The sequence below is a fragment of the Castor canadensis genome, chromosome 2, assembly GCF_047511655.1.
Source record: "Castor canadensis chromosome 2, mCasCan1.hap1v2, whole genome shotgun sequence".
Taxonomy (NCBI): domain Eukaryota; kingdom Metazoa; phylum Chordata; class Mammalia; order Rodentia; family Castoridae; genus Castor; species Castor canadensis.
In genome coordinates, this window is record NC_133387.1 from 1,690,835 (window position 1) to 1,751,782 (window position 60,948).

The 60,948-nt window shown below is 50.5% G+C and overlaps 2 protein-coding genes across 4 annotated transcripts; one reads left to right on the top strand and one right to left on the bottom strand.

The window, feature by feature from the left end:
- The first annotated feature begins 10,090 nt into the window (after window positions 1-10,090).
- Window positions 10,091-14,569, top strand: Mnx1 (motor neuron and pancreas homeobox 1). Its single transcript, XM_020183250.2, has 3 exons — window positions 10,091-10,784; window positions 13,507-13,667; window positions 14,207-14,569. The coding sequence occupies exons 1-3, from the start codon at window positions 10,091-10,093 to the stop codon at window positions 14,567-14,569; spliced, it is 1,218 nt and encodes a 405-aa protein (XP_020038839.2).
- Window positions 14,570-38,196: 23,627 nt separating this feature from the next.
- Nom1 (nucleolar protein with MIF4G domain 1) lies at window positions 38,197-55,460 on the bottom strand. 3 transcript variants are annotated; one of them, XM_074059972.1, is made up of 11 exons: window positions 54,421-55,460; window positions 53,984-54,111; window positions 52,288-52,483; window positions 49,198-49,320; window positions 47,728-47,838; window positions 46,775-46,942; window positions 45,865-45,986; window positions 43,640-43,772; window positions 43,125-43,256; window positions 41,522-41,631; window positions 38,197-40,708 (listed from the first exon to the last, which is right to left on the bottom strand). In XM_074059972.1, exons 1-11 carry the CDS (start codon window positions 55,447-55,449, stop codon window positions 40,534-40,536), a joined length of 2,427 nt encoding a protein of 808 aa, XP_073916073.1. In that variant the 5' UTR covers window positions 55,450-55,460; the 3' UTR covers window positions 38,197-40,533. The 3 variants fall into 3 exon arrangements, with proteins under 3 accessions (XP_073916073.1, XP_020038838.2, XP_073916078.1); XM_020183249.2 differs by having other exon boundaries at window positions 48,997-49,320; XM_074059977.1 differs by lacking the exons at window positions 38,197-40,708; window positions 41,522-41,631 and having other exon boundaries at window positions 43,640-43,848; window positions 48,997-49,320.
- Between the last annotated feature and the right edge of the window lie 5,488 nt (window positions 55,461-60,948).

Here is a 60,948-nt window from a genome sequence, read left to right on the forward strand (position 1 = left end):
CTGTGACCTCCTCCACCTGGCCTAGGGAAGCAGGGCGGAGCCGGGCGTGGCTCCTGCGGGTCGCCTGCAGCGGGCGGTGCTGCCCGCGGGGACCGTGGAGCGCGCAGGGGACCCGGGTCCTCGCGCGGAGGTGCCGAGAGGGGCAGCAGCCTGGGGAATGTGCTGGAAGGACTTCGGTGGGGTGTGCACCCCTGTCCTAGGAGGCACTAGCCTCAGACGGCGGATGAAGGCGGGCTTTCTCCCGCGTTCAGGCCCGTGGGGAAAGTCGGGCGCGGTCCCCAACGAGCCAAGATGCCGCCAAGAAGAGGTCGAAGGGACAGGGAGAGAAGTCAGGGCCCAAGGCCGTCTGTTTAAAGCCCTTGGTCTGCGCCCCAGGCCCCCCGGGCTGCCCGCTTCCCCTCCGCCACCGCCCGGGCACGAAGGACACGAAGGACCCGGTGCGAAGCGAGGGGACGATGGAGGGAGCGCGCCCTTCCGCAGGGGACACAGCGCCAGGCAGAAGCAGCGGGTCTTGTGCGGGTCAACTTATCCCTGAGCCACCCCTGGGACCAACCAGGTTCAAAACACAAAGAACACCGGTAAAGGCCCTGGCCGCACGCCCTGCGCGGCTGAGCCTGGGTCCCGGCTGCCCACCTAGCCCAGGAGCGAGACAGGCGGCCAGGCAGCGCATTCTGGCCAGATGTTGAAGACAGATGAGGACGAGCAGTTAAAACCCACATTACACAGTTCTGTCGGGTACAAAACTGCATGCGCTGACCCATATATCCTAACTGGAAACGGACTCGAGTCGCTTAAAATATTGCAACGTCGATAGGACTAATTAATTGGAAATAAGAAACGAAAGAATACAATTAAACGAGAAGAGAATCATTTTCTAATTTAATAGAGGAACATTTATAAAGATCACAAGCTAAAAGGCATCGAATGATTCTATCGACATTCTATTAAATCAGCCAGGCCTGCGTGGGGAGGAGGACCCGGGCAGGCGCCTCGGTTCCGTGCGACGTGGACTCGCTGCTGCCACAGACCCAGGGTCCCCTCTGATCGCAGCCCAGAGAATCCTGTCTCCCGGGCCAGGACTCCCCGGATCGCAGATATATTACAACCAAATTACTAATTGGAAAATGAAATTGTCAATAAAGCATCCCCCGTGTACACAATACCCTTAAATATTAAGATATTTTATTAGGCCCATTTCCTAACAATAATTTATTGCAATAAAACAGACACTACGGGTCCCCTTAAATTGTCTTTTCATAATGAATAAATTTAAGCGGGCTAATTAATATATAAACTAGCCCAATTTGTCAAGTTGATTTGTATTTTAGTTAATTGTGAAAGTAATTACCACATGGTCAAATTAACAGCTTTCTGGAAATGACCAAGCCTGAGGTTTTATTTCCTTCCTGGGTGAAGAAAATTCATTTTTCCAAGCTCTTGATGTGATGAATAAAAGTCATAAATCTGGGTGATTGGTGCAGGCAGAGTCTAAATGGCTTCATATTTCATTTTAGGTTTAATAGAAATATTCATGCTCTGTTTTAATGAAATTAAATTGAAGGGGGATGGGGCCCGAGCGGCGGCGGTGGCGGAGGAGGGAGGAGGCTTAAAGGGACAGTGCACATTTCCTCCCCCGCCCAAGGGCCAGGGCGCCGAGGTCCGACCTTGCACGCTGGCGCCTGCCGGGTTCTTCCTCCAGGAACTCCAAACCCAACCAGGAGCTCTCTGCGCTACCCAGAGCCCCTTCCCACGCACTTGCAGAGTCAGGAAGCAAAGTCAGAGTGGGCCTGGGCTCCAAAGTGACACTGCCCCGACACCTGCTACCAGTCTCGGTGACCAGCTGGCTGGCCTGTACTCAGCCCTTCCAATGCCTCCTGGGGACTCCTAGGAGGACTGTGCCATCACAGGTGGACACTGTGCTGACCTCTAGGACCCCCTTCTGCTTCTCACTGCCCTGAAACATCCCTCCAGGTTCCCGGTCCACCTTGCCTGGACAGTGACCCGGCATGGCCAGAACACAGAGCCCAGGCAGTTCAGCGAAAGCAAGCGCTGGCGCAGAGGCCTCTCCTCCGCGGTCACAGAAGGGAAGGGAGCTTCCAGACTTTGCAGTACTCAGTGCTGTCCTGGGGCTCCGAGTTTAGGGGTCCCCAGCTCTGGGCAGTCCTGTGGTCCTTCGGGTGTTCCTTGGCTCCAGGGCGGTTCTGACCAGCCATGCCCCATAATGGCGCTGATCTGTGACTTGTTGATTTCCCCAGAGCAAATAAGACTTTGATGCAGTTCCAGCAAGAGCGGTTAGCTGATGAATTGACAAAAACTAATCAGCTTTATTGGGAAACAGGTTAAGGGCACAGGAGTGTCAATAACTCTCAGCCTGACCCCCTCGTCCATTAGCCGAGCCAGGCTGATTAGAGTAAGAAGACCCTTTCGCAGTTTGCACTGAAATTGCTTTCATAAACTCACCATTATTAGCAGTCGATGTGAACAGCTAATTTAGAGAAGACATCCAGGCACGTCACATCTATCATCCGGGTTTATGTATCATTATCTCATTTACAGAATGTCGCAGTGTAATATGTGTTTTTGGCAATAGGCTTGGCACCGCGCCTGGGCTGCACCGCTCTTTTAAGCCACACAGCAGGGACCTCCTCCATTCCCCACCGGGCCTCTCCACTTGCACGGGAGAGCCGGGAGCCACTTTGCACACACGTGCACACGCGCCAAGGCACTCAATGAGCGCACGCACTCCTCTGCGGAGCTCGTCTCCAAGTGGGGAGTGCTCGGGTGATGGGCGCCCTGTCCGTCCATTGAGCCCCTGGCGCGAAGCCCGAAATACCGACGCGCTCCAACCTCGGAACCAGGTGCGAGTTCGAGGTTTATCTTTGTATCCTCACCCCAAAGCTTGAATGGTGCCTCAGGTGGAAAGGTGCTGTCCCAGCGGTGCGCATTGCACTCCTCTAAGCCTGGAAGGCGGCGACCTTCCGCCTCAGACCCGGGCCGGCTGGACCGCAGAGGCTCTTGTGCCCCAGGACCATCCACCAGCCCAGGAAGGCCTCTCCCCAGCCTCCCTGGCTCCCGCCACGGGCCTGACCTTTCCTCCCCTGGGCGGGCCGCTCCCCTCCCTCGGCGGCGGTGGCGCGGCTCCGAGGCCCAGATGCGCCCGGGCGCCCGGAGTGGGCCACCTGTTCCTCTGGGTAATTATTTTAATGTAAGGGGACCCAGAGTCACTGGGTTTGCGCCTCCAGCGGCGACAGACGGCTGCGGGGCTGCTGAGCGCTCTCAGCCTTTCAATGGAATTTCCCAGATGGGCTGAGAGGAGGCCAGGGCGGGTCACCAGGGGCCCTTTAACGAGTTCATTAGCCAAATTATCTTGCCCAAAGCACAGGAGACTGCAGGGAGGGCGGAGGAGGGGTTGGCAGGTTCTTCTCCCTCCCATCCTTCCTCCTTGCCCTCTGTTTGAGGATAGGGGAGAAAAGACACTCCCGTACAGTAATAGGGACACCAGGGCGCAATCAGGCTGCAAACCAAACAGGCCCCTGCTATGCTTATGTTCCACAGGCACGAGCCAGGGCGTCTAAGGCCACGTGGGAAATACTAGTAGATTCAGGCAACAAGGAGATTATAACATAATAACGAATGCAACTGACCCAGGCCATGGACTACAGGCCTTGAAGCCAGAGCCCATGAGCAAAGTGCCTCTAGTGCTTGGAGCCTTAGTCTGTCCACCTGCAAAACGGGGAGCAGGCAGTGAGAATTGATGAGACAATAGAAGGTCCATGGAAACATGAGCGCAACATGGGTATCAAGGCTGGTGTGGGGCGCTAAGGGCTTCAGTGTTCACTTTAAATCTGCTTCTCACCCCTATCCAACACATAGTGTATGAGCCAGAACTGTCAGGACCTCACACCCTCTCCGCAGCAAGCAGCGGGCCTTCCTTCCTTCCTCGCTCTCTCCTTCCTTTCTTGGAGGGGTGGTACTAGGGTTTGAACTCTGGGCTTTGCCACTTACTCTACCACTTGAGCCATGCCCCCAGCCTCAGGACTCAGCTCAATGAGAAAACACTATTGTGGGGCCAGGTGTGGTACACACCTGGAATCCCAGAGCTTGGAGCTTGAGGCTAGCCTGGCTGGCTTCATAGCAAGACCCTGTCTCAGAACAAAAAGAATCCAAAAAACAAAAAACAAAAGGAAGGAAGGAAAGAATGAAGGCAGGAAGGAAGGAAGGAAAAAAACCAGGGTGGGGGGAGTGAGAAAGAAAAGTTCCCTGTAGAAATGTGGATTCGTGGGAAGAATGTCCGGGGTAACATCTGGCAAGGAGCACCTCCTGCATGGGAAGAGGCACTGGCAGGGTTGAAGAGTGAACTTGACACAGACACCATTTGCTATCTTTGGGAGCCCCCATCGCAGTTTAGGATGGCAGAGGAAGAGGTTTAGAGCCTCCCTCCTCCTCCGCACCCCCGCACCCACTGCCACCACCGCTAGCAGCCTCCAGTTCTGCCACCTCAGCAAGTACTGAATACACCAATTAGCCAGGACTTCCTGCCATTATCTGCTGGGGATTTGGACATTAGCGAGCCACAATTCCCCATTATTTTGAGTCAGAAAGCACTAAAAATTCCACTCATTGGAGCATTACAGTGTTCTCGGGCAACATCTGTCTGCGTACTTGGGCTTCCCCTGTGTGTTTCTTCCCAGCCCAGCAGCCCGTGGATCCCTGGTTATAATCCAGGCCAGGGAGGTGCCACCTTTTGTGACATGCCGTTGTATTGTGTGCCTGGGTTTGCATGCACTGTTTCCAGGTTGCAGCATTGCAGTGTGGGGCAGTGTAACCTTCTCCGCCTCCTGCTGAAGTAAGTGGGCAGACTGGTGGGTTAGAAAGGTTTGCCAGAGGCCTGGGGCAAAGCTATGGATCAACAACACGGAGTCTACGAGTGAGTGAGGGGATTGTGAAGTATATTTTAGATGAGGGACAGGAAGCTGGATTCTTGAGAAGGTGCGTGCATTGTTCTCCATCTTCAAGTACAGACTCCCTCTGCGCGAGACTCACTAGCCCTGCAGCTCAGGCGACCGTGGTCAGTGGAGGGTGGGGCACAGGGTTCAGCATTCTGCTGGAGCCTAGGTTGTGCATCTGCCGTCTACATTGTTCTTGACAATGACATGGAGCAGAGCGCTGCTCGTGAACCTGCAGCAAAATGAAATTAAATCCTGTAGCAAAATACAGGTTTCTTTCATTTCTTCAGAGGGTGTGTCCCCAGCATGGTTAACGGAGCTCAGCTGAGCCTCCTGCCCTGCCCCTCCTCCCCTTCTTTATGACTTCAAAGCTTCCAGGCTGCACAGTGGAAGTTAGAACCACTTTTGACTCCCAGGGTCAGAAGAACTCCTTTGGGGCCAGGCTCCCTTCCAGTTGGTGGAACAGAACTGGGGAAGCTGCCCTGTGCTCTGGGCATAAAGCAGAGATCTGGAATCTGGGAAACTTCCAACAACAAAAGGTCCACGAGTTGCAGGTTTTACATATTTAGATGCTGCAACCCTTCCAGGCTCCTAACCAGCCCAGCTTTGGGCGCTGTTTGCAGTGAGGGCTGGCCTGGTAGAAAAGGATAGCCAGTGACCCTGGACAACTGGCCAAGGATGGGCTCGGTTCCAGCTGAGCCCAGGTGGTGCAGGCTTAATGGGTAGGGACTGGGATAAGTGTAACCTCTAAATGGGTAACAGGCAATCAGGTGTGCTTGGAGATGCTGGCAAGGGGGTGCCAGCAGAGAGAAGGAACAACGGAGAGCTATGGCGGATGGCCCACCTAGGGTGGAGCAGTGGGTTTTCAGGTTGCTAGACCCTTTTAAAAGCTGAGCTCCCAGGGGTCAGAGAGGAGGTCAGAGATCAAAGGACAGCTAATGACTTGATACCTTTGGCCCTTGGGGCTCTGCAGGACCTGGGGTGAGTGGGAGAACTGATAGGTCCTCCCCTCCCCCAGATCACCTTCCAGTGACCCCAGACCCTTCCCTGGGTGAAGTTTTGAACACTAAGGATGGTGGATCTCTCACTGGTCCAGTGCTCACTCTCCTGCCTCCCGTTCCACACCCTCCCAAGCTGGTTCCTGAGCCCAAGATAAGTCTCACCACCACTGTGAACTTCTGTCCTGGCCTCTGGCTGTTCATACAGCAGCCTCCAGCCTCATCTTCCTGAAGGGAAACCTGGAAAAGTTAAACTGAACTTGAACTGAGCTGATTCCCAGGGAGTTTCAACAGGAAAGACCAGGCCATTCTGAAGGGGGGTCCTAGGAAGGTCCAAGGTCCGTTCTAGAAGCCTCAGCTGAGGGAAAGTGGCAGGTACACCAAGGACTGTACCAGGGAAAGCCTGTCTTCTACTCAGTCCTCAGCTACAGCAAGCACCTCCATGCTCACCCTTACTTAATGACTATTGTACCTGCCACATTCCACATGGAGGGAAGCAATACATAAATGACAAGTGAAGGAATGACGCCTGCCTTCCCTCTGTGAATATGTGAATGTACATTTGCTCTAAACCTCACAGGTTCCCAGCATCATGTGTAATGCTAGCTGTAAGTAGACAGATCACAACAGTTTTTTTCTTCTGAAGTTGTTGGCATGAATCACCAGCCACCTTGCTAAGTAGTGACAGGAATCCTGATTGCAAGCAGTATTCAGTAGCAATGCTAACCCTCAAAAAGGGACCCCGTGCTGGGCAGGGAGGAGCCTTGGTGGGACCAGCTGATGAAAGGCTCACCAGATCGTCCCAGCCTCCCTCTGGAATGGAGAGTTCATTCTCCCTGCTCTCTCAGGGTGAATTCTGCCCCTGGGGCTGCCAGAGTGAAGCTACCTGGAGACAGAGGGTTGGGAATACTGCTCACAAGACCTTTGATCTCTCATTGCAGCCCTTCCCAAGCCCCTAGCCCAACTCCAGTCAGGCCCCCAAGCCAGCTGGGCTGGGTCAATATAGACACTAGGAACCGGAAGGGACCCAGCATGCTCACTTCACACGTTGTAAACCACACAAAGATAGCCCCTTCTTTCCCCACACCTGCTTTCCTCCATACACTTTGTAGGGCACCCATCATGAGTTAAAGTATTCTCAAGCAGAAACAGAATACCCAATCATGTTCAAGTCCCTTGGCTACAGAGTCCATTTGGCCCACTCCTCACTTTTCCAGACAAAGGAGTAAGTCCAAGTCCAAGAGCTCTGACTGCAAAGTTGCTCTGCGGTCCCTCTGGGATAGCCTCACACAGCCCACAGGTGAGGGACTAGGCGTGGGACAGTGAATGTGGCAGGTGTTCTCAGCTGATCCAGCTGGGAGAATGGCTCAAGTGGTAGAGCACCTGCCTAGCAAGTGTATAGGCCCTGAGTTCAAACCCCAGTACCACACACACACACACGCACACACACAAAAGTTCAACTGATCCAGGCAGAGCAGGGTGGCTATCCAAGGGGTTCAGCGCATGCTCACGGAAGAATAAAAAGGGTGTGTCAAATACCTCTGGGAGTGTTGAAAACACAGAATGATTTTGTGAAGCAAATGGGTGACTTTACTGAGTCTAGACAATGCACCCTCCCATCAACCAAGACAACCTTGGTTGTTTTGGGTCAGAGACAGTGGCAGGCTCTTTGAGATCCATCTTGGGAAATTCATTTGCAACTACTCCCTTCCTCCTGCCTCTTAAATCATACCCTTTGGGACCAACAGACCTGCCCCCAGCAGATGGGGCAATCAGATCGAGGGAAAGTCAGGTCAGCCTTACAGCCAGACTTCTGTGGGAGGAGAGGCGAAGACTCTACTAGGCCCTGGGGAGGGGGAGGCAGCCCAGCATCCTTACTCTCCCACTCAGGCCTTCTAGCCCAGAACAGGGGGCATAGAATCTCAGTATCCCATCTGCCCATGGGGACAGATGGGATGGGGAAGTAGGGCAGTCACCCAAAGCCTCAGAGACAGCGTAGCTTCTGCAGTCAGATCTGGTCCCAGTCTCAAGTCTGAGGCTTAACTGTGCTGAGCTGGGATGATAAAAATCCCAGCTGGGGGCCTGACTCAGGGGGTAGGGCACCTGCTTAGCAAGTGCGAAGCCCTAGGTTCAAACCCTAGTACCGCCAAAACAAACAAAAAATACCATAATAGTGAAGGTTAAGGAAAATAATTACAGATTACAGAAAGCATGTAGCACATTGTAGGTGTTCAGGAAATGAACACCCACTTAGAGACAGGACTGCATTTTATCACCCTGAAGAAATATCTTCTACAGACCAGACAAATACAATGTAAACACTGAATTTCTATTTACTAGTGATTAGCTTTTGCAAAGCTGGGTAACATTTATTCAAAGTTGATGTTGCTATTCTCCTGGACTTCCAACCAGTACTGTGTATCTCAAAACTGGCCTCAGTCATAAGTCATAGTGAAAAAAAAAATACTGCCAACCCAAGTCACTGTTCCAAGTCTCACCTAGGCAAAAAACCTTTTGAAAAGAAATTGCATGGTCCTTATGTTTACCTTTTAAATATCCCTGGCTTGCTACTTTTAAAGTTTACCTGGCACGGGTTTTCTATGGGGTCCCTTGTTCTCCAGGCTCCCTTCCGGGGTCTGTCATTCACCTCTCAACTGCATAGAACACCTGGCTTCACTCCCTCTTTGCCACCCTGTTTGGGGAAGAGGTCTAATGGAGCTATTGACAGACCCTCGTGCTAGAGGGCGCTTGACTTCATGACCTGCCTGTTGATTCAGCTTCAAAAAAAGGAAAAACTTCCCTGGAAGTGGTTTTACTGTAAATATTTGAAATGTGTATGGTGGAGGATGAAGTCTGGAGTCTCATTCCTCTGCCTTGCTCAGCGTTGGGAAACCCTTTCCTGCTGATTTTCCAAGATGTGGCCGGCAGGAGGAGGAAAGAGCTTACATTTCCTGGGGACTGGTGGCATCCGAGGAGCCAGCCTCAGGGAAAACTCTCGGCTTTCCAGGGCCTAGATGAGTGGGCCTGTCTCCTGCATGCCCACGGAAAGAGCTTTGTCACTGAGGTCCAGCTCAATGGCACGTGGGTGACCCACAGCCAAGCCGTTGTGGGCACCGCAGACTCTGCCCTTTCCGGCTTGACCTGGGCGGGGGCTCCCAGCAAGGATTTGAGGAAGGCAGAGTCACGCTCATATGTACATTGACCCCCCCCCACGCCCGCTTATGAACACAGGGTCTTCGCAGAGCGAAATAAAAGGTGCGACCTGCAGAGGGCTGGAGACAGGGGCGCAAACCACCCCTGCTGCGCCCTAAGACTCAGGGCTGGAGGACTTGGGAAACCGAATGGCCGTCAGTGTGCGGTCATCGCTCAGCAGAGCAGCCAATCTGGGCGCAGCCTTGGGCACTCAGAGCCACCCGGCTCCCCAAGGCAGAAGTAGACAAACTCCATTGCCCGAGAGGAGGCGGCAGAAGACGCCTTGCTTTGGCCGACGTGGCGAGAGCCAGAGCCGCACAAGGAGCCTCGGGAGCGAGACTCAGGCTGCCTTGGGGGGCTCCCGGGGACTCAGGGTTGCCAGCGCTCGCGCCTCTCTCTGCACCCACGGGAATGCTGAACCTCTGAGTCTGCCAACCGCCGTCGCTGTTCCCGCCCGGCCACCCCGGGCTGCTTAGGACCTGGCGGCGCAGGGGCGGGGCGGCAGGAGCCGGGACGGTGACAGGTGCGCCCCTCGGCCAATCGCCGGGCCCGGGCCCCTCCTCGGGCCCCCGCCGCGAGCGCCAATCCCAGGCCGCGCTGAGCTTCAAGTGTGCGGAGGGGCGCGGGTCCCCAGCTCGGCGCCAGCGGCCTCGGCGCGGTCGCCTAAGCGCTGGAGCGCAGAGAGCGAGGCTCCCGGGCCAAAGTCGCCGAGGCGCTCGCGTGGGAGTTTGCACGAGCGCGTGGGAGCGCGGCCCGGGCGGGGCCCGCTCGGAGGAGGCGCCCGGACCATGGTCGCCCGGAGCTGAGTTTCCGGCGGGGACTTTGATTATTGGCAAATAATCACACTAACAATACCAAGCCCGGGGACTTGCCACCGCCACGCATAGACTCCACGAGTTCGCACACGGCCGCTTCGTCTACCACCCGGCCCTGATCGCCAGCCCCACGGAGCCGATGGAAAAATCCAAAAATTTCCGCATCGACGCCCTGCTGGCGGTGGACCCCCCGCGAGCCGCCTCGGCTCAGAGCGCGCCGCTGGCCTTGGTCACCTCGCTCGCGGCCGCCGCGGCTGGCCCCGGCGGCGGCGGCGGCACTGGCGGTGGCGCGAGCAGTGTGGCGAGCGGGAGCTGCAGCCCCGCGTCCTCGGAGCCGCCGGCGTCCGCTGACCGCCTGCGGGCCGAGAGCCCGTCGCCCCCGCGCCTGCTGGCCGCGCACTGCGCGCTGCTGCCCAAGCCCGGCTTCCTGGGCGCGGGCGGCGGCGGCGGGGGCGCGGGCGGTGGCCCGGGGGGTCCCCACCACCACGCGCACCCCGGTGCCGCCGCCGCCGCTGCTGCAGCCGCCGCCGCCGCCGCCGCCGCGGGGGGCCTGGCGCTGGGGCTGCATCCGGGGGGCGCGCAGGGCGGCGCGGGCCTCCCAGCTCAAGCCGCGCTCTACGGTCACCCGGTCTACGGCTACTCGGCGGCGGCGGCGGCGGCCGCGCTGGCAGGCCAGCACCCCGCGCTCTCCTACTCGTACCCGCAGGTGCAGGGCGCGCACCCCGCGCACCCCGCCGACCCCATCAAGCTGGGCGCCGGCACCTTCCAGTTGGACCAGTGGCTGCGCGCGTCCACCGCGGGCATGATACTGCCCAAGATGCCGGACTTCAACTGTGAGTACCCGCGCATCCTCCTCCACCTCCGCACCTCCTTCCTCTCTGCCCTCGGCTCCCAGCGAGCTGCGGAAGAGCCGCGAAGCCGCCTCGGCTCAGCCCCGGGCCTGCGAGCCTCCGCGGTGTAAGTGGTGGCCAATTATTAAAATGGCCACGCGCAGGCCTTAGCTTCCCTTTCTCTCGTAACGAGAAGGGACAGCTGGAGGTGTGAGACTGAAATCTAATGATTAACCTGCAGGCTAGAGAAGGAAGTGGCGGGGAAGGCGAGCCAAAGTGCGCCCTGAATTGGGCAGGCTTGAGAATGGGGGTTCACCAAAACTAGGGGCTCATCACTGGGAAAACGAACTTGGCCAGCGTCCCCATAATGGGCTCTAGAGATACCGCTCTTCTCCAGGGAGATCCAGGAGCAGCCAGGGAGAGAAAGGGGCTCCAGGACGCCAGGACTGCAAGGCCAGGCCCTAGGCAATCCCCTGGCCCCTGTTGGGCGCTGGCCTTTTCTGGATGGGTGCAGAGTCTGTCTACGATGTCCAAGAGAACTGGTTTGAGCCAAGCGGCAGGTGTCTGCTAGGGCATTCGGAGAGCCCAATGTGGTAGTGAGCTCCTCCCCCAGGGGGGACAGGGAAGGCCCAGCCACCCCCAAACCAGAGCCTCTGGACTGCGGCAGCTTCCTCGCCTACCCGGCAGGACACTCCGCAGAACCCTGGACTGGCTCAGGCTTTCCTGGCACACACGACGCTGGAGCAGGACGGCCTGTGGGGCGCTCAGACTCGGGTCTCCCACCGGGAGCCTCACCAGGGTCAGTTGCCTTCCAGTCAGGCAAGAGCAGAAGATGTGTAAGGCTTTACGCTTTCAGCTGCCGGAACACCCAAACAAAGAGACCCCATTGTTTCCGTCTGAGTGAATTTGTTTAGACTCCAGAGATGCAGGCACGAGAGCGAAAAAAGCAAAAAAGAAAACAGAAGTAAACACTTGCTAGAATTCAGATTCCTCTGCTAGAAGCTGTGGTTGTGACTAAACAGAGAAAAGGTAGGACCCCAGAAGGCTGGAGATGTCACACAGGAGTGAGAGAATCCCAGCTTGCACACTGTTTGCCCACAGCCACCTGGGTTTTCCCAGCTTGGCTCCAAAAAAGGCCTTAAAGGCCACCCATCCCTTCCCTTGGAATCAGCACTATTGATCCCAGAAAAGATGTTTTCTTCCTAACTTCAGTTGAGGGGCTGCAGCACTAAGTCACCTGATCCTGTCCCATAAGCCCAAGGCACCCTCTGAGCCTGGCTGAGGAGCCCAGCAACCTTTTCTGATGGAAGTCACCCGTGGATTTCCATTATTTTACCCTGCACTGGAAGGACTCCAGGTCCATGTGCTATGCAGTTCCCATGGCCTGGGACGCTTAGTTGTCTGTAGTCGGGAGTTGACCAGCCCTAAGACCACTGGTCATCACACTGGCCTCCTACAGTGCCAGGTTCCCTGGCCACCCAAGGTATCCCCCTTCCGAGGGTCTTCATGGAGCCTACAATCACTCCAAATTGTTTAAAGTGGGATCCTTTTGCCAACACACCTTATCCATCTCTGATTCCTAATCTTTGCTGAAATAAAAACATAGCGAGTTCTGAGTTTGGAAAAGGAATCTGAGCACTAGACCCTAAAGGGCAGTAAGAAATGAAGTAGGGGGGGGATGACAGCGGAATGTGTTGCAGGGACCCTTTTCTATTGCTCCAGGAAAACCTGCCTACTTTGCTTTAATTGGTTGTCTCTTCCCGTTGGATGGCATTTCCCAAATGGTCCCTTCGGAGCCAGTGTTTTAATTAGAGTTCTAATGTATTGTCAAGTTGGGAATTCGGAGCCTTGTTTAACTAAAGCAGGGGGCGTGGGCTTCCTATAAAGCAAATTGCCCATCCCAGGGGGGCCTGAGCTCATCCAGGCCTGGGGCTGGCCTCTTTCTTTCCTTTGCTTTCTTTCTTTTATTGTCTAACACTTGTCAGACTCCTGGGAAATCAAGGGAAGTCTCGTTTTGAGGTCATAAAATTCTCTGTGATGTAACCGTGCGAAATTATGTAAATAAAGCTGGACTGGCCTTCTGGAACACACAGAAAGCCGGATCCGCCCACGCCAGGGCCTTTAATTTGGGTAATGAGAGATGTCCTGAAAAGGCTTCCAGTCTCCCTAGGGTTTGCCCTCTGCACTCCGAGGAGGGGGCTCAGCAAGACAGAACATTGAAATGTGGGAGGGTCTTGGTTAATACGCATTATTTAGACTCCAGATTTGGTCCTCTTCTTTCTTCTATTTTTTTCTTCCCCTCCTCCTCTTCAGTTTGAAGAAGATGGTGGTGGGAAACAGCAGGACAAATGAACCTTTCCCCAACCTGTGTGTGTTTGAGACTGAGTTGGGGAAGGCACAGTGAGGAGAGAGGACAAGGTTGGTCCCTCTGGTCACGGCTCCTTTGCCTTTGGGTCAACCCTCTTCCTACCAGTGTTCACCAGATGGAGAGAAGCGCCCAGGCAACAGGGTCTCATGGAACCTAAACCCTCGGACTCCACGTGGGTTCTGGGTTCCTTGCTCCTTGGGGAATGAGCGCTGATGTCCAGGGGACAGCATCCCGTTTCTAGAGCGAACGCTCCGCGGTGTAGTCTTGGGGGCGGCGGTGGCGTCTTGGGAGGCGGTGGCCCTTGGGGATGGGGTACAGGCAGAGCCCGGCGCGGCCTCACGCCCTTTCCACCCGCAGCCCAGGCGCAGTCCAACCTCCTGGGGAAGTGCCGCCGGCCGCGGACGGCCTTCACCAGCCAGCAGCTGCTGGAACTGGAGCACCAGTTCAAGCTCAACAAGTACCTGTCGCGGCCCAAGCGCTTCGAGGTGGCCACCTCGCTCATGCTCACCGAGACCCAGGTGCGCTTGTGTCCCACCGCCCCAGCTAGTCCTGGTGTCCCCGGGGGATGGGGGGTGTTGTCACCGTGCTGTCGTGGGTAGCCGAGGCCGCGCCTCTGAGCCCCTAGGGTGAGGTTCCAGGCTGACGCTGGCGTTCTGTACCCGAGCCTTCCGTTCGTTTCAGTGAGTTGGGACAGGGACCGAGAATCTGCATTTACGGACCTCCCTCCTCATTCTGAAGTTTTTTTGGTTGTTGTTTTATCCCCAGAAAGAGTCAGGGGACGTCCTGAGATTTACAGAGACCTGCTCTGGTCCCTCCGCAGAGGGAGAGAGCGGGTAGAAATGTTCCCAACGGGGGGGGGGCGGCTGGGACACAGCACCCAGCTCAGGGGGTTACTGCAGAACCGGGTGGGGAGGAGAGGAAGTCAGGAAGTCCCTGTCCATCCAGGACCTAAGTCCTCCATCCCAAGCGCCTCGCAGGGCGCGCGCAGCCGGGGACTGCGGAGGCCATGGGCGTGGGGCGGTGGTGGCGGGATTCTCACGCGCGCTTGTGCCTGCAGGTGAAGATCTGGTTCCAGAACCGGAGGATGAAATGGAAACGCAGCAAAAAGGCCAAAGAGCAGGCGGCGCAGGAGGCCGAGAAGCAGAAAGGCGGCGGCGGGGGCGCGGGCAAAGGCGGCGCGGAGGAGAAGGGCGAGGAGGAGCTGCTCGGGCCGCCGGGGTCCGGGGACAAAGCCAGCGGCCGTCGCATGCGGGACTTGAGGGACAGTGACCCCGAGGAGGACGAGGACGACGACGACGAGGACCATTTCCCGTACAGTAACGGCGCCAGCGCCCACGCCGCCTCCTCCGACTGCTCCTCGGAGGACGACTCTCCGCCCCCGCGGCCCGGCGGGCCCGGCCACCTGCCCGCGCCGCAGTAGGAGTCCCCGCGCCGGCCAGGGCGCAGCGCCACCGTGCCTCGTCTGCTCCTCCATGGACAGCCAGAGGGAAACCCAGCGGGCTCCAACTTGAACTCCGGTTCTTGTCGATTTAATTTTGGGTCGTGTTGGCGGGAGGTGCTTGTGAAAAGAACTGACTCCTCCAGAAGGGGCTCCGGCCTCCTTCTTCCCGCAACCGAGAAGGAAACCGACAGTGTTAAATAATGACCTCTGAAACTTGAAACGGCCTCTGGAAAAGCCATTCTGCTGAGAACTGCAAAGAGAAGAAAGGTTTTATGCTTATGTATCCATGCTATGTCATGAGCATCCAAACTGCTGCAAATCTCAAAACTGTACTGTCTTTATTTTTGTAAATTGTATTTATATATAAAGAAAGAAACGTCTACTTATGCATGCTAAATTATTATTTAGCTTCTCCCATCGCCCAGGATGGAATGTAAAATAAATTGGTTTTTTACAGGATGAGAGTGCCAATCTTTTCGGGGCTGTAAGAAAGACGTCGTATTTTGCTCTTGGAGTGATGGGAGGGAGGCGACAGAAAAGGGTGAAAAGCAGAATCGCGAATGGATGTCAGGACCACCTTCACTCCCGGGCTCCTCAGGTGGACTGGACCCTGATTCCCGAGGCTGATGGGTCGCTGGTGTGAAGTATTGATAACACCTGAGGTCAGGTGTCAGCGTGCCCGGGTGCCTGGCTCACGCCTGACCCCAGTCACGTGACTCTCAGTGGCCTGCCCCTGGATAGCGTGTTTGTCTTCCTGTTCCCTTGCTGGATCTTCTTGCTTCGTTAGCGCTCCAGAGTGGAAGCACTATTTTTGAACTATTTGACTTAAGTGGCATTTGGGGACAGAACCACCCAAGGCTCTAATTACGCACATTCCCCAGAATGCACTGCACTGCGCGGTGCTGCTCTTTCTGCTGCACCCGGGCCCTGTCTGCAGAGCCTGCCCTGTGCTGGCCAGTAACGATTTTCTTGGATCTGTGCAAATGTCGTCCGGGAGGACAAGAATGCTCCACGCCAGGGCTGCAATAGTTTCTGGGTTAATAAACCTCAGCCGCGTGAACCATCAATCACTCGGGCGGCCAGGTCCCCTCGCCACGTGCTGCACACATGCGGGACCCAACCCGCGGCGCGCGGGGCCCACCGGCCTGGCGCAGACCCTGTGTCCTGCTCCCCGACGGCTGGCCCAGTAGCCGGTCCTGGGTTTGGAGAGACCCCAGGCACGCCTTGGTAAGGGACGCCTCTCCTGCCCCTCTTTGTGCCTTCCTCCTGCCTGTCACTTTCTCATCCGCACCTGGCTGAGGGCGAGCAGCTCCCTCCTCCTGCTGCTCGCCCTCCCTCCCTCCCTCCCAGCTGATGAATGAGTTCAAAAGGGCCTGCGTTTCATTTAGGTGATTACCGCGGGGCGAGCGGGGCACTCCTCCACCTCAGAGCCGGGCGAGATTAATATCCTCCCTGGCAGCTCGTTATCACCCCTGCTCCTCCAGCAAAATCCAAGCCCGGCCAAGGCGGGGGCGCGGAGCTGGAAGCCAGGCCAGCCAGTGCTGGGCGCTCAGGGCGCGGGCCTTCTGCCGCCTAGGGGTCCAAAGGCGCTTTGGGGGGACGGGGACTGGGTTTACCACTAGTGGAGAAGGAAGAGAGCCCGAGGAATAAGAGTGGGGAAATCAGAGGGACGGAGGTTTTTTCGGGGGTGGGGACGGTGGGGGTGTGGAATCTGCATCCGTATCTCTCTCTTAAATTTCTAACACATTGGCGAGGTTCAGCCTGAAGCAATCTCTTTCCCGGCTGGCTCCACATCTGGGGGTTGTTTCCCAGCCTCAGCGTCCCCCAACCCCAAGCACTGGGTAGCCTGGGAAGGGGAAGGCTGGGGGCCTGGGAGAGGGTGTGACATCTGGCCAGGGAATTTAGGATGTCTCAGGCCTTACGGGAGGTTTTGTCCCTCCACCCCAAGGGATCGGGATCGAAGCTCCTTCTGGGAAAAAAGGAAGATGAAACTAAAGGAAGGCACAATCTGAGGACCCCACCTCCAGTCCTCCAGCACCGCAGGTCCTAGTTTGGCTCGGGGACCTGCGGGTGGCCTCAGCATCTCCAGCCAGCCGCTTAATCGCGGCGGAATTTATCTCACTAATAAATTTAATGATCAATTCGTTCTTGTCACAGTAGCTCTTCCCCAAATCAATTATAGCAAATTTAAATATAATCACTGGCTCATCCTGGCCTACTCCGGGCACGGCGCACAATTCATTCCGCCTAACGAATGGTCGCGAGGCCCTTCAGTCCGCTTTGCGCGGCGCCGCGCTCAAGGTCGCAGACTCGGCTTGGCCTGGGACAGGGTCGACCTCAGCCGGGTCTCGAACCGCACCTGAGCCTCCGCTGCTGGGGGTTGAATGTCTTTGAAGCCCCAAGGAGGAAAGGCTTCAGGGGACCGTTGGCCTGCTGGCTCTAAGCAGTGGGTGCCCCTCGAAAACTCAGTCCTAAGTCCCCCGCCATCTGCGACTCTTTCCGTCCCAAGCTGCCCTGTCACTGCAAGAAGGGGACTGGGTCCCCATGGAGGACCCCCCCCCACCCAAAACTGACCTCTGCTTTCCACCCAAGCCCCACCCCTGCCCCCTTGACACAAATTTTCTGGGCTCTCCAAAGCCGGTGGATGAAGTTCTTTGTGACCCGAGAAAACAGTTTCCATAAGCCCTCCAGATGACAGGACAGGGTCACCTTTCCTTTCACCTTTCCCTCCAAGCTCTAGTGGCAAATGAGAGGCCAGAGAGGACAGGTTAGCGACCTGCATCAAGGACACACAGACACAACCTGAAAGAAGAGGAATGGGCCTGCTCTTCCCAGAAGCTTTGTCCTTCTCAGTCAGTTTGGAAGAGCAGCTTATGGCTCTAGGAACCCAAAAGCAGGCAACAGAAGCCAAAACGGACAAATGGGACTGCATCAAACCAAAAAACTTCAGCCCCACAAAGGGAACCATCAACAGAGAGAAAGCTAACCTATGGAAAAGGCAGAAAATATCTGCAAGCTATATTCATCTGATAATGGCTGAATATCAGTACTATATAAAGAACTCCTACAGTTCAACAACAAAAGCAAAACAACGCAACTTTAAAATGTGCAAAGGACTACAATACACATTTCTCCAAAGATGTACAAATGGCCAACAAGAACATGAGAGGACTATCAGCACCGCTAGTCGTCAGGAAATGTAAATCAAAACCGTGCAGTAGCACCGTGCACTCAGTTGACCAACCTGGCACACAAAAGGTAACAGGTGTTGATGAGGACATGGAGACTGTGTAAGATGGCACAGCTAAGTGGAAAACAGTTTTTTTCAAAAAATGAAAAATGGAACTGCCAGCCCAGTTCTGGGCTTACACTCAAAGAAGTGAAATCAACCCTTTAAAGAGAAATTTGCATGCTTGCAGGCTGCTTAAAAGAGCTGGAGGCAACCTGTCAATCTGCAGGTGAAGGGATAATGAAAAGGTGGCTAGCACACGAGTTACACGGCCTTAAAAGAAGAAAAATCTGTTACATGCTACAGCATGGATGGACACCAGGACGTTATGGTAAGTGAAACAGGCCATTGTGGGTTCAGATTTTAGGCAAGTCAAACTCTTGGGAACAGAAAGTAAGAGGGTGGTTGCCGAGGGCTGAGAGGAGGGAGTTAGCATTTAATAGGGGCAGAGTTTCAGTTTGGGAAGGCAGAAAGTTCAAGAGGTCTGTTGCCTGACAGTGTGTGCATAGTTAATACTACCGTCCTGTACACTTAAAAGTGGGGAAGATGGGCCTGTGTGTCACTTCTGTAATCCCAGCACTCTGGTAGGGTGAGATTGGAGGGCCCAGAGTTCCAAGACAGCCTGGGCTACATAGTGAGACCCGGTGTCAAACAAAATTGATGAAGATGGTTTTTATGTTTTTCTTCTTTTCTCCTTTTCCTTTTCCTCTCCAACTCCGCAGCCCCCATACTGGGGTTGAATCCTGGGCCTCAGGCATGGCTGAGCCGCACCCCCAATCTCTACTTTCCCTCCTCCCCTCCCTCCCTCCCTCCCCCCTCTTCTCTCCTTTCCCCTTTCCCTCCCATTTTTGCTGACCCCTCTCCCCGCTCCCCTGCTTCCTTACAAAGCAGAGCCCGACCTGCTCCAGCTGAAGGAGCGCCAGGCCGCAGCCGAGCGGGGTTTGGCGGCTCCAGCGCCGGGCTGCGTCCGCGCTGCAGGCTGATTCCTCTGGGGTCGGGTCTTCGCGCCCCGGGGCTGGCCAGGTGGGGGCCCGAGGCTGGGGAGCGGCCTGGAGACGCGGGGGCGGGGGGAGCCTGGAAGGGGCCCGGGCGGCGCGGGATCAAAGCCCGCGCGCTGCGCCTCTCCATGAACCGAATCCCCGCGGAGGCGACGCGCCCGGCCGCCGCACCGCGCACCGCAAGCGAATGTGTTTCAGATTTGGGTTTTATGGCCGGATTAAAGTTTAGTTTCCATAATAGGACACCTAATAAAACGCATAAAGCCGGGTCGGGCTCCAGCTGGTGGCCTCGTTTTAACACTTTCACTTCGTAAATCACGCGCCAGGTGCGCGCGGGCCACAACCGCGGCTCCCCGCACCCATCCGCGCCCCGGGCTCCCACGGCACGCGCGGGGACGCCGGGTCCCGGCCTCGGGGTCAGCGGCCGGCGGGGGCTTGCGACCCGCCCCCCGGCCCCGCGCCGACCCCGCATTCCGCCGCTCGTGCACCTGCCGCCCCGCCCCGTGTACACAGCGCGCCGGACAATGCGCGCTCCTCGGGGCCATTGTCCCCGGCGGCGCTCGGGGCGGGACAAAGGGTCCCCCACCCCCGCGGCCGCGGCCGGGCGGGGACGCGGTTTACCCAGCTGGGGAGGAACAAAGGCGCGCGCCTTATCTCGCCGGGGACCCGGCCAGCGCCGCGCGGGGTCAGGCGGGGGGCGCGGGGCCCGGAGTTACCTGCGGGTGTCCCAGCCACCGCCGGCTTCAGGACGCGGTGGCCGCGCAGGGCGTCCCGGGCTGCTCAGGCCGCGTCCCCAGGGCTTTGTCCCGCAGGCCCCCGGAGCTGGGGTCGCGGTGGAGGCGCGCTTGGCTTGTGCGCACAGGGCCCTGGTTCATCCGCAGCCCCCACCCCCCAAAAAAAACCCTCCTGTAACGCCCAGGAGTCCTGGGTGCTGGGGAAGGAAAACATGGACGATGGAAGGGGACGAGAAAGGACCATGCGTGGGCATGGAACTGGCGCCTCTGGTTAAGGCCGAAAGCTCCCCAGTGTCATCGCAACGTCTGCAGCTTTTGTATCTACAGTAGTTTAACATTCCAGCCCACCTTGCCCATTTCTCCCCAGCACGGAATGTACTCGGCAATGCTGAAATGTAATAAAGGAAAAGAAAAAGAAAGGTGCTGTGGAGTGGGGGAGCGTCAGTTCTGCAGAGAAGTTGTGCAAGGGACTGACCGACAGCCCCCAGGTCCCTCAGGGGGTCTCTGGGCTCCAGGCTTGGGTTAAGCCTCGGCCAAGCTGCCTCCTGCAAGTGGTCTCTACGCTGTTCCTTTTTGCAAGCAGAGGCCCAGCTCTCCGGACTGGGTGGCTCTGTTCTTTATGTAACAGGAAGTTTGCAGCATGCTTTTGTAAATTATGATTATTGTAAGGGAAATGCAAATTGTGCCTTTTCCTCACCTTACAGCATGTACACCTGAAAGGTCAATGTGTCCTTATGATTAATTTATTCCAGGTCTTTACACTCACGATCACCCTCAGATCAGGTACCTATGTGACCCAGAGTGACGCCCTCAAGTCTGCAGCATTTTCTCCAACAGAACAGACTCCATACTATCCAACTAAGGTCCCTACAGGCACTCAGTCACTCAGCACAGTTTTGGGGGCACCCATCAGGAACACTTTAGTAAATAAAGCAGACAACCCCTGGGCTAATCAAATAAAGACAGCAAAACAATGAGAAAGTTGTGTATGTAAAAGGTGCACAAACCAATGTGTGTGCGTAAGGTTTCAAACTACTGTAAAGCAAGGCTGAAGGAAGGAAGTTAGCACATCTGTGCAATATGGTAAACACAGAGCCAGTGTGGCCCTTATCGTGGGTTGGGGCATAGGCTGCTTTTGAATGGTTGGCTGGGAGGATTGAAGACCTTTAAGAATTGTGCAGGACGTTTATCCTGAGTCAACAAATGACTTCTGATCACATGTTCCTGACGCTTAAGGGTAGTTTAAATATCCCAGAAAACGAAACAGAGTCGCATGAGCGAATTTTTACTTATTTCTGGCAGTGCTGGGGATTCAATGCAGGGCCTTGTGCTTGCTAGGTAGGTGCTAGCAAGGCCCAGGCCGGGCTTGAGCCAGGCCCCCGCCCGAGTGGGAATTTTGAGGGTGTTAACCCACATGTAGATGGCTGCTTGTGAAAAGCAAGATTTTCACATAAATGGGGTTATTACCATTTTAGAGGCTCAGCAAGAGGAAGCACGAGCCAAAACTCCAGACCCAGAGAGGGAGGCTGCTACCTGTCCTCATCCACTGTGCACCCAGTGCCCAGCTGCCCTCTTCCTCCAGGGATGCCGACTGGCCCCTGCAGGCATTGGTCTCTAAGCCTAGAAACCTCCCACTGTCACTTCTCCCTGCCCTTCTGTGCTTTCAGACAGGATACAGGCCTGTCCCCTCAGTGCATGGACTTACTGAGCCAGAGGAGAGGACAGGGGTAAGGGGCAGGGACCCTGTGCGTGGACCTCCAGTCCCTGACCTCCCTGAGCTGGAGTGTCCCTGTCTGTAAAATGAGGACTCATTTCACAGGGTTAAATGATTTAATATTTGTGGGATGCCAAGCACGACATATATGGTCTTCAGCTAATTAAACAAATTAATAAAAAACCCAACACCTGCCCCTCCTCCTACATGCATCCCTCTAACCCACGGTCTCCAGATCCACCTGGCACCGTGTGGCGTACCTATGTCCTAGTGCTGGCTGTGGAGTTGTAAGAACTAGAACTCAAGAACCTCAGACTAGGGCTGCCGGTGAGGCTCAAGCAGTAGAGTACCTGCCTGGCAAGCACAAGGCCCTGAGTTCAAACCCTGTAGTGTTAAAAAAAAAAAAAAAGAAGAAGCAGCGGCAGCAGCAGAAGCTGGGCGCCAGTGGCTCACACCTGTAATCCTAGCTACTTAGGAGGCAGAAACCAAGAGGATCTCTGTTCAAAGCCAGCCCAGGGAAATAATTCATGAGACCCTATTTTGAAAAATACCCATCACAAAAAAGGACTGGCAGAGTGGCTTAAGTGGTACAGCATCTGTTTAGCAAGTGTGAGGCCCTGAGTTCAAGCCTCTAAAAAAACCCAGGCTAGTCTGTGAAGCAGGCATATGAGAGGGGCAGTGAGAGGTGTGGGGAGAGAGTCTTTGTAAAGATTCCTTGGGATTCTCTGGAATCCAAGAATAGGAGACAGAGTGTGGGCTGAGCTCTTACCAACTGGTGACTTGGAAGTGGCTGAACCTCTCTGTGCCTCAGTGTCCTACTCTGTAAACGGGGCGTGCTAGCACCTGGCTCCTGCAAGGGCAAGGGCCTGTCACAAAGTAAGTAACACCACAGGTTAGCTGCTGGGCCACCCCTGGGGAGTCTCACGTCCTCCTGGGTGTGCCTGCCAAGGGTACATGCACCCTGGCCAGCCTAGCCCTGACCTTTCTGCAGGCCAGCACCTGTGCCACACCTGGCAATCACTTCTCTTGGTGCCTCCTACTTCAGAACTCTGAGGGAAAGAGTGCTGACAACCAATCAAGTCAGCCTCCCCCACCCCCAGGCCCTGCTGCCCTTCCTCCCTCTGCGCCTGGGGCCACTCAGTACCCAGGAAAAGCAATTTGGTACTGGAAGGACTGAGGTGGTATGGTTCATATTTTCCAGCCAAGCCCTCAAGATAGTCAGTGAGCTCTGGCCTCCAAATGGTCATCTGGACCGCTGCCTTATCCATTCAAGTAATTTTTATTCAGTAACTCAGAGATAGCTGACACCTTGCCGGGCAGCACGGCATGCTCTCTGTGCTGAGCAGATCGTAGGCCAGGGTTTCCCCGGAGGTGGCGTGCAGGACAGCCCCCAAAGGAAATGTTTGCCGTGCTGTGGCTCATGTGGGCAGTGGCACCATATTTTTGTGTGTGTATGGTATTGGGATTTGAACTCAGGGCCTACACCTTGAGCCATTCCACCAGCTCTTTTTCTTGTGATGCGTTTTTTTTGAGATAGGGTCTCATGAACTATTTGCCCAGGCTGACTTTGAACCTCGGTCCTCCTGGTTTCTGCCCCTAAGTAGCTAGGATTATAGGCACGAGCCACGGCACCCGGCTCCATCTTGTATTCTTGCTGTGGAACCTCACTGTTCCCCGGCACAGCCTGATGGACCTCCAAGGACTGTGTCAGATACTGTGTGAAGATGAAGGTGGCTCAGATGACAGGGCCACCAAATAACTGCAGTGACAAACAGAAGTTTATTCCTCTCTCCTGTAAACACAGGCTGTCTAGGGCTGGTCTGGTGGCCCTGTGATCACTGGGGACCCATCTTGTCTCTCATCTTAAACAGGCAGGTTTCCCTCCCTGGTTCAAGATGGTGGCTCAGGCTCCACAAGCCAGCCAGTGAGGGGGACAAGGGGCAATGAGTGTGGACCTCCCTAGGGACCTCAGGAAGTGGCTTTCACTTCTGTTCACTGGGTGGAGCTCCTAACACAGCCACATGGCGCCTCCTAGGTGACTGGGAAGAGAGTCTCCATTTTCAATTGGCTGTGGACCTGGGTGAGCTTTTGGGCTTGGTGGCAGTGAGTGCAGGTGGGAAACAACTAACACAGAATTGTTTGGGCCTTTAAAATTTATTTTTGGCTGGACTGGGGTTTGAACTCAGGGCCTGGTGCTTGCCAAGCAGGTCCTTTCCCACTTTCAGCCACACTCCCAGCCAGTTTTTTGCTTTAGCTATTTTTCAAGAGAGTCTTGCATTTTTGCTCAGGGGCCTGGCCTCAGACTGTGAGCCTCCTACCTCTCTCCACCCTCTGAAGCGGGGTTCAGAGCATCAGTCCGTGTGTGTAACCATCACCACTGTCTGCACCCCAGACTTCCATCGTCCCAGCATCAGCTCTGTGCCCAGGACACGACTCTCCCCTGCACAGGCCTCTGATAACCTCTGTTCTACTTTCTGTTTCTGGACGCTACCTGTTCCAGGTGTTTTGGTTCTTTTGAAACTACATTTAAAACCAGAAATAAAGGCCAGTTTTGTCCCTCTCAGAAATTCTTCCCTCCACTTCCACAGGCATAGAGAATCACATCCTTGCACGGTGCTTCCAGAGCTGCCACGAGTGTCCCAGAAGCCCAGGGGAGCTCTCCCTGTCCTCCGGCGGCAGGTGGACTGTGGGTCATTACCAAATCCCAGCTCTGCTGCGGGCACCCCAGATGCCTCCCTCCTGTGGGGCCCCCACAACCTGCACCTCGAGTTTCGAGGCCTTCACCTTTCTATCTTCGTAAAACAAAGTAATTCGCTTTTAATGACCGTTGATGTGTTCTTTCCCAGTCCTATTGGGGCAGATAATGTCTTTGGCCTTCCCCAAGGGTTAAACCACCGTGACCTTCATAATCAGAGAACAGAAATAAATTATATTTGCTCATAAATGTCACTCTGTCTTCAGGGCCCGGCTGCGTCCTAATCGCAGATGGTGTGATAATATTTTGCTTTTATCAGGCCTCTCCCTCACAGGTAACAAAGCGCTTTATTATGGTATTAAGTGGGTGGAGTGCTCCAGGTTGGCAGTTCCCACTGAAGCTGCAGGGACACTCCGGCTTCCCACGGTGGGATGCAGAGCTTCCTGCTATCATCCTGTGGGGCCGTGCAAGCCCCTAAGGCCTTCAGAACCAGGTGACTTGGACTTGGTGCAGAGAGGAGCAGGAACAGGTGGAAGAAGATCCCAAGGCTCCCCTGGCGTCCTGGCTGGGCACATTGACCTCCTGACTCTTGGCGGTGACTGGCTTTGTCACCCCTTTGGCCCGAGTCTAGGTCTCTGCTTCCAGGTGGGGAGCTCATTGCGTGATCCCTCTCCTGCAGGACACATGGCAGTTTCCGCTTCTCCACCTGCTTCACAGTAGCTGGGCTGGGATGGACCTGGCCCTCCAGGCAGCTCTGTCTCTGGGTGAGACGCAACTCCCAGCAGGTCTGCAGGTGCCAGGAGCAGCTGCAACAGGCATGTCCTTGAGTCCAGGACCCTGAAAGGTGACAGATGATGATGATGACACTCCAGGTCCTGCGGTCTTGCCAGCCTATGCAGAGGAAGACTCCGTGTCCCTGCCAGCTATGTTAACAGTGCCTCTCGGTGGGGTGGAAGGCCCCCGGGTCACTCAGACAACTGGGGAGGGAAGCTCTCGTGTCCCATGTGCACTGTAGCTCACTCTGGCTTACAGTCACCCAGTGTTCCTGGGCAAGGTGTGGGAGGCAGGTCCCTGCCACCTTCCCCAGACCCGGCCTCCCTGCTCTGCTGTGAGGCCAGCACACCTCGGGAGCTTGATTTATCAGCTCAGTCCCACTGCGGCTAAAGTGGAAACCCAGCCCTGTCGGCCCCCTAGACCTGATTCAGAAAACAGAGAGGGGCTTTGACACTCTCACCATCCATGTAGCCAAAAGGGCCAGGGTGCTGGTGACCACTGTGGAGGTGCCGGCCAGCTGGGGCCGATTCAAATGTATTTCCTTTTCTTACCAAGTGTTGGAGAGCAAGGATAAAATAAATCTCAGATAATCACGTAGTATTTTTGACGAGTTAAGTAAGTGTGTTTTATGCCCCGAGCACGGGAGCTTGCTTTTCTGGGCTCTGGGTAAGTACTTAGCAGGAAGTCTGGTTTCTCGGGCATTGCTTTTGCATCTTGTCTGGTAATTACACCCTCGGGCGCAACTGCTTGGGGTTGACTCTTTCTAGGAAAGCAGGCTTTTGGCCAAGACTGTGCAAAATTAAGCAATAACCACAATATCATCATCTCTGCCCTGGGTTTTATGGTGCGAGGGTACCCATGTCTGGCTTGACTGAGACACAGGGATCCAGCCTCGCCCTCAGTACCTCGGGTCTTGTCTTGAAAGTAAAGCAAGCCTTGCTTTACTCTTATTAAGGATAATTTTCCTGGAGTGAGAAAAAAACATCCTGGATTATCAATCAGCTTTTAAGGATCATAAAATAGATTCTAATATAGACCCTTCAATGATTTCAAGGTAAATTGGGGACAGATAAAGAAGAATGGATTTAGAGACCCTCCTGACTGCCCTTCAGAGAGAGGTAACCAGGTTCTGCCTGCAGACCACAAAGGCACTTCGATTGTCTAGGTCAGAACCCACCTGGTGATCAACCCAGGGCTACGTCCTTTGAAGGACACAATGGGGTATAAATCACAGGCTGTGAGAGTTGAGGTGTCCCTGCGACCCATGTCAGGTTGTCAGCAAGCTGATGAGACTGTGTCTGGCACAGTGCTAAAAACATGGAGGGAGACCACACGTCAAGGACAGAGACAGACGTGTGTGGCCACAGAAGCAATGAGCAGTGTGGTTTGCTCTTGTTGCATTGTGGTTCCTGACCCCCATCTGGTCCACACAGACTTCACCAGAGACCTCGTTTCATGCTCTGTACCGCCTTCGGTGCTTGGAGGGACCAACCCATCCTGGTTTCTGGAATTTCCCGGTGAGCAATGACAGTCCTGCATCCTGAGACACTCCCACCCAACCATGGACAAACCAGGACTGGGATCACCTTACCTGCAGGACAGGATTCGATGAGCAAGGAGATGCACCGAGAACAGCTCCCCTCAGCTGGTTCTGGAGCAGAAAGCAGGATTTCTGGTGCTCCCAGCCCTACCTGAACAGTCAGAAGAAATGGGTATGGCTGATCTTGCAGCCACTGGAGTTCAGAGTTGGGAAAGCCAAGGGGTGCTGGGCACTGGGGAGGCGGGCTGTGAACTGGGCCTGTGGTCACCACTGTTCAGGCCTTGTAAATGGCCCATGGCCCACAAAATGTTGTCACCTGACTGCATGGCACTGTGCACGTATGATGCTTTACCTTTCTAGTCATTTTTAGAATAGCCCGTGGACAGTGTAACACTGTAGCAATGGTGTGATAGAAACTACCCAAACCTGGATCTTGGGCTATGGAGGACAGCTGCTGGACTTCAAGGTGATGCAGATGAGTCACAGAGGTTGGCAAATCACATCTGGGCCCTCCCTCCACCTGGCCTCGCTCCTTCAGGTAGGAGACCAGGTCAACCACTCAGGAGGAGAGCAGCCAGGAAGATGGCCCCTGACCCGTCCTCTGTGCATTGGCTTCAGTGGTCACAGAGGACTTGGGTTTGACCTTTGTCCCGAGAAAGGGAGAGGGGTGGAGGGAGGCTCATTTTTAAGAGAATGCCAAGTAACAACGCAGTGCAGAGTTACAAAATGGCCGTTCTGCAGACCCCAAGTGAGAAAATTCACACTTTTCCTACCTCTTTTCTCTTGTACAGTTTCCCTCATTTTTGGAAATTAATTTCCTTTAATCATTCAAAAGTTAAAAATGGGCCTTTGTGGTGGCGAAGTCTGGGGCCTTGACCTACATGGTGGGCTGTTGTCCACCTCACAAGGCCTGAGGAGCCTAGCTCAGAAGAGTGCCGGCATCCTCAGGCAGCACCCTTGCCTCTGTGTGGAACCTGAAGCCAGGCTAACGTCAGCACGAGGCACACGAGGTCACAGCTGGCCAGGGCTCTTCGAAGATCCCAGCGTGGTAGGAAATTTTAAGAAGTGGGCAGGGTGTTCTGTATTAAAAAGGATATACGATGTTTGACGTCATCTTAGTCCAACGGCAGCATCGGCGGGGTGTCCGGCAGCCCACGTGTGCTGTCCACACACACGTCCCCAGGTGTGCAGGGACATCTGGAAGAGGGGCAGGCTGAGCGGTCAAGAGTGCAGAGACTCCAAACGACTCCATCACAAGGCGTGCGTGTGCAACTTGAAACATAGCTGCACGAACACGTGCGTGTGAAAGCAAATGTGCTCGAGGGGAAGGCTGTGAGCAGTTGGTGAACCGAAAAACTCAAGGAGTTTGCTCTTCTCTTGGAAACACTTCTGACAAAGCAAAGTGAAGGAAACAGTCAGCAGCAGCCATTGTCTGCGGATTTTAAAACCTGCCCTGCATCATTTTCACTCTCTCCCCGCCCTGTCTTTCTACTTTTACTTCTCAGGGCCGGGGTGAGTGTGAGCCACCGGCAGTCCATTCCCAGAGCAGGACTCCAGAGAGCAGCCCACGCTGGTGGCCGTCGGTGGCCTTGGGAAAGAATGGGCTGAGACCCATGGAAGGCCAGCCAGTGGCCATACATCCTACTCTGGACGTGTCAAGGTCGGAATTGCGCGGCCCCCGGCAGGGCTGCTGTGCCTGGAGGACATGTGAGACATTGTTGTCTGGGACGCACGGGCCCCAGGGCCCTGAGAGCCACCCAGAGGCCGGAGCTTTTTACACTGGCCCGACTTTGCCTTTCATCATCTTATCGTGCAAACATCATTACTCATGTCATCCTGCTCTCCCGAGATCGATGCCCCTCCCGGTGAGCTCCACCTCCAAGTGGCCAAGTCCTTCCGTGTCAGCGTGGCCTGTGATAGCAGACGCAAGGGTGGGAGAAGGAGATGCCTGGCGCCTGCCAGGGTGGCTCTCACCAGGGACTGTGGACCCTTGGACCTTCGGCAACACCCCGCGGATGTAAGACATGAGACTAACTCGGGGTCCTTCACACTTAGGAGGTCACGAGGCTCTAGAGCAGGCTCAGGTTCTGTTAATGTGCGGCCTCTACAGGAGGCTGACCTCACCATCACAGAACCCCATTCCTGCTCCCTCCCACCTGACTGGTGATTCTGTGGCCTGGGTCCAGGTGCCGGACTTTCCCAGAGTTCCATTCTCAGCTAGAAGCGTGGTTCCAGTGGCAGAGCATCTGCTTAGCAAGTGAAAGGCCCTAAGTTCAAACCCCAGTATAGGAAGGAAGGAAGGAAGGAAGGATGGGTCAGGGCTCGGGGTGTAGTTCACTGGTGGAATACTTGCCTTGCATGTGGAAGGCCCTGGGTTCGATCGCCAGCACCGCAAGGAAACAGAGTTCCATTCCCAGTCCTCTTCCCTGATGACCATGCTCCTCCATGGACAGATGCTGGGGACCCACAGGCTGTTGAGTCCACGTTGCCCAGCCTTGACCTCCACGGTTTCCACAAGGGCCCTCACCCCTTCCTTGGAGGCTGACCCTCCCCTCTCCACCCCCACCCCTCATTTGGAGGCTCCAAATTCTGGCGTGTTTCCGTACTTTATTCACCAAAGGTTCATGCAGTGGGAGCTGGGCCACCAGAGTTGAGGTGTTGCGCGGTGGGGGACCGTTGAGAGGCGAAGTGTGGACCTGCTCTGGGAGAGGTGGATGCTGCTGTTTCACGAGAAGGGCACCTGTTTCCTCTGCACTCAGCTGCTTCCCTTCTGACTCTCTTGCTGTACTAAATGCAGGCAGGCTGGGTTTGCGGGGCTTTACCACAGGCCAAATAATGGGGCAGTCTGGTGTTACCCTTTTAGCCTCCACAACGACCAGCTAGACAAACCTCTTTTCTTTATAAAGACCCTAACTTAGGTGTTTTGTTATAGGAACAGAAAACAGACTATGACAGCATCCATCAGAAATGACCCCTGAACCCTTCACGCTCACAGCTGCTGTCTGAGCTTCCCTCTGGCTTCACTAGTAAAAAGTAACTGCTCCAGCGAACTGGCTGGTGGCTGCAGTTATTTCCACTTGCCAATCCAACCACCATCTTTTTTTGAGAGAAGGTATCACTAGGTAGTGCAGGCTGGCTTCGAACTTGAAATCCTCCTGCCTCAGCCTCTAAAGTGCTGGGATTACCAGCATGCAACACCATGACCAGTTATCCAGAATATATTTACCTATTCTTGTGCTATTGAGGTTTGAACTCAGGGCCTTGCACTTGCCAGGCAGGTGCTCTGCCACTGCCTCCCGTCCTTATGCTTTTAGTTTGTTTTTCAGATAGGGTTTTGCACTAACTTTTCCTGGGCTGGTCTTGAACCACGATCCTTGTACATGTTTAAGTCTCTGGGAAACTCACCACACCTGGCCAGAAACATTTTTGAAAACAAAACTTCAATCATTTACCCCCTTGCCAAGACCACTTTGAGGGTTTCCTATTAATAAGATGGACCCCCCTCCTCCCTGTGGAGTGAGTCTTCCTCATCAGGTACCAAGCTCCTCTCCTGCCACAACCAGGGACCACACGTGGGGACTCCCTGCAGCTGCATTGCTCTTCCTTCCCTTACCCCACCCTCCTCAGTGCCTTTGGAGGAGCGTCCAAGCGCCACTATCTTCAGAAAGCATTCCACATTGCTCTGTACCCTGTCCCACCCAGCTGCTCCACCCACCTTCAGCGTGCCCTGCAGGCATGTCCTGTCTAAACTTAATTGTGCTTGTGAACTCTCCCCGAGTGGAGCCTCACGCCTCTTCCTCTGGGCCTTCACTCCAGGGGTGGCACCAAGTGGGCATCCAGTCCAGGAAGTCCCACTGCTATTTGGATCCTCCTTGAAAGAGGCCTTGAACTGATGTAATTTTGGGGCACCATGGCCTCAAAACAAGCATGTTTCCATGTGCAGCACCTGCAGGTGAAAGGAAAAAGATCCAGGAAGGGTGAGGTTCAAGAGGAAAATGTCACCGAGTAACACCCCACGGCACCTTGCAGCCCTTCTGATACGAGCTCTCACTCCCATGCCATCTCCCTAGCAGGACTTGACTGAAGAAGGGGCGGCCAGGGAAGAACGCTGCATCTGGAGAATCTGACGACCCTGTGAGCCCCGGGCCCCCTGCGTGCCACAGGCCAGCGACACTCTGGCAGTCTGCAGCTGGGAGTCTTGGGGTCATCCCAGAACACTCTACTCAGGCACAGCCAAGCCACAGACCAAGAAGCATGCTGCATTGTGGGAGTGTGGTGAGTGGAAGAGACGCTGGGGTCATGGGAGTGGGCAGTGGCCCTCGGCAGGGACTCGCACAGTGTGCAGAATGATGGTGTCGGGAGAGAGGGAGATTGGGAGGAGGGCTAGGATCCTGGACCTCAGGTGAGCCAGGATGGTTTTCAAGGTAATGCCTCATAAACAAAGTCGAGAGAACACTGGGGAAAACTGTTGTCTTAATAAATGCTTCTATTTTGTGGGACTGGGGTTTTCAGAGATTGCCAGAAAACCCCACTGGGATGAGCAGAGTGGCTGGCAGCATCTCAGAGCCTGTCAGCTGGCCTCAATCTGCAGTGCCTGGCTCATTTGCCTCCAGTGATTTTCACATGTAATTAGAACCACAGGAAACCATGTGGCCACCACCACTGGCAAAAGCCACACTTCACAGCCGTGGCACACCAGAGACCTGCATCTGGTTTACTGACAACAGGGATGTTAGGAATTTGAAAGGCTCCTTGTTCTGGATCATGTCAGAAGGAGTAAGTTGTCATGAGTAGCGCCACAGTAAAACTTGATAAACACAATACTTGTTAAAAGTAATTTACAACTCATAAGCAAAAGATGGAGAGGAAAAGTGAAAGTAAAAAAAAAAGGCTGGCGGGAAGGCCCACATGGAGCACTAGCTAACAAAGAAAAATCTGCGCTCACATTTGCTGCTTTCCCTCTGTCCTGGTGCCAACACTGACAGCATCACGGCACATCTTGAACTAATCCATCTGGGAGGTGAGAGCTGAGTTTGTTTCGTCAGTCATTCTAGAACTACTTTCTTTGTGTTGTAGGACTGAGCAAACAGTGTGCTTGTCACACTGGGGCAGATCTCTCATTCTTGGGACGGGAAATCAAACAGAGTGGGAAAGGCTAGCGTAGCCTGTGCATCAGCCTGGAGCCTGAGTTTCCAGTCTAACCCACAGGTGCGTGCCTGCGCATGTGGGCATGGGTTACATATGCCATACACACCCTCTGAAGGGGCCTAGAAAAAATGGCATCCTGGAAACAAGTGGCACAGCTAAAGTCCATTTCTTGTTTTGTGTCATTCCCCACTGAAAGGGGACAAGGTCCTTTGGAAAATGACTATTTCCATGGCAGGGCTGAAAGAGAACAGTGCAAGTCCAGAATGTCTAGTACCAGAAAAGACAACAATGCTGAACAATGTTGAGAACATGCCAAAAAGCTAGAGGAGACAACCCAAGGGTCTTCCACAGGCCAAACATGAAACAATCCAGCATGGAAATCACCACAGGAAGAGATCGGTAAGATGGCAGGATAGGAAGTTTCTGCCCTACCTCATCTCGGGCAGAAACTCTTAATTTAGCAAGGACTCATTGACAAGATATATTTTGTGGGAGTCCAGAATCTGAGAGGTTCCAGGGCCAGTGGAGGAAAACCCCCAAAAGGGTGGGCACACTCTGTGAAGAGGACAGGAACAGTTTCTTTACCTGTGTCACCCTCCCCAAAGAGGCTCCTTGGCCTGCAACTTCTCTCCAAGGGAAAGTGAGACCTAATGAGTATGGGTTTCCCAGCCTTGTGGGACATTTCCCAGGAAGTCCACTCTGTGTCACCCCAGATACTTCGGGGATTGGCACAGCTGAGTCCCATGGGGCTGCCTGGAGGGAAGGGACACACAGCAAGGGGTGCACAATTCTCAATTGCCAGTGTGGGTCCTGCTGACCAGCTGACTTCACCAAGAAAACCACCATGAACCCTAAAGGACAACTCACGTATGGGACGGCCGGTTGGTGCACACACCACGCAACTACTGTTTACGTGACCCCATGTGCCCACGGACAGCAACCAGATCTCAACAGTAGGTGTGGCTCTTAGCAGCCCAGACAGCTCAATCTTCTTGATTGGGAGAAGGTGCCTTCCCTCCGACACTGAGAACCACCCTAGGGAGAATGGGAAGCTGTCAGTATCAAGTTTGGCACTGAAGGATGGAGACCAGGCTTACTGTCATAGGAGTCCCCCTAAGACAGAACAGGAGGAGCAGAGCAGGTGCATCCAGTGAGGAGGTCTGAGAAGCTCCCTGAAGCCCTGGCCCAGCTCATTGGTGATGGTCTTTCCCAGAGCCAGTCAGAAAAGATAGCAGTGCAAGGCCTGGAAGCACACAAAGACAGAAGGACATATGATATCATCAAGCTCCAGTGCTGACCTTAAAGAATGGGAATTACACACTGCCCTACAAAGAATTAGAATTCTTTCAAAGAAGTTCTGTGAGCTGCAAGAGAACACGGATAATTAAACAAAGTCAGGAAAGTAATGCACAAAGAAAATGAGAAGGGAGTCAACTCACAAAGGAGACTCAACCAAAAACTCTGGAGCTGGAGAACATAACACCAGAACTGAAAATTTGAGAGAGCCTCAACAGCAGACCAGATCAAACAGAAAATCTGTGAACCCTGAGACAGATCATTTGCAATGACCCATACAGGGGAATGCAAGAGAAAGAGTGAAGAAAGCCTACAGATCTGTGATTTATCATGTAGGCCAACATATGCAGTATGAGAGTCCCAGACAGAGCAGAGGAGAAAAGGGGGAAAAAAACTTTATTGAAAGAAATAGTGAAAACTACCCAAAACTGGAGAGGGAAATGAACATCCAGATCCATGAATCCCAAAGAACCCCAAATACATTGAGTATAGAGAGTTCCTAATGAAGGTACACTATAATTAAACTGTTAAAAGTCAAAGACAGGCTGGGTGTGGTGGCTCACACCTATAATCCCAGCTACTCAGGAAGCAGAGATCAGGAGGATCACAGTTAGAAACCAGCCAGGGCAAAAAGTTAGTGAGATCCCATTTCAATCAATCAGTCAGGCATGTTTCTTAGAAGAAATGCTAAAAGTTCTCCAATTTAAAATGAAAGGACACTTACTAGCAACACAAACACATATACTCCAGTACTGTAATGGTTCTGTCTCACTTTTAACTTTAGCATAAAAAATAAAGGACAGAAGTATTCAAAATACTACAGCTATGTTAATGGACACACACTCGTACTTCTGTGACATGACAAAATGTGAGTGGAGAAGTAACAGTGCAGATTTTGTGTGTGATCCAAGTTACAATGCTGTCAGCTTGAAATGGACCATTATACTAAGAGGTGTTTTATGCAAGCCTCATGGTCATGACAGGGAGAAAACCTGGAGTAGATACAGGAAAAGTGAAGGAATCAAAGTAGATCAGTTAGAAAACCAAGTCACAAAGGAAGATGGCAACAGAAGGAAAGAACAAAGAACTCTGCAACAGAGAACAACTGATTAGATCCAGGCAATTGTAATTCCTTGCTTATCAACAATTGCTTTATTTTTGCAGTGCTGGATATTGAACATAGAGCCTAGTGAGAGCAAAGCATGCACTCTACCACTGAGCTACATCTCTAGCACTAATAATTACTTTAAATATAAATGGATAAATTCTCCAACCAAAAGACATAGAATGGCTGAATGGGTAATCCAAAACTAAAATCAAACCAAGACAACAGGAAACAAAATTCAACAATATGCTGTTTACCACACTCACTTTATATTTAAGGAGACACACAGACTGAAAGTGAGAGAATGGAAAAAGATATTCCATGTAAATGGTAAGTAAGACAGAACAAGGGCGACTATTCTTACATCAGACAAAATAGACTTTATGTCAATACTGTCTCAAAAGACAAAGAAGGTCATTATATAATGTTAAAAGGTCAATTCATCATGAGGATATAACAACTGAAAACATATAAATGCATCCAACATTGCAGTATCTAAATATAGAAAGCAAATACCAAAGAACAAAAGGGAGGCATAGACAAAAATACAGTCATAGTAGAGACTTAGTTATCCCATTGTCAACAATGGGAAGTTCTTTCAGAGAGAAACTAGTCCAAGCCAGAGCAATTAGGCAAGAAAAAGAAACAAAAGTTATCCAAATAGTAAAGGAAGAAGTAAAACTGTCTCTGCTTGAAAATGACATGATTTTATAGGTAGAAAACCCTAAAGACTCCCCCCAAAAATAGCACTAATAAACTCAGTAGACTGGCAGGGTCCAAAATCAACATACAAAAATCAGTTGTGGTTCTATACACTAATCATGAACTATTTGAAAAAGCAATTAAGAAAACAGTTCTATTTCCAATAGCATCGAAAAGGACAGAAAACTTAAATATAAACTTAACCAAGGAGAAAGATGAAAGGTCTAGGAAGTCAAAGCTATGCAGAACACTGACTTAAGCAGCTGAGTTAGAAACAAATGGGAAGACATCCTGTGTTCATGGATTGGAAGAATTAGTACTTTAAAATGTTCATATTACCCAAAGCAATCTACAGATGCGATGAGATCAGTCACTGTCTCTCTTGTTCGATACTGGGGACTGAAGCCAGGGCCTCACACACGCTTAGGAAAATGTTCTACCAGTGAGCTACATCTCCAAACCCTCCATGCAAAATCCAATGGCATTTTCCACAGAAACAGAAAAAATAATCCTAAAATTCATTTAGAACAATGAAAGACCTTAAAGAGCCAGAGCGATCTTAACAACAAAGCTGAAGACATCACCTTCTATTTCAAACTAAGGTTCAACTTCAAGCTATGGTTTCCAGAGTATGTTGCTCACATAAAAACAGACCGACCAACTTTAATATAGAGATCCCAGAAGTTACCACCCCCACACAAAATCAACTAATATTTACATAAGGGTGCCAAGAATACACAATGGGGAAAGGGTTTTTGTCTTTGACAAATGGTGCTGGGAAAACTGGATATCCACATGCAAAAGACTAAAATTGGACTTATATTTTGTGCTGGGGATCAAACCCAGGACCTTGCACATGCTAGGCAGGTGCTCTATCAGAGCTACATCTCCAGCCTTTGGACCCTTATTTTAAACTATATACAAAAATTAATTCAAAATGGAAGTCCTGAAGCTGTAGCACTCCTAAAGAAAAACAGGGGAAAAGCCCCTTGACCCTGGTCCTGGCAATGACTTTTTGAAGATAAATCTAACAGCACAGGCAATGAAAGCAAAAACGAACAAGTGGAATTACATCAAACTAAAAAGCACAGCAAAGGAAACAAAATGAAAAAGGCAACCTGTGGAGTGGGAGAAAACATTTGCAAAACATACTGCTGAGAAGAAATTAATGTCCAAAATATGTGAGGAAAAACAAACAACAAAACCCTCAAACCTAGGCAAAGAATCGGAACAAACATTTCTCCAAAGAAGATATAGAAATGGCCAACAGGTATATGACAAGGTGGTCAATGCAAATGGAAGCCATAATAAGCTATCGCCTCACACTTGTTTGTATGGCTGGTACTAAAATAGCAAATGATAACAAGGGTTGGCTAGGGTGTGGACAAAGAGAACCCTTGTACAATGTGGGTGGGAATGCAAATTGGTACAGTCATTATGGAAAAGTTCCTCAAAAAAATTAAAAATAGAAATGCCCTATTATCTAGCAACCTCCTGCTGGGGATGTATCCAAAGGAACTGGAAAGGAGTGTGTAGAAGAGACATCTGCTCTCCCACATTCACAAGAGCCAGGACATAGACTCTGTCTCAGTGTCCACTGACGGGAGAATGGATAAAGGAAATGTGCGGTAATACACCTGTGAGTATGAATTAGCCTCCAAAGGGGGAAATCCTGCCTCTGGTCACAGCATGGATAGACCTGGAGGGCACTATATGAAGTAAGCCAACAGAGCAACAACACTGCATGACTTCACTTACTTGTGAAATCTAAAACAAATTCATAAAGCAGAGTACGATGGTGGTTGCCAGGGGCCAGAGGCAGGCGGAAGGCAATGGTCAAGGACACTAAGATGCAGTTATGCAGGAGTAAGTCCTGGTGTCCCCTACAGAATGGGCCCCAGCTAACAGTGCTGCACTATCACACACTGCTATAATGACTAAAGGCAGGAGGGAACTTTGGGAGGCAGCAGGCAGTCCGTGGCCTTGATGGTGGTGGTGGTGGCTTCATGCACACAGATTTATCCCCATACTCATCAGGTTACACATTAACCACATATGGCTTTCACACATATGTTGATCACACAAAAAAGTGGCTTAAATCAACTGTAGCCTTTCCTTACCGTCCACTGAAGGAAAGAGTCCATACTGGTAAGGACTTTTTTATTGTAGAATGCTAATAAACAGGACTAGACAGTCACCACCTCCCAACCACTACAGAGTTTAATCAAGAATGATCTAGGGGTGCTGACACTGGGGGTGAGGGCTTTAGGAAAGGGTATTAGTGCCAAATCTCACACAGTCCTATGGCAGCCAGCTTCTAGCACTGGTGGTGGTGACTTCCCAAGCTAGGTAATAAAGGGTGTAGGGCTGGATTCCGCTCTGGATGCAGCAGTGCCCCGCTGTGAACATACTCAAGCAGGCCCTCTCCTGGCTGGTGGCTGCCTTGCCCACTCACTAGTGGAGGTCACCAGTTAAGTAGCTGAGTGACATGGCTGTAGCCTTGTGACCCTGACTCAGAACTGCTGGAGCCATCACCAGACACTGAGATAAATGTGTTTAACACGATAGCCAGCCATAGACCAGCACGCTCCCTGAACACTGGTTATAGCTGTGAAAGGGTAGATTCTAAGCAAGCATGGAAAACCCTAGAAGACACATCCCTGACCTGCATCAAGGAGCCAGGAAGGGATAAACCACCAGCATGTGCCACCTGAAGACCCACTAAGGACACACAAAGACCTAACCTGCATTATAGGAAATGGCAGGAAAACCCAGATGAAGACATTTCCTGAACATTCTATCCGTTATTTTCTGTCTTTGATGGCGTAGTACCTGACACACAGGTCTGAACTTAATCTGACCCTGAGGGACGCAGGCTGGTCCCCTCAGAGAACTCAGACGCTGGCTAACAGCAAGCTCTAGGCCGGTAAGGATGGGCCTTCCACACCTGCCAAGCAGGTGCAGTGGCAGAGAGCTGAGGCCATCAGCTGACCAAGCTGAGGGAAATGGGCTTCCCTTAGAGTTAAGGAGGCCTCAGCAGTAGTGCATCAAGTATTACAAGGGAGGCAAAGGCATTTTGAATTTGTTAGCTTACTTTGTGAAGCTTTTAAAATCTGAGTATTTTACACTTTTTGTGAACTCCGGGCCACACACTTGCTAGGAGGTCGCAATGCCTCTTGAGCCCACTCCAAACCCTTTTGTTGTTGTTTCTCAGGTAGGGTCTCACATTTTTTGCCCAGGGCTGGCCGTGGACCACACCCAGTATATCTGTTTACATGGGGTCTCGCTAACTTTTTGCCAGGGCTGGCCGCAAGCTTGTATCCTCTTGGTCATCAACTTCCACAAAACTGGGGTCACAGGCATGAGCCATGATGCCTGGCTATTGTATACCTTGGGAGAATGAGTTCTGAATTATAAATGCTTTTGAAATAATTTTAAACATATAATTAAAAATTTTAAAGTCATAAGAATCCACTTCACCTCCATAAACTTCTGCCAAATCCTCCAACAGTTAATTTTGCCTCATTTGCTCTCTCTTGGAAAGGAGGAGGGAGACAATCTTTTTTCCTAAACTGCCTGCTAAAGCAGACTTCTTAAAAATAGAAAGACAAGGGGTAGACCTTAGCATTTCAGCCAAGCTCATCTTTCAAAATAAACATTTGCTGACACTCTACAATGAATACAAGATTTTATTTACACATTTTAATAGTTTGTTTCTTGTACTCTAAAGATGAAATACTCTAGAAGAGACACTTCCTTCTAGTGATGCTGTCTGTTAGCAGTTCTCATCCTGCAATGCAAAAGTCCATAGACACACAGACACACAAAGCATTGACTAAGTTCCTTGCAGAATTTCCAATGCTTTTATAATACACTTTAAACACACACACGGATTTTTTGCAGTTCTGGAAATGAAAACCACATTAGGCAAGTGCCCTAACACTGAGCTACATCCCCAGCCCCCAAACCTATACATTTAGGTTCACAGTAGCTTTTAGTCAGGATGTATTTACCATTTATACTGAAGTACAGTTACTACTGTGTGATAACCCACATTTTATTGTTAAGAAATGCACACATTTATGAACAACCTGCCATGTAATAAATGCAAACTTAGATAATAGTTAAGTCACATGGCAAGTACAGTCATTTTTGTCTTGATAACACAAGACAATATAAAAGTGGGAAAATGAATCTAGCCACACCTGCATCTCAAGTAAGGAGACTGAAGGTCATCTGAGGCTACACGGTGCCACTGCACTAGTCTCTCCTGATCCTAGCTGCTGCAACCCAAAGGAACTCCTCCCCCAGTGAGGTCAGCACAATCCACACACTGTGTCATGGAGCACTTGCCTCCCTGAGGGGACCATTTTGCTGTCACATTCCAGCTGGAGCTCCTCTGCCCTCTGTGGCTGCACTGAGCAGCTCCTAGGAAAGACACTCTGAGAAAGCCCAGTAATGAAATGAAGGCTTTCACTTACTGCACTCTGAACTCCCACCATCTTCTGTGCCATGTAAGTTCAGAACGTGGTAGAAGACACAGGGTCTTTCTTAGGCCGCAGGTAGAATGAGTTCAGAATTAGGGCTGAGCACTGATGTTTTACATGAAGCCTGCCCATTACGAAACTTACAACCTTCAGTTTAGGGTATGTAGCAATCTCATGCCTTTGCATGGTGATCTAACACTAGTCACCACAGTGCCACACTTAGATGTTATTTCAAAGTGTAACAAAAGGGATGTTTTGCACAGGAGCCACATCCCCAGAGCCTGGGCCCATCTGCCCACGATGACAACACTGCAGAGGACAGCAGTCTGCTAGGCAAAGGATTCTGACATTTGTCTTCTATACTTACGCCTTAGTGGCTTTTTTCAACAACTGAGGGTAAGGACAAGTCTGCAGCATTTGAGAGAGAAGTTTTAAGGGCCGTGAAACTTTGAAAACCTGTGCATGTGTGGTAGCTGCAGACATTTCTCTTCCTCACAGGATCTGTTTTCTGTACTTAGCATATGTTTGTCTCTCCAGTATGTGTTAATTTCTTGCATACGGTTAACTTTTTTTATTGTGGTACAGGAAATGGAACCCAGGGCCTTGCTCATGCTAGGTGACCACTGAGCTACATGCCCAGCCCTCTTTTTTTGTTAATTTTTATTTTTTAAATTTGAGACAGGGTCTGGCTTTGTTGCCCAGACTTGCCTGGGACTCATGATCCTCTTGCCTCAGCCTCCTGAGTGTTGGGGTTACAGACACTAGCTATGTTTTATTCATGTTCACACCTTCTAGAACCCAGCGAGCAAGCTGCTCCCACTGAGTGTTCAATACCAATTTGGTGACTTCAGAGTTGTTTAATGAAACACATTCATTGCCAAACATGGTGGCCATACCTGTAATCCCATCACTAGAGACTACAGAGTCCAAAGCAGGAGGATCTCAGTTCCAGGCAGGCCAGCCTGCACAGTAAGACCCTACAGCTTACTGCAAACGAAACCAAACCAAACCACTCATAAGCAATGTGGAATCACTGAGTGGGAGACACTATAAAGTAGATAGACTATCCACTACCACCCAAAATGTCAGGCAAGTGATGGTGAAAACTTTCTACTTACAGCACACTGGTAAGAGAATAGACATTCACAAGGCTGTTAAATGACCTGTCCAAAATCCAACTGCAGTGCAAATGTTAGAGTAATTCATCAGACATCAGATGTCACAGTTAACTGATGGTTTTTAAACTTTGAACCAGTATTTAAAAAGATAAAAACATGGATTTATGACCACTGCCCTCTAGTGGCCTATACTCTTATGAAAAGAATGAAGGCTATTAACAAGGGGCTCAGGGAGTACACTGCCCAGTGCTGCCCCTCCCCTTGTCCTTCCTGCACCCGATACCAAATTGAGTTATCTGTAGTATACACAATATAATTTAACTCAAAATATACCATCTAAAATGTGACAGACTGATAAAACCCTATGATGGCAGGACAGGCCTCTGTGTTCACAAGGCCCCCTCTACATCCTGAGAGCTGTCTTTCCCTGCAGAGCCTTTGCTGCGAGGCTGGCCCTCTCTCTCAGCATGCTGACTTGCTCAGCGCTCTGGGGGGCCTGTGTGGGCTTCAGCAGGAAGTGGGTGATGAAGAGCTTCAGGCCTTCTCGCAGCACCCCCAGCTTTGGGTTGTCAGATACTCTGGAAGAGAATCACACACTGGTTAGGGGTGGCTCAGTTCCTGGATCTCAAGGCCAGGTGCTTCAAGTAGTGAGGCACAGCCCACTTTCTTTTAGTGTTTTTGTGGTGCTGAGGATCAAACCCAGGGCCTTGTACATGCTAGGCAAGTGCTCTACCACTAAGCTACATCTCCCACCCTTCCCGTTTTTATTTAAATTTGTTTCTTTGAGGTAGGGGTCTTCACTGAGTTGCCCAGCCTGGCCTCAAACTCCTGGGCCCAAGTAATCTTTCTAATTCAGTCTCCTCAGTGGCTGAAACTGTAGGTGTGCACCACATCTGGCTTCTTTCTAAAGTAGAATTTTTAATTAAGACCTTTTTATGCTGGGACTGAGGTTCAGAGGTGGAAGTAAGTGTTTACTATGAGTGAAGCCCTGGGCCCAAGCCTCAGCACCTCAAAATAAAACAAACCAAACCAAAACAAAACCAAAACATAACTATTTTTTGTATTTCAAGAGGATCTTGCTATGTAGCTCAAGCTGGCTTAGAACTCTTAATCCTCCTGCCTCCACTTCCCAAGTGCTGGGATTAAAGGCATGAATCATCATGCCTAGCAAAAACCAACTTAACATATTGCATTTGTTAAAAATCATTAGTTTGCTATTAGGCAAGCTTTACATTTCTTAAATCTAATGCACAGATACTAGCTTAGACTTAAGGCTGAAATGATTTATTATGCTACACAAAGTATGACAACCTGCTTTTATAAAGTCACAGGAATGAAAACAATCTCTTTGCCCCTTCCCCATGTCCATTAAGGACAAGCTGGGTACGTACCTGGCAAAAATCAAAGCCAGGTCTTCAACTTCTGTTTCTACTAACAGCATAGTTAACACTTTCCGCAAGAAGTGGACTCTGGGTTTATCCAGTTCACTGAATTCAACTACCTAATGGTCAGGAGACAGAGAAAAAGAATGTTACACGAATGTGGCCAGGTTTTCCATGATTTATAAATACATCCAGCAGGGTTAAAATTCAACCCTTCCTCAACTCTCCCCATGCCCGATTTCAGAGGTGATTCTGGTCTTTGGTAAGCAGTGTTTCAGCAGGAAGCAGAGCTCATGGGGTGTGCACCTTCAGAGTTAGGAATTTAAGTTTCTAGAACTGAAACGTGTTACTCAGTCCCTGAAAGGGTCAATCCCCTGATTACAATTTTCTCTATAGTGAATTTCTGTCTAGGGGAATGAATCTATATACACATTTCTCTAAGAAAGCTTCCCAAAAGCAGGCAAATAACCTCAACATTTAGCAGTAGGTCAAATGACATGCACTGTATCATAGTGATACACACAGAAGTTAATCAGAGAAGAGAACAACAGATAATAACATGGAGAAGTTGTAAATTTGTAAGTAGAATGTAAAAAAGAACTGCAGAGGGACACAGCATGGTGACAGCATGGTACTGCTCACAGAGAGGTCAGAAACAATCCAGCCTTATGTTCTGTTTGCACACAAGGCCAGGAATGAGGACAAATGCCAGCCGTAAGAGCAATATCCTCTGGGAGGGACCCCAGGAGGGTGGCCACCGACTCTGCATAGTTCTGCCACCCTTGAGTGAACTTCTCACAGCACAGCCTGTTTACCTGGGGGCAGCACCCACCCTATTCCACAATGAGCTCTGCACCTGAGTGCACAGAAGGCGGGATTCAGTCCACAGACAAGAAGTCACTGCTATTCTCATTTAGAGAATATAGCATCAGTACCCCATTTTTAATACAGTGGCTGATTCCTATGCACACCACGCACCAAAAGAGACTCAAGGAAACTGTGAGCAGATGCTCCAATGAGTGGCAGAAGGACGTGTTGTGGACAGGACAGGAGCTACGAAGATGAGCCACGAGCTGTCCTACAGACCAGCAAAGTCAAAGCAGGGGCATTAAAGTCAGTGCCCTGATTTGTCTGTGCTGTTCCCCCGGCAGCCTCAGTCTCTTCAAAAGTTCAGGCTTATTTAGGATACCCTCATCCTGGTGGCCCCATGACCCAGCCAACCTCAAATCCCACCTCCAGAGGAACACCTGGGCACCTGCATTTCATGATTCAGAAAGTCAAAAACACAGTGGGGTAGGGGAGTCTTACACCAGACCCAGAAACCACGCCTCCACAATGAGACGAGTCCTATTTCCCTCATTTTTCCCCCAAAAAACTGTGACCAACTGGGAATTTATAATTAGGATGGGCACATTAATGTCAAACCCCCAAACACCTAGATTACCAAAACCATGTACTTGGGCACAAATTTTGAAAGTAAATTTATACTGTATGCTAATCTGGCTATTTTCTATGATAACTATGACAATAAAATCTCTTTCAGAATCTTGGAAATACAAGGAATTATATGATCATTTTCACTGCTTTAAGTAATTTCCTTCATTATACAAACCTTTAAGATGGATAGTGGAAGCGATTTTGTCTTCAACAAGTGTGCCACCAGGTGAACCAAATTCGAGAAATTAGTGGCTGGCAAATTTTCTAAGTCCCGAAACTTGTCCCATATGCTGAACTGGAAAGTCATCTAATGACAGTGAAAAAAAAGAAACTGGCTAACAAATTACCAGAATAAATCACTAAGAATGTAAGCTAAGCTAAAGGCACTCTATTGTCACTTATTTTTAATTTCTAAACAGGAGGACTTTCAGGAGCAACCACACTATCCATTCCTGCAGACAGTGATCTCTGTTTCAGGTTTTGTTCTCAAATCAGCAGAGACCAACAAAGGTTCTGAAGAAACTTGGCCTCATCCCCCTCCCCCCACCTGCCCCCAGCAGAACCACATGATCCCATGACTGAGATGTGGTGCCTCCTGACTTGGGGTCTCAGGTTTAGGTCACGAGGCAAACAGCATGTTTAGGAAGAACTGCAGAGCACAGGTAACCAGTGGCCTTCTAACTTTGTTACCTGAAACCGCCTCTCATAACTGCAGAACTTGCTGGCCAAGAAGGCATAGAAAGGGTTGTAGGTTTTCTCCTGCAGGCAGCAATCCACGAGGACATGGACTACTTCTCTCTCCTGCTGATCCTTCAGCCCAAGCCTGTGGCACAGAAACAGCCAGACTAAATTGCACTCCACTCCAGTTTTCACTGCAGTCTTTCAAAGGTTCTTCCTGTCTGGAAGAATCCAGTTAAAAGTGTGCTGGGTAAAGGTGGAGGCAGCCACAGGCTCAGGCCACAGCCCAGCCTGTCCCTAACTTCTCTGCACCTCAGTTTTCCTAAAAAGTGGCAAAATGTGGGAGGGCAAAGCATGATCCATGAGCTCTACTGCAGCACAGAAGCCCAAGGCTGGAGCCAATGCCATAAGCAGGACTCACTTGTTACACACTTAAAGCAGGTCTTGCTAAAGCAAATACTTCCTGACGTCTAAAACTCAAGGTAAAACATCTAGTAAAATTCTTACTTTTCAGTGTGCAGTTCTATGAGTGTGGACAAGTCCACGGGATGAGGAAACCACCAACACCACGGTGGAAACAGAGAAAGTTCCACTGCCCCAAACCTTCCTCCCCTTTGCAGCCAGCAGCACTTCCCCGAGACACAGACTGCCATCCGTTTCTTGTCCTTCAGTTCTGCCTCCACCAGAACACCATACGAAGTCATAAAGCACTGGTTGTTCTCATCTGGCTGCTGGCTCTCATCAGAACCCACATCAGAAAACCTGTGCTGCCATGGGTGTTGGTACTGTGCCCTCCGCAATGTCCAGTGGTAAATTTCCCACCCACTACAGAGAACTATGGCCTGTTCATCCTTCCCCAGTGGGGAACACACTGATTGTGCTCTGGTTTTGGTGAGTACAAATAAATGATTGCTTCCTCCACCTTTTTTTTGTGGTGCTGGGGTAGAGCCCAGGGTGTATGCAAACACTCTACCACTGAGCTACACCCCCAGCCCAAGTGGCTGCCTTCTGAAGTAAATGGATCTGAATGTAGTTGAAGCAGGAACCTATAGGTAGAGGCAGACATACTATAACCTTAGAATAATCAGCTCTACTGCTAAGCAAAAACAAAGCCCACCAAAATAACTCAAACCTAATGGAAACGACGGGTTACTCAAGCTAAGGGGGTACAGACACTGAAACAAGCAATTTTTCTTTTTCTTTTTCTAGTAGTGCTGGGAATGAACCCAGGGCCTCATGCATGCCTAGAAAGTGCTCTACCACTGAGCCACACCCCAGCCTAGCTGATTCTGATGAATAAAAACGGGAGAAGTCATTAATTCATAAGCAAGTTTGGTCCAATAAATTTTTGAAAACATGGAGCCAGCTGGAGGAATAGTGATGGAAGTAACTTTCTGATACAAAGAATGCTATTGTTTGGATCTGGAAGGTCACCCAAAGGCTATGTGTTGAAAGCTTGGTTCTACAGCACTACTGGAGGGAGGTATTGGAGCCTGTAGGAGGCAGAGTCTAGTGGAAGGAAGTGAGGCCCTTGAAGGGGGTGTTGGCACCCTGGTCCTTCCTCTTTGCTTCCCAGGCATCATGAGATGATCAGTCTCCCCACCACACATTCCTGCCACCGTGTGCGCTACTGATTCCCCAAAGCAACAGTGGCTACAAAACCATGAAGAAGGTTTAGAGTTTCCATTATCAATAAGGCACTCAAGTTTAGAAAGATCAGAATCTTGAAGTGAACCATTTTTCCCTGTATTTATTTCATCCTAAGTTTGAAGCACAGAAAGGAGAGAGCTAACATTACGATGCTTAGAAATACTCTGCTGAGCAAGCACAAAGCCCTGCGTTCACACCAATACTACCGAAAAAGCAAAAGAAATACTTTGTAAAGTGTACAGGTACTAAAGAAAAAAATCTTATTATAATTAATTACAGAAACTATTCTAGGAAGTTTTAAATGAAAAGAATCAAAAGGTAACTTTAATATGAAGAGACATACACTTTTGATCACAGTCACGTGAAGCCCTCGTATCTTGGGAGCACGTGGTGTTGTGCTGAGGACTGCCAGGGGCACATGAGCACAGATGGATGGCTCACCCATGGTGGATGCATGGGCCCACCCACGTGAGAGGACAGAACCAAGGAAAGCCAAGCTACTCAGTCACCCAAAACACAGAAACCAGATCAGCTTCCTTTTACACTATCTGATGAGCTCATAGGTCAAAACACTCACACAAACCTACTTGAGCAGCTTTTCAAAAGCATCCAGGAAGTCCTCGCTCATCATGATCGTACAGAATATATTCCTCCTGATGTCGGTGTTCATTCTCTGCTTCCGGGCAAGCTCCAGCATCTTTGAGCTAACCTGAAAAGAGGAAAGATCAGTGTATGAACCATTCAAATGTCTGAGTGAAAGCTGTTTCCTAAGGACTACTGTGCCATCCTTTAGCATGGTGTTACTGAAGTTGTTTCTAAAGTGGAATTCATACAGTTCCATGGCTTGAGCTAAATACAGTTGTAAATTATATATAAATATATGTTCATAAACACTAAATCTTTCCTACAAAGGGAAAACACAGCAGGGAAAAGCAACTGGAGGAGAAAAGCACTTGACAGGAAACTTCTCAGGAGGGTGGGATCTGTCTGTCATCAGAGACAAAGTTCAGACATGAGGTGGCTGCCACAACCTGTGGAGTCACAACTGCAAAGAGTAACAAGGGTCTCAGGCCAGGAGAGGACATCAGGGAAAGAGGAAATGTGGCTCAAGTACGGACTTCAGTTAGTAATATGAAGTATAGAGACGTGCACAGAAGTCCCACACTCTGAAACCCAAGTTAATGGGACCAGAAGCCACATCTCCGGGGAAACAGCACTGTCCAGGTCTCAACAGTGGGTATCTGCGAAATCAGGGCTTTGATTTTTCATGTTTCCCTCATTCCATTCAGCTTTTAGATCTCTTGTGCAATGTGTTTTTTGGGGACTCTGAAAAATTCTTAACTGAATTAATTATATGTTAATACTAGTTTTTTTCTATAAAGGCTTCAGAGAAACCCATGTGGCATATTTCAATTTACTGAGGAGTAACACAGAGCTACTCTAGGTGGAGTAGGCACCAGACACGTCTGGCAGCCTCGAGCGCAGGAGTCTCCGTACCATCCCTGCAAGTGGTTTCTGCAGGAGTGCATGATGACTGTTGTCAATCATTGGGGTCCCACTCCATGCAGACCCCACAATCCACCAGCGACCAGTCTGATCCGCGTTCAAGACACCATCCCAGGAGACACGAAGCTGAGTATCGGAACCTGAGACAGCACTCCGTACCTGATTAAAGGAAAATCTGTTGTGAAATGCTTTTAACTGATTCATATTCTGTACCTACATCACACTTTTGTCTGACAAGGGCATTTTTGGTGTATGAGTGTTATGACGAGTCACTAACAGCTGTGACAATTAGCCTGTTTGGAATTATGCCAATAGGCATAATTTACTGTACATAATTTGCCAACAGGCATAATTTATTAATGCACAGTATTTTGTATTTGAGTCTGTGCATACATCACTCAAATGTGTTTGGAAAGTTGTCATAGGGGAGACTGACTGAGTCACCCTGATCTAAGTGAAGTAAGAACTTCAGCAGGAGCCTGGGCTCTGCAGAGCCAACAGCCCCTTGACTGAGGACTTAAGACAGCTGCATTGACAAGGCTGGCAAGGCTGGCAAGGCTGTTACGGCTGCAGATTAGATGTCCACAGAGCAGCCATCCTAGGGCCAGCTGGGGCCTAGTCTCTTCTTAAGAGCTGGCAGAGCCAGAGTTTAGTGCCCCAGGTAGAAGCATAGCAAGCTGGGGGTGGGGGGGAAGGTAAAGGGGGGGGGGGCAGAGAAATGACCCAAACATTGTATGCACATATGAATAAAATAAAAATTAAAAAAAAAAAATTGGACTCTGAAGCTTCCCACGCACAGGTACTCTGAAGCTCTCCCTGCAGAAAGCCCGTAGCTTCTGCTCTATCTTAAAACGCTCACATGCCAGGCATACACCCATCTGTGTCTTCATTGTCACAATGGTGCCACAGAGGTTCAGGATAAACCAGGACAGGAAGTTGCTTACCAGAGCTCTCTGTAATTTCCTCAGTTTCTCCACAGGCTCAGGATCATAACCTGGAATTTTGCGCATGTCATTATTCTTCAGCGCCAGCATTGTCTCCAGCATAAACCGTATCTTTAAGGAAAAGAAAGAAAACACTTGTCATTTGAGATGGTCTACAGGTGAGGGTGCTTGGTGCTGACTCCAGCACCTTACTCAGGGCAATGGAGCATTTTGATAGACACCTGTCCCAGGCTATGAACACTCCCCACACCTCCAGTCTCCCAGGGCTCCCACTCCTCACTGTCCAGGTGCCCCGCCCCATTCCCCTAGTGATGGTGCTTCTGGACACTCCCCCTCCCATGACCTTTCAAGTCTTTTAACTTAAACTAGAAATAATGCCAAACTCACTCCCACGACTCCAGGATCCCAAGGATGGCCCTGAGTCTTTTCTGACCCACCCTCTTCACAGCTTACCCAGGATCTCTAACCTCAGTACTTCAGAATTAGGCGGCCTTCCTCCCAGACCTAAGCCTCTTCCTGCAAGTCCTCCTGTCCAATGCAGGGTGACTCTGACCTCTCTTCCCTAAGTCCAGTCACTCTGACTCCTACAGCCACAACCCCTGCCACTGTACTCATGCACACCACCAGCGTCGTCCCTGGACTCCTGAAACCCTCCTCCCCACTCTGACTACCTCCTCTTTTCTACACTGCAGCCAAAATGGCCACTAAAGTGCAATGTCCACATGTTCACTACCTCTGGAGAACCCCTAGATCTGCCAGGATAAAACCCTGAGCCCCAGGGATGGTAAGTGAGGCCCCACACCCAGGCCACATCCCACAGGCTTCCCACACAGGCTCTCTGTGCACTCTTCAACAAGCCACCTTCTTCTTTCTCCTGAGGGCTTCTCACATTAGCAACAAAAGAGGCAGGAGCTGTGAGCCCACTTAACAGATAGGGGAACAGAGGCTGGCAAGACTTAGACTCTACTGCTGTTCACAGGCAAAGCCACATATCTGACCCAGGGTGATACCTGATCCCCATGCTGCAGGCCTCCTCAATAAGCAGTTTCTAATGGGTGGATGTTAAATAAGCTGATTTAATCCACACAATACTGTAAAGAAGCAAGGCTGGTCTGTGGGTTAGAGATAAAGCCATAGTACCAGGCAAGGCAGAAGAGTACAAAAATCATTAGGAAACAAAGCATAGTATTTACCCTAGCTACTTATTTAAGTTCTGGTGAGTCTGTGTGCTTTTGGGACACTTAGGAGCAGCTCAAGTGGCACCCATACCCTGGTCTGGTCCTGAAGCCTGCTGCCTGCCCCACTGGCCTTGGCCTGGGCCTCTGTAATCAGCTCCTTAAGTGACAAGGGATCATCTTTCCTCAACGCTGAGCCCACATTTTTCAGCATTAACAGGATCAGCTCGATGTCTTTTTCTGTGAAAGTTCCAATAAGCTTCTTCAAAATGTCAAAGACGAGGAGAGACTGTACCACGTGGAAGTTGTACAAGTGGGCAACAATGGTGAACAGGTTGTCGCATTCTTTCCCCTCTCCTCCACTTTTATAGACATCGTCAAACTTCCTCACCACTGCCTCCAGAAAGCAAGCACCAACCTGCATGAGACAAGAAATGTGTCATCATGGCATTCTTTGGGACCTCACCCTTCAAAGTGCACTCTTTTTGTTGTTGGAATACTGGTGTTTAAACTTGGGGCCTCACACTTGCCAAGCAGGCTTTTTACAACTTAAGCCATGCCCCCAGACCTTTTTACTTGCGTTATTTTTGAGAGAGGATCTCACATTCATACCAGGCAGCCTGTACCGTGATTCTATTTGTGCTTCCCACAGTAGCTGGGATGACAGATGCATGCCACCACACCCAGCTTTTTTAAGATGAAGTCTTGTGAACTTTTTGCCTGGACTGGCCTTGAACTGCAATCCTTCTGCTCTATACCTCCCGAGTAGCTTGGACTACAGGTCTGAGCCACAGACCTATGCATTAAGTAATGCACATTACTTAAAAAGGACAGGATATGAACTCCAACAGGGCACAAATGGTAATAGCTCATGCCTGATTGTACTGAATTGTACAATTCTGGTTCCTTGGAAAAATAAACTTGATAAAAATGTGTCAAAAATGCTCCACTACCTAGCAATATTCATTTTTCAGAGACTTTTCCTCCAAATTTTTTTTTTGGGGGGTACTGGGGCTTGAACTCAGGGCCTACACCTTGAGCCACTCTACCAGTCTCTTCTAACGGGTTTTTTTGAGATTAGGGTCTCACAAACTATCTGCATGGGCTGGCTTTGAACCTCGATCCTCCTGTTCTCTGCCTCCTGAGTAGCTAGGATTACAGGAGAGAGCCACCAGCTCCTGGCTCCAGTTAATTTCTCCTAAGGAAAGAATGCAAGCAGTATCTAAAAGTTGAAAAATGAAAATAATCCTCTCTCCAGTAATATCAAACGCCACCACATAAGTGGGTACTGCATCCCTGTGCCTGGGAGCTCTGAAGGCAGTGTTTGAACATACCCATCTGGCTCAGCACCACTCCTGGGAACCTGGGGCTGATGCACATGTGCCATTCCTCAGGGGAGCAGCAGGCACCGGCCACCATGCTGAGGGTCAGAGCAGGCCAGGCTACTGTGGCCCCTTCTTTTGCTATTCCCAATTCTGTAAGCTTGTCCTTGGGAAGAAGGTTTGAACCAGAAGAGTGAAGGCAGATGGCAGTTAGCATCTTGCTGGTATCAGTATCAAGTCACCATTTTCTCTGAAATCTTGACAGCAGCAGAGACACAGTGGTAAATGGAGTGATGTCCATAGTCTACTTGGGGATGATGGCCTGAGAGAGGCAGCTATACTGGATTGGGAAGAAACGGCTGGGCAGAGTGAGCCAGGCGCTGGGCAGGACAAAGCAAGTCAGCAGATGCAAAGATGATCCCCAGGGTTAGGTCTGGGTAACCAGAAACTACGCAGACTACAGGCTGGATAAGATCCTTCAGAGGCTTAGTGAGCATCACTGTGGGCACCAGGCAGGATGGGTTGTGGGTACACAGTGAATCTCAGAGGAGGATGACATTCAGACAGTTTAAGAGCAAAATGGGAAAATACCCATGCAGCATTGTAGGGCTGCAAAAAAATCAATGCTAGAAGGATTCACAGAAAGGTAACAGATCGGCAGGATGCAACAGCGATTTATGGAAGCCAGAACTTATGACCCAAGACTCAATACATTTAACCTATAAGCTCCCATTTCAAGACCTTCCACCAAAGATAAACCTAAAGAACACACTCTCCTACCTTGACCACCAGCTTACATTCACATACAACTTGAGAAAAGAAATCAGAATTTCAGACAGTAAAAATTCAGGCACCAACTGTATGCATTCAACATACAAACAGGATTACTTAATTACATCAAAATTCATTAGAATTTAAAAATCCATTTAATATCTTTGAAATTAAATGTAATCATATGACACTTAAAATATAAAGAAAATTCACACTGCTAAAATTGCAGATACATTAACTCTGATGTGTGAATTTGAGCAGACTGCAGAGGTATGATTTTTGGGTGACTTATGGAGACAATGCAGGAGCTGACATCATGGTCTTCAACATTTCCCCTGTGAGTTCCTGTGAGGATGTTTCTCTCCTACAGCACTGAAAGAAGTTTAATGGAACCTGCATCCTGACAGCTCATCATATCTGGCAGAAGTTTTAGTGGATGTCATTAGCTAAAGTACCATAATGACTTCCCTTTGAACAAGTCATCTCACTGTCTTTCATGCTATTAGCAAAGGTTTAAATGAGAAGTAGAACTAATAATCTCATGTTTTCAAATCACCTAAATTCCTGATATGCTGTGGGTGCTCAGGTCTATGACTTACTATAGCTCACTGAAATGCCATCTGTGCTAAAATCACCTTGATGATTAAGTCTGATGAAGTATACAGTGTGATCTAGGAGGATGGGGGATATACTAAGCCAGCCACAGAAAGGCATGAATTATGGAAATCACAGGGCACTAGGAAAGCTGTCCAGGGCTTCCATTATGCTTTGTAATGGCAAGAAAATGGGCTCAGGCATTCACGTGTGCAAATGAACATAGCTGTTAGAATAAAAAAAATTCTCCAAAAGAGTGATTTCCAATATAGCTGGTACAGATTTTTCACAAGAGAGATCACAAGGTACTTGACAGTGCTGTGCTCAGAGACACAGGGCCTGACTACTCTCTGCTCTGCCCTCAGCTTCTCAGTGCCCAGCAGGTCTTGAGGTCTCTATCCTTCCAAACATTGCCACAATGACTACTGCTAGATAAGAAAAACGGGATTTAGGCAGCCATCTAGGAATAGCAATGAAACCTGCAGTGGTAGGAAAGCCAACCAGACAAAGGGGAAGAGCAGAACATCAATGGAAACATTTCTTTCCCTATTGTACATGGCTAATTACTACCTGTCAGTGAGCATTTACTATGGGCTAGCCTCCTTCTTATGTCCATCACATGTAGTAACTAACCTTAGCAGAAAACACTACTGTCCCAGGTGACACAGCCGGTATGTGGAGAAAAGGGGTGAGCATACCTCAATTCCAACAGTGTGGTGAAGGATACTGACTAAGAGGACATGCTCCATCATGAGTCTGCTGGGCATGGCCGAGGCAGTGACGCAGGCACCCATGAGAGCAGCAGTCAGGGTGTCGTTCATGTCCTTCCTGCTGTGGGTCATGTACAGCTCCTCCAGCTGCCCACTGATGGACGCCATGTTTGGCTCACTGAGCCTGTGGTGCAATGTGAACACAGAGAGCAACCGTGCTTCATGTTAGGAGCCATGTTCCAGTTCCATTAAGGAAACAGCCTGAGAAATTGCCAGTGTTACTGACACATCCTACTTCATGCACACTTTTCATCCAGAAACAATTCTGAACTTGGTACTACCGCCCAGGGTATTCTGCTCATAGCCACCTGATACCCTATAGAGGCCCAAAATAAGGTAACTGTCTTTTCAGTGGAAATGAGGTCAGAAAAGCAGTCCTTGGGTCTGCAGAAACTTACCTGAGGACATGCCTGTGGATGCCATGATCTGATATCCCTAGAGTCTGGGACTACCCTTATGTAGTGTTGTTGGGAAAAACACTAACTTGTTCAACTCATAGGTGGCACAAGCATCCTTGGTTCCTACACCAAGAACAGGTTGTTTCATCTGAACAGCGGGGAGGGAAGACCATGTATTCATGGAAGATTATCCACAGCACACTTGCGCTAATACTGAAAGGAGCATCAAAACAGTATGTTTTGGTAAAATTCAGGACACTCCTTTGTAAATAGTACTTGGATTTTACTTAAAAAGAAATGAAAGGGAGTGAGACATAAAGGGGTGGAACAAGAGCCTTGTGGAGATGGAACAGGTCTGTACCGTAACTGTGGTGGTGGTTACATGAATTTTCATGCATAAAACTGCACAGAATCACACACGTAAAAATGGTGGACTTGGACGAGCTATGGGTGCTGTACATCAGTTCTGTCCTGATGTTTAATCACACTCTAGCTTTCCTCTCTGGGGGGAACAAGGCAGAGGGTATGCAGGACCTTCCTGTACCACCTTTGCAATTCCTCATGCATCTATAATCATTGTTGAATAAAATGTTAACAAAAAAAGCAATACATTACTTGAAAAATGGCAGAAGTAGGTAAGGTGCTAGAAGTCAGGTCAGTGACCACTTTTAGAGAGCTTGGGAGAAGGGCTAGAAGGGGCTTCTGGGTGAGGGTAATAGAAATGGAAAAGGTTGTCAGCAGATGAGATTTTTAACTCATTTTTAAAACTAAAGAGCTGATGGGGGAAGGGTAAGTGAGAAATGAAGTCCAACTTACATGGCTTCTAACCAACCTTGTTTTATTTAAACTGGATGAGAAATGCAGACATAAGTAGTGATTCAGGGATGGAAGACCATGGTCCTGACCAGATGAGTTTGCTCCTGTGGGGAGGGGGACCCTAGGCCTTCTGCTGCTATTCCTAGGGTGACACAAAGCTCCTGCCCCATTCTTTCCTGTTTTTCAGAAGTACAGTGTGAGCTGGTGGGCTGCCCTCAATCACTGAAGGAAGGGACCTGCAGTACCAAGCAGCTAAACCTCTTCCTCTTGTCATGCTGTGGGTCTGGGTGCATCATAACAGGAGCAGCAAGGACCCCAAATGGCCCCAGCACTATTTCAATCCCTGGGGTAGTTTCTCTATTTTTAGCACAGACACCCTCTTTAAGTGACAGGAAGGTTGGAAGGGTTACCTGTTAATGAGACCTTTGACATGTTTCTTCAGCCTTTCCAGTTCTTCCTGCTTGTGGACATCCACTGTCCCCTCCAACTGCCTCACCTGGGGTGGGACATACTTTTCACGACTTTCACAAGTGTTCTCCTTGAAAAGAGAGGAATGAATGACAAACGTACATGGGACGGATCCCGTATTTTCCCCTGCCTGTGCGCATTTAAATATTAAGTGCCCAAGTACTAGGGCGTGTGGAGGGAGACACAGCGTTACTGGCCACTGCTGGTTAGAAAGCCCAGCTATTTACTGAGTACCTAGAACAGGCCTGGGACGGCGGCACCCCACTCAGCAAGCTCTGGAAGTCGCTGTCTGCACCAGTGTCAACACTGCACTATACTCTGCTCCCCCCAGCCCTGAAGGCCTTCCCAGAAGATCAGCGGCTGGCTGTTCACGATGTACCTGATGTTTTGTGTCGTCGCCTTCCGAAGAACTCTGACGTCTTTCTTCGTCTGCTGCAAAACGGACTCTCTTCCGGCCCCTATTCTCCCGCGCCCCGCCTTCCGCTTCTTCCCTGCTTTCGGGGTCCACGTCCTCGTCCCTGGGCTGCGCCCCAGCACCTGCATCCTCCTCCCTGTCGAGCTCGGAACCGCTCTCCAGGTCCCTCTCGGGGAGGGTCTGTCCGGCTCCCTGCTCCTCATCCCCGCTGCTGTCTGGGTCCCTCTCGGGGAGGGTCTGCCCCTCCTCCTGGTCCTGGCCCTGGTCCTCGTCCTCCCCGCTGCTGTCGTACAAGCCGCCGGCCCGCCCGGGCTCCAGCGCTCCCAGGATGTAGTCCAGCCCGTCGCGCGCGAAGCTGAGCGGCACCGTGGGGCCGTCATCCTTCTTCTTGCGCTTGTTCAGGCCGAGGCACCGCTCCAGCTTCCGGATCTCTCGGGCCTCCTCCTGGTTGGCCGCCAGAAGGGCCCGTTTCCGTGCGGCTGCCGCGGCGGCGGAAGGTTTGGTTCTCCCGGGGGGAGCCTGGGCCTTGGCCGTGATGTGGGGTGGGGGATCCTGGGCTGTGCCCCGGGGCGCCGCGGCCTTGGCTTTGACGTGGGCCAGGGGACCCTCCGCAGTAGCCTGGGGGGCCTTGGCCTTGGGGGCCCCGGCGGCGGGCGGCGGGCGGGCGCTGCCCTCCTCACTCTCCGGCCCCGGGCCTGCCGTCCTCTGCAGGCGGCGCGCTTTCCTCAGGTGTCGCTTTTCCTTGCGCAGCTCCTTGCGGCTCTTCCTCCCGCCTGGTCGGGAGCGCGCCCCGCCGCCGCGCCCCGCGCAGTCCCCGGGGGCCTCGCCTTCCGAAGTGGCCCGCACGAAGACCTTCACGGCCACCTTAAGCCGCTTCAGGGCGCCCTCCCCGCCGCCGCCGGGACCGCGGCGCCCGCCGCTACGCTTCACGCGGACCTGGCGCCCCGGGCAGCCGCCACCACGAGCAGCTCCCGTGCTTGCGGACGCCGCCATTTTCCGGGAAGCGCCAGTGCACGACTTCCGGAAATGGGCGGGACTTCCTGCGGAGAGCGGCTGCAGTGAGCGAGGGCGGGCAGCGTGGGCGGCGCCCCCTGTCGGCGGGAGGGCGGAGGCACGGACTAGAGTCCTTTGAAAAATGAAAACTATTGCAGATGGGTGAGAGAACCTACCAAGGATTCACCAAGGCAGGCAAGTAGGAGAAGCAACAGGCAGTTGAGCATAGGGAGAGCCGCTGCTGCTCCATATGAGGGTTGGAGCAGGTTTATTTATGTAGCCGACCCAAGGCGAGGCAGCTGCCCCCGAGGTCCCAAGGCTTTTATAGGTTCTGCAGAGATGGGGGTGGTCAGTCCATAACTGGGTGTGTGTCATCAACTCCTCCCGCACGTGTGGTGGGGGCAGTTTTCGGCCTTGGACGTCACACTGGGGCTGTTGTTTTCTGTGGGCTCCAGGGCTGCTGGTCAGCAAGACCCTGCTGTGTGTCACAAGCCATTCTGTTACTGTCAGCAGGATCAGATGTGAATCCTTATCAACATCCAGACCTTGGTTCTCAGCCACCAGTGTTCTAACTCCTGCTTGGCCCTCATCGCACTGCCCCAGGAGTGAAGTGACCACAGCTGTGGCTGCCCTTGACTCTTGGGGCGTCTCTGCATGTGCGGCCAGGCACGTGTAACACGCAGGAGGTGGGCAGTGGGTTTCGCTGTGTTGCTCAAGGCAAAGTAGCGTGCAAAGCCACCTGTTGAGCGGTGGCTCAACCGTGCAACCCAGTACTGGGGTGGTGGTACTGATACTGCAGTGTTGATCCCCAGTTTGTGTCCTGGCACAGTCGATGATTGGAGACCCTGGACCAGGAGTTAAGAGTAAAGCAAGCACAAAGCTCATTGAAGGGATAGCAAAGCACCCTGGCGGGTGGGACTGAGTGAAATTGCTAAACCAAACAATGGCTGAAGTCTGGGAGATAATACAGGGCACGAACTGGCTTAGGTCCAACTATTCTACCTTAAAACTATATTTGTGATTGGTTGGCGCTGAGTCAGCTTCTCGCTGAGCTCGGCCACCTGTTCATCCCTCTCCTTATCAAACAGCTTGTCCTGGCCTTCGGCCCACTACCCACATTGTGGAGCTGCATCTTGTTATTTTGGTAAGGGGTCTGTTATTTGTCTGAGAAGTCCGTTGTTTCTCACGCCTCTTTAGGTGTCTGCTTTTAAAGTGCCTCTGTCATCCAAATGAAGTCATCTCTGTCACTGCTCCCCTTGCAGTACTTCATGGGAAGGTGCACCGTGATTTATAAACCGTTCCCTTTCAGTACGTGCACTGGGATGAATCAGTGTCTACCTGGAACCTGTGAATGTGACCGTATTTGGAAGTAGGGCCTTTGAAAGTGTGGTCACGTTTACATGAGGACATTCTGAGTAAGGGCAGCCCTCCATCCAGTGACCAGGGAAGGAGGTATCATAGGAGGGAAACTTGGATGCCCACATGCACAGATGGAAGGCCCTGTGAACAGGGGGTGCAAGCCCAGCAGCTGGGAAAGGCCTGGGCCAGGCTCCATGTGGGAGCCCCCAGAAGGAACCAGTCCTGCCACACATCAGTTTTGCCTTTCCAGCCTCCAAAACTGAGACAATAAATTTCTGTCTCTTGAAGTCTCTCAGTTTGTGGTACTTTGTTACTAGGCTATTGTGTTAGGGCACTAATGCAACAGACCTTTACTGTGTTTCCAGTTTTCCTTGTAACAACCTGCTTCCCATAGCATCTCTGTCTGGAAGAGCCTGTCTAGGGAAGCGGAATTGAAGGTGTGGGGTCTGTTTCCTCCCATGTTGCTCTGCAACTTCTCTCTCTTTTTTCCTTTGCTTTTTGGTGGTAGTGGGATTTGAACTCAGGGTATCATGATTGCTAGGCACATACTCTACCTCTTGAGCCACTCCCCAGTCTTAGCCTTCTCTTCTTAAAAACAGTCTGAGAAGCTCTGTGTCTCCACACAATTTCCATTCTTGATATTTTAAAAACATTTAAATTCTTGCCAACTTACCAGCTCAAACTGGTATCTCTCTCTCTCTCTCTCTCTTTTTTTTCAGTACTGGGAATTGAACCCATGGCCTCATGCATGCTAGGCAAACTCTTATCCTCTGAGCTATACCCCCAGTCCCAAGTATCTCATTTTAATTCCTCTTGTTTCATATGCTCATTGACAGTTTGTGTTTCCTCTTCTGTTTATGGCCTTTGCCCATGTTTGTTATAGATTTTAGGAATCTTTACAAATAAAAATTTTGGAATAACTAGCCCACTCCTGAGCACGAGGCAGGCCACACAGCAACCTCTCCCCCATATCCCAGCACCCAGAGTGATGCCCTAGTTCAGGAAACCATGGTATGGAGCTGTGGGTGGCTCAAGTGGTAGAGCATCTGTCTAGCAAGCACAAGGCCCTGAGTTCAAACTCCAGTACTGCCAAGAAGAGGAAGAGGAGGAGGAGGAGGAGGAGGAAGCACTGTGCACAACCTTGTAAAAAATTCTCCAGCCAGGGCCTGCACTTATCACTGCAATACCTCTTTCTTTGTGAGTTTGGCATCCTCAGAGGCTAACGAGGCAATGATTCCCTGATTAGTTTGAGCCAAGACCCCTTTGTTTAAAAGGGAATCTTAAATAAGTTGATGTACACAGGGACTGGGGAGGAAGGTAGGCAAAGAAACTCCTAATTCCTGGTTAATGTCCTAATTCCTTAAAGGCAGAATATCTTAGTGTATTTATTATGTAAACAAAACTTTGGAATAATCCTCTGTGTCTCCAATGTGCAAACATTTTCCTCTCAAATATCAAAGGTACTTTCAAAAACATTCTTATAGAGAGGCAACACACTCTCTATAAAAATTCACTAGGTGCAGAAAGACGTAAATGAAAGATCCAGTCTCCCCATTGTCCCTGCTGCTACACACCCAGGTCTCCAGGAAGTAGCAGTGTTTGGCTCTCATGTACTCTTCCAAAGGGATTTCATGGTATGCACACTGGACTTGATCAGTACTAGTTTATGGAACACTGTTCTGCATCTTGGTTTTGTTTGTCTAGCTTGCGTGTTTCTGTATGTTTTGTTTGATGCTATGTGTGGGAGAACATCCCATATTATAGAGGTCACCAGCGCACCTCCCCTGCCACTGTAGTCTCTCCTGGGTTATCACAGAAGCCTCCATCTGATCTCCTGCTTCTCCCTCCTTAGTCTCTTCTCAACTCAGCAGCCACGGTACTGATTTAAAAAAAAAAACGAAAGTAGAATCACATAGCCGCTCAAAAAAAACCTGTGCTGCTGCCAGCCCAAGCATAGAGGTGTTCCCTGCTGCTGGCTCCCCTTACTTCCTGACACTGTCTATCCTGCCTCCTCCTAAGTCCTTGGGTTTTTGTCGAATGTCATCGCAGTGAGGTGTCCCCACTACAAATGCAGAACTGCACCAACATCTGGTCCCCTCTCCCCTCTTCTCTGCGATGTGCACCACATGTGACTTGTGTTCATTTACTCCTCACCATTGTTACAGGGCTGCACCAGAGCAGGGGCTTCTCATCTTGGGGCTTTGTCCCAGGGTTAGAGCAGTGCCTGACACAGAGAACGCAGTCAGTAAATAAGTGATGAGCCAACGAATGCTTCACTAGTTTTTTATTGACTGCCAAGCCATTTTGTTTTTCATTAGAGTATCACTATTTTGCCCAGGCTAGCCTCAAAGTCCTGGACCTCAGAAGTAGCTAGGACCACGGGCGCAGGTGACTGCATCTGGCTGGTTACTTCCAACATATCCATATTAAAAATGATGCAATGAATGTCTTTAAATGCACAGCGTTTCACATTTGCAAGCGTTGAATCCGAGGGATACACTCCAAGAAGCATGATTTCTCAACTTTAAAGCACGTGTGTTGTAAGTCTGATAGGTATTTCTAAAGGGTCATCCATCGGTTGTATCAATGAATGAAAGTTATGTGTTGTCTTTGCCAGTGTGATGGGAGGAAAATAATCTCACTGAATTCATGGGTCATAAACACCTATTTATCAGTGTTCTATATGAATAAATATGTTCCTGACCCATTTCCACTTCCTTTCTCAAAACTTCAGTTCAGATCCTTTGTCCATGCGTTCATGGTTTATGACAGGCTTTTTCTTGCAAGAACTCTTTACCTGTTCAGGAGATTAGCTTTTGTTTATGGAGTGTTAGAAATACATTTTTCCCTCTGGTTGACTTTTACTTATTTTCATTTTTGCCATAGAGAATTTAAAAAAAATTTTCATAAAGCCAGAATTATCCATCTTTCTTTTATGACTTTGAGGTTTTGTGCTATTATTTTTTTTACTTATTTTTGCAGTACTGGTTTGAACTGAGCGCCTCACACTTGCTAGGCAGGTGCTCTATCACTCAAGCCACTCTGCCAGCCAAGTTTTGTGCTATTTTGAAAAACTTTTTCCACTTAGGTTTTTTTAAAAGTCTCTCCTATTTTTTCTTGTCCCTTTTTGGTTTCATTTGTAAGGTTTATCTTTGACCCGTCTGTCTTTTGTTTTGGTGTGTCTGATAAGATAGGATCAACTGACTATCTGATGCCAATAAAACTTACTTAAAAATCCATCTTTTATTAGTTGTACAAAGGGTTTTTTTCCCTGGTACTGGGGATTGAACTCAGGTACTGTACCACCTGAACCACTTCACCAGCCCTTTTTTTTTGTGTTGGATATTTTTGAGATAGGGTCTTGAATTTTGCCCGGGCTGGCCTCAAACAACAATTCTGATCTCTGCCTCCCAAGTAGCTAGACTCACAGGCACGAGCCACCTGTGCCCAGCCCTTGTTACTCATTTTTAAAGGCAGAGAGAATGTGCAAAGTTTGTCTTTTTCACTCCGGCTTGTTTCCGTTAATATGATGATCTCCAGTTCCATCCATTTTCTTGCTATTGACATAACTTCATTCTTCTTTATGACTTTATAATACTCCATTGTGTATGTGATTTCCATAATGGTTGCACTAATTTACATTCTCACCAATGGTGTATAAGGGTTCCTTTTCCCCTGGATCCTCACCCGTATTTGCTGTAGTTATTTTCTTAATGAAAGCCATTCTGACTGGGGTGAGGTGGAATCTCAGTGATATTTGATTTGCATTCCCTTTGTGGTTAAGGATATTGAACATATCTTCAATATTTATTAGTCATTTGCACTTCTGTGTTAGGAAACTGTTCAATTCATTTTCCTTTTTATAAATTGAATCATTCTTTTGGTGTTTAATTTTTTGAGTTTTTCATATAGTCTGGATATTACCCCTTATCTAATGCATGAACGGCAAGGATTTTCTCCTCCTCTCTAGTTTTCCTTTTGATTCTGGTAGTTGTTTCCTTTGCTGTGCAGAAGTTTTAACATGATGCAATCCCGTTTTTCAATTCTTGTTCTTATTTTCTGAGCAATGGCGGTTCTATTTACAAATGCATTATGTATGCTGTATCTTCGTTTCCCTCTGCTTTCCTCTAGCAATTTCAA

What these genes read in the sequence shown, in the direction of transcription:
- Mnx1 (XM_020183250.2), top strand. Translation starts at nt 10,091, where the DNA reads ATGGAAAAATCCAAAAATTTCCGCATCGACGCCCTGCTGGCGGTGGAC. An exon ending in CAAGATGCCGGACTTCAACT is followed by an intron (nt 10,785 to 13,506) that starts GTGAGTACCCGC and finishes TTCCACCCGCAG; the next exon opens with CCCAGGCGCAGTCCAACCTC. An exon ending in TCATGCTCACCGAGACCCAG is followed by an intron (nt 13,668 to 14,206) that starts GTGCGCTTGTGT and finishes TTGTGCCTGCAG; the next exon opens with GTGAAGATCTGGTTCCAGAA.
- Nom1 (XM_020183249.2), bottom strand. Translation starts at nt 55,449, where the DNA reads ATGGCGGCGTCCGCAAGCACGGGAGCTGCTCGTGGTGGCGGCTGCCCG. An exon ending in GCTTTTGAAAAGCTGCTCAA is followed by an intron (nt 43,773 to 45,864) that starts GTAGGTTTGTGT and finishes TCTGTGCCACAG; the next exon opens with GCTTGGGCTGAAGGATCAGC. An exon ending in CTGGCTTTGATTTTTGCCAG is followed by an intron (nt 40,709 to 41,521) that starts GTACGTACCCAG and finishes ATTCTCTTCCAG; the next exon opens with AGTATCTGACAACCCAAAGC.